Below are 71,706 nucleotides of genomic sequence, written 5' to 3'. Positions count from 1 at the left end.
TAGGCATCAAGGCTGCCAGAACCGAACCCTCGCTAGGCTTTCTCAGAATAATATAGTAAGGAAATGAGGGGCTCGATGAGGAAATACAGAAAGATAGGTCGGCAGTGTACAACGCCAAAGGAGGCTTAGGGGTGTAGTTAGGCTCTTTTTTTTTACTTCGGGTAATGAAGTTACCATTTTGTTTTAATATACGGAAGAAAGAAAGAAAGAAAAACGCGCCAAGAGTGGGGACCGAACCCACGCCTTTCGATTAGATCTCGAATGCCTTACCAATTCGGCTATCTGGGTGACTGTGTTCTCCTTCGCTGTCTGGGCTATTTATATTTTACTAGAAATGTATCTGACGCTTGAGGGTGGTAGCCAGCGCCACTTTGACTACACGGGGAGAAGGGGACCTTCTTTTCAACCCCCGGGCCGTGACTCGAACTTCTACAGCCTGTCATGAGCGGGTAACTGGCGGGAAGCCCTCTTATGCTACCTAGGCATCAAGGCTGCCAGAACCGAGACCCTCGCTAGGCTTTCGCAGAATAATATAGTAAGGAAAAGAGGGGCTCGATGAGGAAATACAGAAAGATAGGTCGGCAGTCTACAACACCAAAGGAGGCATAGGGGTGTAGTTAGGCTCTTTTTTTTACTACGGTTAATGAAGTTAACATTTTATTTAAACATACGGAAGACTAAAAGAAAAACACGCGCCCACAGTGGCGCCCGAACCCACACCTTCCGATTAGATCTCGAATGCCTTACCAATTCGGCTATCTGGGCGACTGTGTTCTCCTTCGCTGTCTGGGCTATTTATATTTTACTAGAAATGTATCTGACGCTTGAGGGTGGTAGCCAGCGCCACTTTGACTACACGGGGAGAAGGGGACCTTCTTTTCAACCCCAGGGGCGTGACTCGAACGTCTACAGCCTGTCATGGGCGGGTAACTGGCGTGAAGCCCTCTTATGCTACCTAGGCATCAAGGCTGCCAGAACCGAGACCCTCGCTAGGCTTTCGCTGAATAATATAGTAATGAAATGAGGGGCTCGACGAGGAAATACAGAAAGATAGGTCATCAGTCTACAATGCCAAAGGAGGCATAGGGGTGTAGTTAGGCTCTTTTTTTTACTTCGGGTAATGAAGTTAACATTTTGTTTAAATATACGGAAGAAAGAAAGAAAGAAAAACACGCGCCCAGAGTAGGGACCGAGCTCACGCCTTTCGATTAGATTTCGAATGCCTTACCAATTCGGCTATCTGGGTGACTGTGTTCTCCTTCGCTGTTTGGGCTATTTATATTTTACTAGAAATGTATCTAACGCTTGAGGGTGGTAGCCAGCGCCACTTTGACTACACGGGGAGAAGGGGCACTTCTTTTCAACCACCGGGGCGTGACTCGAACGTCTACAGCCTGTCATGAGCGGGTAACTGGCGAGAATCCCTCTTATGCTACCTAGGCATCAAGGCTGCCAGAACCGAGACCCTCGCTAGGCTTTCGCTGAATTATATAGTAAGGAAATGAGGGGCTAGATGAGGAAATACAGAAATATAGGTCGGCAGTCTACAACACTAAAGGAGGCATAGGGGTGAAGTTAGGCTCTTTTTTTCCTCATGTAATGAAGTTAACATTTTGTTTAAATATACGGAAGAAAGACAGAAAGAAAAACACGCGCCCACAGTGGGGACCGAACCCACGCCTTTCGATTAGATCTCGAATGCCTTACCAATTCGGCTATCTGGGCGACTGTGTTCTCCTTCACTTTCTGGGCTATTTATATTTTACTAGAAATGTATCTGACGCTTGAGGGTGGTAGCCAGCGCCACTTTGACTACACGGGGAGAAGGGGACCTTCTTTTCAAGCCCCGGGGCGTGACTCGAACGTCTACAGCCTGTCATGAGCGGGTAACTGGCGGGAAGCCCTCCTATGCTACCTAGGCATCAAGGCTGCCAGATCCTAAACCCTCGCTAGGCTTTCGCAGAATAATATAGTAAGGAAATGAGGGGCTCGACGAGGAAATACAGAAAGATAGGTCATCAGTCTACAATGCCAAAGGAGGCATACGGGTGTAGTTAGGCTCTTTTTTTTACTACGGTTAATGAAGTTAACATTTTGTTTAAATATACGGAAGAAAGAAAGAAAAACACGCGCCCAGAGTGGGGACCGAACCCACGCCTTTCAATTAGATCTCGAATGCCTTACCAATTCGGCTATCTGGGCGACTATGTTCTCCTTCGCTGTCTGGGCTATTTATATTATACTAGAAATGTATCTGATGCTTGAGGGTGGTAGCCAGCGCCACTTTGACTACACAGGGAGAAGGAGACCTTCTTTTCAACCCCTGGGGCGTGACTCGAACGTCTACAGCCTGTCATGAGCGGGTGACTGGCGGGAAGCCCTCTTATACTACGTAGGCATCAAGGCTGCCAGAACCGAGACCCTCGCTAGGCTTTCGCAGAATAATATAGTAAGGAAATGAGGGGCTCGATGAGGAAATACAGAAAGATAGGTCGGCAGTCTACAACGCCAAAGGAGGCTTAGGGGTGTAGTTAGTCTCTTTTTTACTTTGGGTAATGAAGTTACCATTTTGTTTTAATATACGGAAGAAAGAAAGAAAGAAAAACAAGGGCCCAGAGTGGGGACCGAACCCACGCCTTCCGATTAGATCTCGAATGCCTTACCAATTCGGCTATATGGGTGACTGTGTTCTCCTTCACTTTCTGGGCTATTTATATTTTACTAGAAATGTATCTGACGCTTGAGGGTGGTAGCCAGCGCCACTTTGACTACACGGGGAGAAGGGGACCTTCTTTTCAAGCCCCGGGGCGTGACTCGAACGTCTACAGCCGGTCATGAGCGGGTAACTGGCAGGAAGCCCTCCTATGCTACCTAGGCATCAAGGCTGCCAGATCCGAGACCCTCGCTAGGCTTTCGGAGAATAATATAGTAAGGAAATGAGGAGCTCGAGGAGGAAATACAGAAAGATAGGTCATCAGTCTACAATACCAAAGGAGGCATAGCGATGTAGTTAGGCTCTTTTTTTTACTACGGTTAATGAAGTTAACATTTTGTTTAAATATACGGAAGAAAGAAAGAAAAAAAAACACGCGCCCAGAGTGGGGACCGAACCCACGCCTTTCGATTAGAACTCGAATGCCTTAACAATTCGGCTATCTGGGCGACTGTGTTCTCCTTCACTTTCTGGGCTATTTATATTTTACTACAAGTGTATCTGACGCTTGAGGATGGTAGCCAGCGCCAATTTGACTACACGGGGAGAAGGGGACCTTCTTTTCAACCCCCGGGCCGTGACTCGAACGTCTACAGCCTGTCATGAGCGGGTAACTGTCGGGAAGCCCTCTTATACTACGTAGGCATCAAGGCTGCCAGAACCGAGACCCTCGCTAGGCTTTCGCAGAATAATATAGTAAGGAAATGAGGGGCTCGATGAGGAAATACAGAAAGATAGGTCGGCAGTCTACAAGGCCAAAGGAGGCATAGGGGTGAAGTTGGGCTCTTTTTTTTACCTCGGGTAATGAAGTTAACAATTTGTTTAAATATACGGAAGAAAGACAGAAAGAAAAACACGCGCCCACAGTGGGGCCCGAACGCACGCCTTCTGATTAGATCTAGAATGCCTTACCAAATCGGCTATCTGGGCGACTGTGTTCTCCTCCACTTTCTGGGCTATTTATATTTTACTAGAAATGTATCTGACGCTTGACGGTGGTAGCCAGCGCCACTTTGACTACACGGGGAGAAGGGGACCTTCTCTTAAACCCCCGGGGCGTGACTCGAACGTCTACAGCCTGTCATGAGCGGGTAACTGGCGAGAAGCCCTCTTATGCTACCTATGCATCAAGGCTGCCATATCCGAGACCCTCGCTAGGCTTTCGCAGAATAATATAGTAAGGAAATGAGGGGCTCGATGAGGAAATACAGAAAGATAGGTCGGCAGTCTAACACGCCAAAGGAGGCATAGGGGTGAAGTTAGGCTATTTTTTTTACGTCGGGTAATGAAGTTAACATTTTGTTTAAATATACGGAAGAAAGACAGAATGAAAAACACGCGCCCACAGTGGGGACCGAACCCACGCCTTTCGATTAGATCTCGAATGCCTTACCAATTCGGCTATCTGGGCTACTGTGTTCTCCTTCACTTTCTGGGCTATTTATATTTTACTAGAAGTGTATCTGACGCTTGAGGGTGGTAGCCAGCGCCACTTTGACTACACGGGGAGAAGGGGACCTTCTTTTTAACCCCCGGGGCGTGACTCGAACGTCTACAGCCTGTCATGAGAGGGTAACTGGCGGGAAGCCCTCTTATACTACATAGGCGTCAAGGCTGCCAGAACCAAGGCCCTCGCTAGGCTTTCGCAGAATAATATAGTAAGGAAATGAGGGGCTCGATGAGGAAATACAGAAAGATAGGTCGTTAGTCTACAACGCCAAAGGACGCATAGACGTGTAATTAGGCTCTTTTTTTTACCTCGGGTAATGAAGTTAACATTTTGTTTAAATATACGGAAGAAAGACAGAAAGAAAAACACGCGCCCACAGTGGGGACCGAACCCACGCCTTTCGATTAGATCTCGAATGCCTTACCAATTCGGCTATCTGGGCGACGGTGTTCTCCTTCATTTTCTGGGCAATTTATATTTTACTAGAAGTGTATCTGACGCTTGAGGGTGGTAGCCAGTGCCACTTTGACTACACGGGGAGAAGGGGACCTTCTTTTCAACCCCCGGGGCGTGACTCGAACGTCTACAGCCTGTCATGAGCGGGTAACTGGCGGGAAGCCCTCTTATAATACGTAGGCGTCAAGGCTGCCAGAACCGAGACCCTCGCTAGGCTTTCGCAGAATAATATAGTAATTAAATGAGGGGCTCGATGAGGAAATACAGAAAGATAGGTCGGCAGTCTACAACGCCAAAGGAGGCATAGAGGTGAAGTTAGGCTATTTTTTTTACCTCGGGTAATGAAGTTAACATTTTGTTTAAATATACGGAAGAAAGACAGAATGAAAAACACGCGCCCACAGTGGGGACCGAACCCACGCCTTTCGATTAGATCTCGAATGCCTTACCAATTCGGCTATTTGGGCGACGGTGTTCTCCTTCACTTTCTGGGCTATTTATATTTTACTAGAAATGTATCTGACGCTTGACGGTGGTAGCCAGCGCCACTTTGACTACACGGGGAGAAGGGGACCTTCTTTTCAACCCCCGGGGCGTGACTCGAACGTCTACAGCCTGTCATGAGCGGGTAACTGGCGAGAAGCCCTCTTATGCTACCTATGCATCAAGGCTGCCATAACCGAGACCCTCGCTAGGCTTTCGCAGAATAATATAGTAAGGAAATGAGGGGCTCGATGAGGAAATACAGAAAGATAGGTCGGCAGTCTAACACGCCAAAGGAGGCATAGGGGTGAAGTTAGGCTATTTTTTTTACCTCGGGTAATGAAGTTAACATTTTGTTTAAATATACGGAAGAAAGACAGAATGAAAAACACGCGCCCACAGTGGGCACCGAACCCACGCCTTTCGATTAGATCTCGAATGCCTTACCAATTCGGCTATCTGGGCGACTGTGTTCTCCTTCACTTTCTGGGCTATTTATATTTTACTAGAAGTGTATCTGACGCTTGAGGGTGGTAGCCAGCGCCACTTTGACTACACGGGGAGAAGGGGACCTTCCTTCAACCCCCGGACCGTGACTCGAACTTCTACAGCCTGTCAAGAGCGGGTAACTGGCGGGAAGCCCTCTTATGCTACCTAGGCATCAAGGCTGCCAGAACCGAGACCCTCGCTAGGCTTTCGCAGAATAATATAGTAAGGAAAAGAGGGGCTTGATGAGGAAATACAGAAAGATAGGTCGGCAGTCTACAACGCCAAAGGAGGCATAGGGGTGTAGTTAGGCTCTTTTTTTTACTACGGTTAATGAAGTTAACATTTTATTTAAACATACGGAAGACTAAAAGAAAAACGCGCCCACAGTGGCGACCGAACCCACACCTTCCGATTAGATCTCGAATGCCTTACCAATTCGGCTATCTGGGCGACTGTGTTCTCCTTCGCTGTCTGGGCTATTTATATTTTACTAGAAATGTATCTGACGCTTGAGGGTGGTAGCCAGCGCCACTTTGACTACACGGGGAGAAGGGGACCTTCTTTTCAACCCCCGGGGCGTGACTCGAACGTCTACAGCCTGTCATGGGCGGGTAACTGGCGAGAAGCCCTCTTATGCTACCTAGGCATCAAGGTTGCCAGAACCGAGACCCTCGCTAGGCTTTCGCTGAATAATATAGTAATGAAATGAGGGGCTCGACGAGGAAATACAGAAAGATAGGTCATCAGTCTACAATGCCAAAGGAGGCATAGGGGTGTAGTTAGGCTCTTTTTTTTTACTTCGGGTAATGAAGTTAACATTTTGTTTAAATATATGGAAGAAAGAAAGAAAGAAAAACACGCGCCCAGAGTAGGGACCGAGCCCACGCCTTTCGATTAGATTTCGAATGCCTTACCAATTCGGCTATCTGGGTGACTGTGTTCTCCTTCGCTGTTTGGGCTATTTATATTTTACTAGAAATGTATCTAACGCTTGAGGGTGGTAGCCAGCGCCACTTTGACTACACGGGGAGAAGGGGACCTTCTTTTCAACCACCGGGGCGTGACTCGAACGTCTACAGCCTGTCATGAGCGGGTAACTGGCGAGAAGCCCTCTTATGCTACCTAGGCATCAAGGCTGCCAGAACCGAGACCCTCGCTAGGCTTTCGCTGAATAATATAGTAAGGAAATGAGGGGCTAGATGAGGAAATACAGAAATATAGGTCGGCAGTCTACAACGCTAAAGGAGGCATAGGGGTGAAGTTAGGCTCTTTTTTTACCTCGGGTAATGAAGTTAACATTTTGTTTAAATATACGGAAGAAAGACAGAAAGAAAAACACGCGCCCACAGTGGGGACCGAACCCACGCCTTTCGATTAGATCTCGAATGCCTTACCAATTCGGCTATCTGGGCGACTGTGTTCTCCTTCACTTTCTGGGCTATTTATATTTTACTAGAAATGTATCTGACGCTTGAGGGTGGTAGCCAGCGCCACTTTGACTACACAGGGAGAAGGGGACCTTCTTTTCAAGCCCCGGGGCGTGACTCGAACGTCTACAGCCTGTCATGAGCGGGTAACTGGCGGGAAGCCCTCCTATGCTACCTAGGCATCAAGGGTGCCAGATCCTAAACCCTCACTAGGCTTTCGCAGAATAATATAGTAAGGAAATGAGGGGCTCGAGGAGGAAATACAGAAAGATAGGTCGGCAGTCTACAACGCCAAAGGAGGCATAGGGGTGAAGTTGGGCTCTTTTTTTTACCTCGGGTAATGAAGTTAACAATTTGTTTAAATATACGGAAGAAAGACAGAAAGAAAAACACGCGCCCACAGTGGGGCCCGAACGCACGCCTTCTGAATAGATCTCGAATGCCTTACCAAATCGGCTATCTGGGCGAGTGTGTTCTCCTTCACTTTCTGGGCTATTTATATTTTATTAGAAATGTATCTGACGCTTGACGGTGGTAGCCAGCGCCACTTTGACTACACGGGGAGAAGGGGACCTTCTTTTCAACCCCCGGGGCGTGACTCGAACGTCTACTTCCTGTCATGAGCGGGTAACTGGCGGGAAGCCCTCCTATGCTGCCTAGGCATCAAGGCTGCCAGAACCGAGACCCTCGCTAGGCTTTCGCAGAATAATATAGTAAGGAAATGAGGGGCTCGATGGGGAAATACAGAAAGATAGGTCGGCAGTCTACAACGCCAAAAGAGGCATAGAGGTGTAGTTAGGTTCTTTTTTTACTACGGTTAATTAAGTTACCATTTTGTTTTATTATACGGAAGAAAGAAAGAAAGAAAAACGCGCCCAGAGTGGGGACCGAACCCACACCTTTTGATTAGATCTCGAGTGCCTTACCAATTCGGCTATCTGGGCGACTGTGTTCTCCTTCACTTTCTGGGCTATTTATATTTTACTAGAAATGTATCTGACGCTTGAGGGTGGTAGCCAGCGCCACTTTGACTACACGGGGAGGAGGGGACCTTCTTTTCAACTCCCGGGGCGTGACTCGAACGTCTACAGCCTGTCATGAGCGGGTAACTGGCGGGAAGCCCTCTTATGCTACCTAGGCATCAAGCTGCCAGAACCGAACCCTCGCTAGGCTTTCGCAGAATAATATAGTAAGGAAAAGAGGGGCTTGATGAGGAAATACAGAAAGATAGGTCGGCAGTCTACAACGCCAAAGGAGGCATAGGGGTGTAGTTAGGCTCTTTTTTTTACTACGGTTAATGAAGTTAACATTTTATTTAAACATACGGAAGACTAAAAGAAAAACACGCGCCCACAGTGGCGACCGAACCCACACCTTCCGATTAGATCTCGAATGCCTTACCAATTCGGCTATCTGGGTGACTGTGTTGTCCTTCGCTGTCTGGGCTATTTATATTTTACTAGAAATGTATCTGACGCTTGAGGGTGGTAGCCAGCGCCACTTTGACTACACGGGGAGAAGGGGACCTTCTTTTCAACCCACGGGCCGTGACTCGAACTTCTACAGCCTGTCATGAGCGGGTAACTGGCGGGAAGCCCTCTTATGCTACCTAGGCATCAAGGCTGCCAGAACCGAGACCCTCGCTAGGTGTTCGCAGAATAATATAGTAAGGAAAAGAGGGGCTTGATGAGGAAATACAGAAAGATAGGTCGGCAGTCTACAACGCCAAAGGAGGCATAGGGGTGTAGTTAGGCTCTTTTTTTTACTTCGGGTAATGAAGTTAACATTTTGTTTAAATATACGGAAGAAAGAAAGAAAGAAAAACACGCGCCCAGAGTAGGGACCGAGCCCACGCCTTTCGATTAGATTTCGAATGCCTTACCAATTCGGCTATCTGGGTGACTGTGTTCTCCTTCGCTGTTTGGGCTATTTATATTTTACTAGAAATGTATCTAACGCTTGAGGGTGGTAGCCAGCGCCACTTTGACTACACGGGGAGAAGGGGACCTTCTTTTCAACCACCGGGGCGTGACTCGAACGTCTACAGCCTGTCATGAGCGGGTAACTGGCAAGAAGCCCTCTTATGCTACCTAGGCATCAAGGCTGCCAGAACCGAGACCCTCGCTAGGCTTTCGCTGAATTATATAGTAAGGAAATGAGGGGCTAGATGAGGAAATACAGAAATATAGGTCGGCAGTCTACAACGCTAAAGGAGGCATAGGGGTGAAGTTAGGCTCTTTTTTTACCTCGGGTAATGAAGTTAACATTTTGTTTAAATATACGGAAGAAAGACAGAAAGAAAAACACGCGCCCACAGTGGGCACCGAACCCACGCCTTTCGATTACATCTCGAATGCCTTACCAATTCGGCTATCTGGGCGACTGTGTTCTCCTTCACTTTCTGGGCTATTTATATTTTACTAGAAATGTATCTGACGCTTGAGGGTGGTAGCCAGCGCCACTTTGACTACACGGGGAGAAGGGGACCTTCTTTTCAAGCCCCGGGGCGTGACTCGAACATCTACAGCCTGTCATGAGCGGGTAACTGGCGGGAAGCCCTCCTATGCTACCTAGGCATCAAGGCTGCCAGATCCTAAACCCTCGCTAGGCTTTCGCAGAATAATATAGTAAGGAAATGAGGGGCTCGAGGAGGAAATACAGAAAGATAGGTCATCAGTCTACAATGCCAAAGGAGGCATAGGGGTGTAGTTAGGCTCTTTTTTTTACTACGGTTAATGAAGTTAACATTTTGTTTAAATATACGGAAGAAAGAAATAAAAACACGCGCCCAGAGTGGGGACCGAACCCACGCCTTTCGATTAGATCTCGAATGCCTTACCAATTCGGCTATCTGGGCGACTATGTTCTCCTTCGCTGTCTGGGCTATTTATATTATACTAGAAATGTATCTGATGCTTGAGGGTGGTAGCCAGCGCCACTTTGACTACACAGGGAGAAGGAGACCTTCTTTTCAACCCCTGGGGCGTGACTCGAACGTCTACAGCCGGTCATGAGCGGGTGACTGGCGGGAAGCCCTCTTATACTACGTAGGCATCAAGGCTGCCAGAACCGAGACCCTCGCTAGGCTTTCGCAGAATAATATAGTAAGGAAATGAGGGGCTCGATGAGGAAATACAGAAAGATAGGTCGGCAGTCTACAACGCCAAAGGAGGCTTAGGGGTGTAGTTAGGCTCTTTTTTACTTCGGGTAATGAAGTTACCATTTTGTTTTAATATACGGAAGAAAGAAAGAAAAACAAGGGCCCAGAGTGGGGACCGAACCCACGCCTTCCGATTAGATCTCGAATGCCTTACCAATTCGGCTATATGGGTGACTGTGTTCTCCTTCACTTTCTGGGCTATTTATATTTTACTAGAAATGTATCTGACGCTTGAGGGTGGTAGCCAGCGCCACTTTGACTACACGGGGAGAAGGGGACCTTCTTTTCAAGCCCCGGGGCGTGACTCGAACGTCTACAGCCGGTCATGAGCGGGTAACTGGCAGGAAGCCCTCCTATGCTACCTAGGCATCAAGGCTGCCAGATCCGAGACCCTCGCTAGGCTTTCGGAGAATAATATAGTAAGGAAATGAGGGGCTCGAGGGGGAAATACAGAAAGATAGGTCATCAGTCTACAATACCAAAGGAGGCATAGGGATGTAGTTAGGCTCTTTTTTTTACTACGGTTAATGAAGTTAACATTTTGTTTAAATATACAGAAGAAAGAAAGAAAAAAAAACGCGCCCAGAGTGGGGACCGAACCCACGCCTTTCGATTAGAACTCGAATGCCTTAACAATTCGGCTATCTGGGCGACTGTGTTCTCCTTCACTTTCTGGGCTATTTATATTTTACTAGAAGTGTATCTGACGCTTGAGGATGGTAGCCAGCGCCAATTTGACTACACGGGGAGAAGGGGACCTTCTTTTCAACCCCCGGGCCGTGACTCGAACGTCTACAGCCTGTCATGAGCGGGTAACTGTCGGGAAGCCCTCTTATACTACGTAGGCATCAAGGCTGCCAGAACCGAGACCCTCGCAAGGCTTTCGTAGAATAATATAGTAAGGAAATGAGGGGCTCGATGAGGAAATACAGAAAGATATGTCATCAGTCTACAATGCCAAAGGAGGCATAGGGGTGTAGTTAGGCTCTTTTTTTTACTACGGTAATGAAGTTAACATTTTGTTTAAATATACGGAAGAAAGAAAGAAAGAAAAACACGCGCCCAGAGTGGGGACCGAACCCACGCCTTTCGATTAGATCTCGAATGCCTTACCAATTCGATATCTGGGTGACTGTGTTCTCCTTCGCTGTCTGGGGTATTTATATTACACTAGAAATGCATCTGATGCTTGAGGGTGGTAGCCAGCGCTACTTTGACTACACGGGGAGAAGGGGACCTTCTTTTCAACCCCCGGGGTGTGACTCGAAAGTCTACAGCCTGTCATGAGTGGGTAACTGGCCGGAGGCTTTCTTATGCTACCTAGGCATCAAGGCTGCCAGAACCGAGACCCTCGCTAGGCTTTCGCAGAATAATATAGTAAGGAAATGATGGGCTAGATGAGGAAATACAGAAAGATAGGTCGGCAGTCTACAACGCTAAAGGAGGCATAGGGGTGAAGTTAGGCTCTTTTTTTACCTCGGGTAATGAAGTTAACATTTTGTTTAAATATACGGAAGAAAGACAGAAAGAAAAACACGCGCCCACAGTGGGGACCGAACCCACGCCTTTCGATTAGATCTCGAATGCCTTACCAATTCGGCTATCTGGGCGACTGTGTTCTTCACTTTCTGGGCTATTTATATTTTACTAGAAAAGTATCTGACGCTTGAGGGTGGTAGCCAGCGCCACTTTGACTAAACGGGGAGAAGGGGACCTTCTTTTCAACCCCCGGGGCGATACTCGAACGTCTACAGCCTGTCATGAGCGGGTAACTGGCGGGAAGCCCTCTTATGCTACCTAGGCATCAAGGCTGCCAGAACCGAAACCTTCACTAGGCTTTCGCAGAATAATATAGTAAGGAAATGAGGGGCTCGATGAGGAAATACAGAAAGATAGGTCGGCAGTCTACAACGCCAAAGGAGGCATAGGGGTGTAGTTGGGCTCTTTTTTTACCTCGGGTAATGAAGTTAACATTTTGTTTAAATATACGGAAGAAAGACAGAAAGAAAAACACGTGCCCACAGTGGGGACCGAACCCACGCCTTTCGATTAGATCTCGAATGCCTTACCACTTCGGCTATCTGGGCTACTGTGTTCTCCTTCACTTTCTGGGCTATTTATATTTTACTAGAAGTGTATCTGACGCTTGAGGGTGGTAGCCAGCGCCACTTTGACTACACGGGGAGAAGGGGACCTTCTTTTCAAACCCCGGGGCGTGACTCGAACGTCTACAGTCTGTCATGAGTGGGTAACTGGCGGGAGGCCTTCTTATGCTACCTACGCATCAAGGCTGCCAGAACCGAGACCCTCGCTAGGCTTTCGCAGAATAATATAGTAAGGAAATGAGGGGCTCGATGAGGAAATACAGAAAGATAGGTCGGCAGTCTACAACGCCAAAGGAGGCATAGGGGTGAAGTTGGGCTCTTTTTTTTACCTCGGGTAATGAAGTTAACAATTTGTTTAAATATACGGAAGAAAGACAGAAAGAAAAACACGCGCCCACAGTGGGGCCCGAACGCACGCCTTCTGATTAGATCTCGAATGCCTTACCAAATCGGCTATCTGGGCGACTGTGTTGTCCTCCACTTTCTGGGCTATTTATATTTTACTAGAAATGTATCTGACGCTTGACGGTGGTAGCCAGCGCCACTTTGACTACACGGGGAGAAGGGGACCTTCTTTTCAACCCCCGGGGCGTGACTCGAACGTCTACAGCCTGTCATGAGCGGGTAACTGGCGAGAAGCCCTCTTATGCTACCTATGCATCAAGGCTGCCATAACCGAGACCCTCGCTAGGCTTTCGCAGAATAATATAGTAAGGAAATGAGGGGCTCGATGAGGAAATACAGAAAGATAGGTCGGCAGTCTAACACGCCAAAGGAGGCATAGGGGTGAAGTTAGGCTATTTTTTTTACCTCGGGTAATGAAGTTAACATTTTGTTTAAATATACGGAAGAAAGACAGAATGAAAAACACGCGCCCACAGTGGGGACCGAACCCACGCCTTTCGATTAGATCTCGAATGCCTTACCAATTCGGCTATCTGGGCTACTGTGTTCTCCTTCACTTTCTGGGCTATTTATATTTTACTAGAAGTGTATCTGACGCTTGAGGGTGGTAGCCAGCACCACTTTGACTACACGGGGAGAAGGGGACCTTCTTTTCAACCCCCGGGGCGTGACTCGAACGTCTACAGCCTGTCATGAGAGGGTAACTGGCGGGAAGCCCTCTTATACTACATAGGCGTCAAGGCTGCAAGAACCAAGGCCCTCGCTAGGCTTTCGCAGAATAATATAGTAAGGAAATGAGGGGCTCGATGAGGAAATACAGAAAGATAGTTCGTTAGTCTACAACGCCAAAGGAGGCATAGACGTGTAATTAGGCTCTTTTTTTACCTCGGGTAATGAAGTTAACATTTTGTTTAAATATACGGAAGAAAGACAGAAAGAAAAACACGCGCCCACAGTGGGGACCGAACCCACGCCTTTCGATTAGATCTCGAATGCCTTACCAATTCGGCTATCTGGGTGACTGTGTTCTCCTTCGCTGTCTGGGCTATTTATATTTTACTAGAAATGTATCTGACGCTTGAGGGTGGTAGCCAGCGCCACTTTGACTACACGGGGAGAAGGGGACCTTCTTTTCAACCCCCGGGCCGTGACTCGAACTTCTACAGCCTGTCATGAGCGGGTAACTGGCGGGAAGCCCTCTTATGCTACCTAGGCATCAAGGCTGCCAGAACCGAGACCCTCCCTAGGCTTTCGCAGAATAATATAGTAAGGAAAAGAGGGGCTTGATGAGGAAATACAGAAAGATAGGTCGGCAGTCTACAACGCCAAAGGAGGCATAGGGGTGTAGTTAGGCTCTTTTTTTTACTACGGTTAATGAAGTTAACATTTTATTTAAACATACGGAAGACTAAAAGAAAAACACGCGCCCACAGTGGCGACCGAACCCACACCTTCCGATTAGATCTCGAATGCCTTACCAATTCGGCTATCTGGGTGACTGTGTTCTCCTTCGCTGTCTGGGCTATTTATATTTTACTAGAAATGTATCTGACGCTTGAGGGTGGTAGCCAGCGCCACTTTGACTACACGGGGAGAAGGGGACCTTCTTTTCAACCCACGGGCCGTGACTCGAACTTCTACAGCCTGTCATGAGCGGGTAACTGGCGGGAAGCCCTCTTATGCTACCTAGGCATCAAGGCTGCCAGAACCGAGACCCTCGCTAGGTGTTCGCAGAATAATATAGTAAGGAAAAGAGGGGCTTGATGAGGAAATACAGAAAGATAGGTCGGCAGTCTACAACGCCAAAGGAGGCATAGGGGTGTAGTTAGGCTCTTTTTTTTACTTCGGGTAATGAAGTTAACATTTTGTTTAAATATACGGAAGAAAGAAAGAAAAACACGCGCCCAGAGTAGGGACCGAGCCCACGCCTTTCGATTAGATTTCGAATGCCTTACCAATTCGGCTATCTGGGTGACTGTGTTCTCCTTCGCTGTTTGGGCTATTTATATTTTACTAGAAATGTATCTAACGCTTGAGGGTGGTAGCCAGCGCCACTTTGACTACACGGGGAGAAGGGGACCTTCTTTTCAACCACCGGGGCGTGACTCGAACGTCTACAGCCTGTCATGAGCGGGTAACTGGCAAGAAGCCCTCTTATGCTACCTAGGCATCAAGGCTGCCTGAACCGAGACCCTCGCTAGGCTTTCGCTGAATAATATAGTAAGGAAATGAGGGGCTAGATGAGGAAATACAGAAATATAGGTCGGCAGTCTACAACGCTAAAGGAGGCATAGGGGTGAAGTTAGGCTCTTTTTTTACCTCGGGTAATGAAGTTAACATTTTGTTTAAATATACGGAAGAAAGACAGAAAGAAAAACACGCGCCCACAGTGGGCACCGAACCCACGCCTTTCGATTAGATCTCGAATGCCTTACCAATTCGGCTATCTGGGCGACTGTGTTCTCCTTCACTTTCTGGGCTATTTATATTTTACTAGAAATGTATCTGACGCTTGAGGGTGGTAGCCAGCGCCACTTTGACTACACGGGGAGAAGGGGACCTTCTTTTCAAGCCCCGGGGCGTGACTCGAACGTCTACAGCCTGTCATGAGCGGGTAACTGGCGGGAAGCCCTCCTATGCTACCTAGGCATCAAGGCTGCCAGATCCTAAACCCTCGCTAGGCTTTCGCAGAATAATATAGTAAGGAAATGAGGGGCTCGAGGAGGAAATACAGAAAGATAGGTCATCAGTCTACAATGCCAAAGGAGGCATAGGGGTGTAGTTAGGCTCTTTTTTTTACTACGGTTAATGAAGTTAACATTTTGTTTAAATATACGGAAGAAAGAAATAAAAACACGCGCCCAGAGTGGGGACCGAACCCACGCCTTTCGATTAGATCTCGAATGCCTTACCAATTCGGCTATCTGGGCGACTATGTTCTCCTTCGCTGTCTGGGCTATTTATATTATACTAGAAATGTACATGATGCTTGAGGGTGGTAGCCAGCGCCACTTTGACTACACAGGGAGAAGGGGACCTTCTTTTCAACCCCCGGGGCGTGACTCGAACGTCTACAGCCTGTCATGAGCGGGTAACTGGCGAGAAGCCCTCTTATGCTACCTATGCATCAAGGCTGCCATAACCGAGACCCTCGCTAGGCTTTCGCAGAATAATATAGTAAGGAAATGAGGGGCTCGATGAGGAAATACAGAAAGATAGGTCGGCAGTCTACAACGCCAAAGGAGGCATAGGGGTGTAGTTAGGCTCTTTTTTTTACTTCGGGTAATGAAGTTAACATTTTGTTTAAATATACGGAAGAAAGACAGAAAGAAAAACACGCGCCCACAGTGGGGCCCGAACGCACGCCTTCTGATTAGATCTCGAATGCCTTACCAAATCGGCTATCTGGGCGACTGTGTTGTCCTCCACTTTCTGGGCTATTTATATTTTACTAGAAATGTATCTGACGCTTGACGGTGGTAGCCAGCGCCACTTTGACTACACGGGGAGAAGGGGACCTTCTTTTCAACCCCCGGGGCGTGACTCGAACGTCTACAGCCTGTCATGAGCGGGTAACTGGCGAGAAGCCCTCTTATGCTACCTATGCATCAAGGCTGCCATAACCGAGACCCTCGCTAGGCTTTCGCAGAATAATATAGTAAGGAAATGAGGGGCTCGATGAGGAAATACAGAAAGATAGGTCGGCAGTCTAACACGCCAAAGGAGGCATAGGGGTGAAGTTAGGCTATTTTTTTACCTCGGGTAATGAAGTTAACATTTTGTTTAAATATACGGAAGAAAGACAGAATGAAAAACACGCGCCCACAGTGGGGACCGAACCCACGCCTTTCGATTAGATCTCGAATGCCTTACCAATTCGGCTATCTGGGCTACTGTGTTCTCCTTCACTTTCTGGGCTATTTATATTTTACTAGAAGTGTATCTGACGCTTGAGGGTGGTAGCCAGCACCACTTTGACTACACGGGGAGAAGGGGACCTTCTTTTCAACCCCCGGGGCGTGACTCGAACGTCTACAGCCTGTCATGAGAGGGTAACTGGCGGGAAGCCCTCTTATACTACATAGGCGTCAAGGCTGCCAGAACCAAGGCCCTCGCTAGGCTTTCGCAGAATAATATAGTAAGGAAATGAGGGGCTCGATGAGGAAATACAGAAAGATAGTTCGTTAGTCTACAACGCCAAAGGAGGCATAGACGTGTAATTAGGCTCTTTTTTTACCTCGGGTAATGAAGTTAACATTTTGTTTAAATATACGGAAGAAAGACAGAAAGAAAAACACGCGCCCACAGTGGGGACCGAACCCACGCCTTTCGATTAGATCTCGAATGCCTTACCAATTCGGCTATCTGGGTGACTGTGTTCTCCTTCGCTGTCTGGGCTATTTATATTTTACTAGAAATGTATCTGACGCTTGAGGGTGGTAGCCAGCGCCACTTTGACTACACGGGGAGAAGGGGACCTTCTTTTCAAGCCCCGGGGCGTGACTCGAACTTCTACAGCCTGTCATGAGCGGGTAACTGGCGGGAAGCCCTCTTATGCTACCTAGGCATCAAGGCTGCCAGAACCGAGACCCTCCCTAGGCTTTCGCAGAATAATATAGTAAGGAAAAGAGGGGCTTGATGAGGAAATACAGAAAGATAGGTCGGCAGTCTACAACGCCAAAGGAGGCATAGGGGTGTAGTTAGGCTCTTTTTTTTACTACGGTTAATGAAGTTAACATTTTATTTAAACATACGGAAGACTAAAAGAAAAACACGCGCCCACAGTGGCGACCGAACCCACACCTTCCGATTAGATCTCGAATGCCTTACCAATTCGGCTATCTGGGTGACTGTGTTCTCCTTCGCTGTCTGGGCTATTTATATTTTACTAGAAATGTATCTGACGCTTGAGGGTGGTAGCCAGCGCCACTTTCACTACACGGGGAGAAGGGGACCTTCTTTTCAACCCACGGGCCGTGACTCGAACTTCTACAGCCTGTCATGAGCGGGTAACTGGCGGGAAGCCCTCTTATGCTACCTAGGCATCAAGGCTGCCAGAACCGAGACCCTCGCTAGGTGTTCGCAGAATAATATAGTAAGGAAAAGAGGGGCTTGATGAGGAAATACAGAAAGATAGGTCGGCAGTCTACAACGCCAAAGGAGGCATAGGGGTGTAGTTAGGCTCTTTTTTTTACTTCGGGTAATGAAGTTAACATTTTGTTTAAATATACGGAAGAAAGAAAGAAAAACACGCGCCCAGAGTAGGGACCGAGCCCACGCCTTTCGATTAGATTTCGAATGCCTTACCAATTCGGCTATCTGGGTGACTGTGTTCTCCTTCGCTGTTTGGGCTATTTATATTTTACTAGAAATGTATCTAACGCTTGAGGGTGGTAGCCAGCGCCACTTTGACTACACGGGGAGAAGGGGACCTTCTTTTCAACCACCGGGGCGTGACTCGAACGTCTACAGCCTGTCATGAGCGGGTAACTGGCAAGAAGCCCTCTTATGCTACCTAGGCATCAAGGCTGCCTGAACCGAGACCCTCGCTAGGCTTTCGCTGAATAATATAGTAAGGAAATGAGGGGCTAGATGAGGAAAAACAGAAATATAGGTCGGCAGTCTACAACGCTAAAGGAGGCATAGGGGTGAAGTTAGGCTCTTTTTTTACCTCGGGTAATGAAGTTAACATTTTGTTTAAATATACGGAAGAAAGACAGAAAGAAAAACACGCGCCCACAGTGGGCACCGAACCCACGCCTTTCGATTAGATCTCGAATGCCTTACCAATTCGGCTATCTGGGCGACTGTGTTCTCCTTCACTTTCTGGGCTATTTATATTTTACTAGAAATGTATCTGACGCTTGAGGGTGGTAGCCAGCGCCACTTTGACTACACGGGGAGAAGGGGACCTTCTTTTCAAGCCCCGGGGCGTGACTCGAACGTCTACAGCCTGTCATGAGCGGGTAACTGGCGGGAAGCCCTCCTATGCTACCTAGGCATCAAGGCTGCCAGATCATAAACCCTCGCTAGGCTTTCGCAGAATAATATAGTAAGGAAATGAGGGGCTTGAGGAGGAAATACAGAAAGATAGGTCATCAGTCTACAATGCCAAAGGAGGCATAGGGGTGTAGTTAGGCTCTTTTTTTTACTACGGTTAATGAAGTTAACATTTTGTTTAAATATACGGAAGAAAGAAATAAAAACACGCGCCCAGAGTGGGGACCGAACCCACGCCTTTCGATTAGATCTCGAATGCCTTACCAATTCGGCTATCTGGGCGACTATGTTCTCCTTCGCTGTCTGGGCTATTTATATTATACTAGAAATGTACATGATGCTTGAGGGTGGTAGCCAGCGCCACTTTGACTACACAGGGAGAAGGAGACCTTCTTTTCAACCCCTGGGGCGTGACTCGAACGTCTACAGCCGGTCATGAGCGGGTGACTGGCGGGAAGCCCTCTTATACTACGTAGGCATCAAGGCTGCCAGAACCGAGACCCTCGCTAGGCTTTCGCAGAATAATATAGTAAGGAAATGAGGGGCTCGATGAGGAAATACAGAAAGATAGGTCGGCAGTCTACAACGCCAAAGGAGGCTTAGGGGTGTAGTTAGGCTCTTTTTTACTTCGGGTAATGAAGTTACCATTTTGTTTTAATATACGGAAGAAAGCAAGAAAAACAAGGGCCCACAGTGGGGACCGAACCCACGCCTTCCGATTAGATCTCGAATGCCTTACCAATTCGGCTATATGGGTGACTGTGTTCTCCTTCACTTTCTGGGCTATTTATATTTTACTAGAAATGTATCTGACGCTTGAGGGTGGTAGCCAGCGCCACTTTCACTACACGGGGAGAAGGGGACCTTCTTTTCAAGCCCCGGGGCGTGACTCGAACGTGTACAGCCGGTCATGAGCGGGTAACTGGCAGGAAGCCCTCCTATGCTACCTAGGCATCAAGGCTGCCAGATCCGAGACCCTCGCTAGGCTTTCGGAGAATAATATAGTAAGGAAATGAGGGGCTCGAGGAGGAAATACAGAAAGATAGGTCATCAGTCTACAATACCAAAGGAGCATAGGGATGTAGTTAGGCTCTTTTTTTTACTACGGTTAATGAAGTTAACATTTTGATTAAATATACGGAAGAAAGAAAGAAAAAAAAACACGCGCCCAGAGTGGGGACCGAACCCACGCCTTTCGATTAGAACTCGAATGCCTTAACAATTCGGCTATCTGGGCGACTGTGTTCTCCTTCACTTTCTGGGCTATTTATATTTTACTAGAAGTGTATCTGACGCTTGAGGATGGTAGCCAGCGCCAATTTGACTACACGGGGAGAAGGGGACCTTCTTTTCAACCCCCGGGCCGTGACTCGAACGTCTACAGCCTGTCATGAGCGGGTAACTGTCGGGAAGCCCTCTTATACTACGTAGGCATCAAGGCTGCCAGAACCGAGACCCTCGCAAGGCTTTCGTAGAATAATATAGTAAGGAAATGAGGGGCTCGATGAGGAAATACAGAAAGATATGTCATCAGTCTACAATGCCAAAGGAGGCATAGGGGTGTAGTTAGGCTCTTTTTTTTACTACGGTAATGAAGTTAACATTTTGTTTAAATATACGGAAGAAAGAAAGAAAGAAAAACACGCGCCCAGAGTGGGGACCGAACCCACGCCTTTCGATTAGATCTCGAATGCCTTACCAATTCGGCTATCTGGGCGACTATGTTCTCCTTCGCTGTCTGGGCTATTTATATTATACTAGAAATGTACATGATGCTTGAGGGTGGTAGCCAGCGCCACTTTGACTACACAGGGAGAAGGAGACCTTCTTTTCAACCCCTGGGGCGTGACTCGAACGTCTACAGCCGGTCATGAGCGGGTGACTGGCGGGAAGCCCTCTTATACTACGTAGGCATCAAGGCTGCCAGAACCGAGACCCTCGCTAGGCTTTCGCAGAATAATATAGTAAGGAAATGAGGGGCTCGATGAGGAAATACAGAAAGATAGGTCGGCAGTCTACAACGCCAAAGGAGGCTTAGGGGTGTAGTTAGGCTCTTTTTTACTTCGGGTAATGAAGTTACCATTTTGTTTTAATATACGGAAGAAAGCAAGAAAAACAAGGGCCCAGAGTGGGGACCGAACCCACGCCTTCCGATTAGATCTCGAATGCCTTACCAATTCGGCTATATGGGTGACTGTGTTCTCCTTCACTTTCTGGGCTATTTATATTTTACTAGAAATGTATCTGACGCTTGAGGGTGGTAGCCAGCGCCACTTTGACTACACGGGGAGAAGGGGACCTTCTTTTCAAGCCCCGGGGCGTGACTCGAACGTCTACAGCCGGTCATGAGCGGGTAACTGGCAGGAAGCCCTCCTATGCTACCTAGGCATCAAGGCTGCCAGATCCGAGACCCTCGCTAGGCTTTCGGAGAATAATATAGTAAGGAAATGAGGAGCTCGAGGAGGAAATACAGAAAGATAGGTCATCAGTCTACAATACCAAAGGAGGCATAGGGATGTAGTTAGGCTCTTTTTTTTACTACGGTTAATGAAGTTAACATTTTGTTTAAATATACGGAAGAAAGAAAGAAAAAAAAACACGCGCCCAGAGTGGGGACCGAACCCACGCCTTTCGATTAGAACTCGAATGCCTTAACAATTCGGCTATCTGGGCGACTGTGTTCTCCTTCACTTTCTGGGCTATTTATATTTTACTACAAGTGTATCTGACGCTTGAGGATGGTAGCCAGCGCCAATTTGACTACACGGGGAGAAGGGGACCTTCTTTTCAACCCCCGGGCCGTGACTCGAACGTCTACAGCCTGTCATGAGCGGGTAACTGTCGGGAAGCCCTCTTATACTACGTAGGCATCAAGGCTGCCAGAACCGAGACCCTCGCTAGGCTTTCGCAGAATAATATAGTAAGGAAATGAGGGGCTCGATGAGGAAATACAGAAAGATAGGTCGGCAGTCTACAAGGCCAAAGGAGGCATAGGGGTGAAGTTGGGCTCTTTTTTTTACCTCGGGTAATGAAGTTAACAATTTCTTTAAATATACGGAAGAAAGACAGAAAGAAAAACACGCGCCCACAGTGGGGCCCGAACGCACGCCTTCTGATTAGATCTAGAATGCCTTACCAAATCGGCTATCTGGGCGACTGTGTTCTCCTCCACTTTCTGGGCTATTTATATTTTACTAGAAATGTATCTGACGCTTGACGGTGTTAGCCAGCGCCACTTTGACTACACGGGGAGAAGGGGACCTTCTCTTAAACCCCCGGGGCGTGACTCGAACGTCTACAGCCTGTCATGAGCGGGTAACTGGCGAGAAGCCCTCTTATGCTACCTATGCATCAAGGCTGCCATATCCGAGACCCTCGCTAGGCTTTCGCAGAATAATATAGTAAGGAAATGAGGGGCTCGATGAGGAAATACAGAAAGATAGGTCGGCAGTCTAACACGCCAAAGGAGGCATAGGGGTGAAGTTAGGCTATTTTTTTTACGTCGGGTAATGAAGTTAACATTTTGTTTAAATATACGGAAGAAAGACAGAATGAAAAACACGCGCCCACAGTGGGGACCGAACCCACGCCTTTCGATTAGATCTCGAATGCCTTACCAATTCGGCTATCTGGGCTACTGTGCTCTCCTTCACTTTCTGGGCTATTTATATTTTACTAGAAGTGTATCTGACGCTTGAGGGTGGTAGCCAGCGCCACTTTGACTACACGGGGAGAAGGGGACCTTCTTTTTAACCCCCGGGGCGTGACTCGAACGTCTACAGCCTGTCATGAGAGGGTAACTGGCGGGAAGCCCTCTTATACTACATAGGCGTCAAGGCTGCCAGAACCAAGGCCCTCGCTAGGCTTTCGCAGAATAATATAGTAAGGAAATGAGGGGCTCGATGAGGAAATACAGAAAGATAGGTCGTTAGTCTACAACGCCAAAGGACGCATAGACGTGTAATTAGGCTCTTTTTTTTACCTCGGGTAATGAAGTTAACATTTTGTTTAAATATACGGAAGAAAGACAGAAAGAAAAACACGCGCCCACAGTGGGGACCGAACCCACGCCTTTCGATTAGATCTCGAATGCCTTACCAATTCGGCTATCTGGGCGACGGTGTTCTCCTTCATTTTCTGGGCAATTTATATTTTACTAGAAGTGTATCTGACGCTTGAGGGTGGTAGCCAGTGCCACTTTGACTACACGGGGAGAAGGGGACCTTCTTTTCAACCCCCGGGGCGTGACTCGAACGTCTACAGCCTGTCATGAGCGGGTAACTGGCGGGAAGCCCTCTTATAATACGTAGGCGTCAAGGCTGCCAGAACCGAGACCCTCGCTAGGCTTTCGCAGAATAATATAGTAATTAAATGAGGGGCTCGATGAGGAAATACAGAAAGATAGGTCGGCAGTCTACAACGCCAAAGGAGGCATAGAGGTGAAGTTAGGCTATTTTTTTTACCTCGGGTAATGAAGTTAACATTTTGTTTAAATATACGGAAGAAAGACAGAATGAAAAACACGCGCCCACAGTGGGGACCGAATCCACGCCTTTCGATTAGATCTCGAATGCCTTACCAATTCGGCTATTTGGGCGACGGTGTTCTCCTTCACTTTCTGGGCTATTTATATTTTACTAGAAATGTATCTGACGCTTGACGGTGGTAGCCAGCGCCACTTTGACTACACGGGGAGAAGGGGACCTTCTTTTCAACCCCCGGGGCGTGACTCGAACGTCTACAGCCTGTCATGAGCGGGTAACTGGCGAGAAGCCCTCTTATGCTACCTATGCATCAAGGCTGCCATAACCGAGACCCTCGCTAGGCTTTCGCAGAATAATATAGTAAGGAAATGAGGGGCTCGATGAGGAAATACAGAAAGATAGGTCGGCAGTCTAACACGCCAAAGGAGGCATAGGGGTGAAGTTAGGCTATTTTTTTTACCTCGGGTAATGAAGTTAACATTTTGTTTAAATATACGGAAGAAAGACAGAATGAAAAACACGCGCCCACAGTGGGCACCGAACCCACGCCTTTCGATTAGATCTCGAATGCCTTACCAATTCGGCTATCTGGGCGACTGTGTTCTCCTTCACTTTCTGGGCTATTTATATTTTACTAGAAGTGTATCTGACGCTTGAGGGTGGTAGCCAGCGCCACTTTGACTACACGGGGAGAAGGGGACCTTCCTTCAACCCCCGGACCGTGACTCGAACTTCTACAGCCTGTCAAGAGCGGGTAACTGGCGGGAAGCCCTCTTATGCTACCTAGGCATCAAGGCTGCCAGAACCGAGACCCTCGCTAGGCTTTCGCAGAATAATATAGTAAGGAAAAGAGGGGCTTGATGAGGAAATACAGAAAGATAGGTCGGCAGTCTACAACGCCAAAGGAGGCATAGGGGTGTAGTTAGGCTCTTTTTTTTACTACGGTTAATTAAGTTAGCATTTTATTTAAACATACGGAAGACTAAAAGAAAAACGCGCCCACAGTGGCGACCGAACCCACACCTTCCGATTAGATCTCGAATGCCTTACCAATTCGGCTATCTGGGCGACTGTGTTCTCCTTCGCTGTCTGGGCTATTTATATTTTACTAGAAATGTATCTGACGCTTGAGGGTGGTAGCCAGCGCCACTTTGACTACACGGGGAGAAGGGGACCTTCTTTTCAACCCCCGGGGCGTGACTCGAACGTCTACAGCCTGTCATGGGCGGGTAACTGGCGAGAAGCCCTCTTATGCTACCTAGGCATCAAGGTTGCCAGAACCGAGACCCTCGCTAGGCTTTCGCTGAATAATATAGTAATGAAATGAGGGGCTCGACGAGGAAATACAGAAAGATAGGTCATCAGTCTACAATGCCAAAGGAGGCATAGGGGTGTAGTTAGGCTCTTTTTTTTTACTTCGGGTAATGAAGTTAACATTTTGTTTAAATATATGGAAGAAAGAAAGAAAGAAAAACACGCGCCCAGAGTAGGGACCGAGCCCACGCCTTTCGATTAGATTTCGAATGCCTTACCAATTCGGCTATCTGGGTGACTGTGTTCTCCTTCGCTGTTTGGGCTATTTATATTTTACTAGAAATGTATCTAACGCTTGAGGGTGGTAGCCAGCGCCACTTTGACTACACGGGGAGAAGGGGACCTTCTTTTCAACCACCGGGGCGTGACTCGAACGTCTACAGCCTGTCATGAGCGGGTAACTGGCGAGAAGCCCTCTTATGCTACCTAGGCATCAAGGCTGCCAGAACCGAGACCCTCGCTAGGCTTTCGCTGAATAATATAGTAAGGAAATGAGGGGCTAGATGAGGAAATACAGAAATATAGGTCGGCAGTCTACAACGCTAAAGGAGGCATAGGGGTGAAGTTAGGCTCTTTTTTTACCTCGGGTAATGAAGTTAACATTTTGTTTAAATATACGGAAGAAAGACAGAAAGAAAAACACGCGCCCACAGTGGGGACTGAACCCACGCCTTTCGATTAGATCTTGAATGCCTTACCAATTCGGCTATCTGGGCGACTGTGTTCTCCTTCACTTTCTGGGCTATTTATATTTTACTAGAAATGTATCTGACGCTTGAGGGTGGTAGCCAGCGCCACTTTGACTACACGGGGAGAAGGGGACCTTCTTTTCAAGCCCCGGGGCGTGACTCGAACGTCTACAGCCTGTCATGAGCGGGTAACTGGCGGGAAGCCCTCCTATGCTACCTAGGCATCAAGGGTGCCAGATCCTAAACCCTCACTAGGCTTTCGCAGAATAATATAGTAAGGAAATGAGGTGCTCGAGGAGGAAATACAGAAAGATAGGTCGGCAGTCTACAACGCCAAAGGAGGCATAGGGGTGAAGTTGGGCTCTTTTTTTTACCTCGGGTAATGAAGTTAACAATTTGTTTAAATATACGGAAGAAAGACAGAAAGAAAAACACGCGCCCACAGTGGGGCCCGAACGCACGCCTTCTGAATAGATCTCGAATGCCTTACCAAATCGGCTATCTGGGCGAGTGTGTTCTCCTTCACTTTCTGGGCTATTTATATTTTATTAGAAATGTATCTGACGCTTGACGGTGGTAGCCAGCGCCACTTTGACTACACGGGGAGAAGGGGACCTTCTTTTCAACCCCCGGGGCGTGACTCGAACGTCTACAGCCTGTCATGAGCGGGTAACTGGCGAGAAGCCCTCTTATGCTACCTATGCATCAAGGCTGCCAGAACCGAACCCTCGGTAGGCTTTCGCAGAATAATATAGTAAGGAAATGAGGGGCTCGATGAGGAAATACAGAAAGATAGGTCGGCAGTCTACAACGCCAAAGGAGGCATAGAGGTGTAATTAGGCTCTTTTTTTACTACGGTTAATTAAGTTACCATTTTGTTTTATTATGCGGAAGAAAGAAAGAAAGAAAAACGCGCCCAGAGTGGGGACCGAACCCACACCTTTTGATTAGATCTCGAGTGCCTTACCAATTCGGCTATCTGGGCGACTGTGTTCTCCTTCACTTTCTGGGCTATTTATATTTTACTAGAAATGTATCTGACGCTAGAGGGTGGTAGCCAGCGCCACTTTGACTACACGGGGAGAAGGGGACCTTCTTTTCAAGCCCCGGGGCGTGACTCGAACGTCTACTTCCTGTCATGAGCGGGTAACTGGCGGGAAGCCCTCCTATGCTGCCTAGGCATCAAGGCTGCCAGAACCGAGACCCTCGCTAGGCTTTCGCAGAATAATATAGTAAGGAAATGAGGGGCTCGATGGGGAAATACAGAAAGATAGGTCGGCAGTCTACAACGCCAAAAGAGGCATAGAGGTGTAGTTAGGTTCTTTTTTTACTACGGTTAATTAAGTTACCATTTTGTTTTATTATGCGGAAGAAAGAAAGAAAGAAAAACGCGCCCAGAGTGGGGACCGAACCCACACCTTTTGATTAGATCTCGAGTGCCTTACCAATTCGGCTATCTGGGCGACTGTGTTCTCCTTCACTTTCTGGGCTATTTATATTTTACTAGAAATGTATCTGACGCTTGAGGGTGGTAGCCAGCGCCACTTTGACTACACGGGGAGGAGGGGACCTTCTTTTCAACTCCCGGGGCGTGACTCGAACGTCTACAGCCTGTCATGAGCGGGTAACTGGCGGGAAGCCCTCTTATGCTACCTAGGCATCAAGGCTGCCAGAACCGAACCCTCGCTAGGCTTTCGCAGAATAATATAGTAAGGAAAAGAGGGGCTTGATGAGGAAATACAGAAAGATAGGTCGGCAGTCTACAACGCCAAAGGAGGCATAGGGGTGTAGTTAGGCTCTTTTTTTTACTACGGTTAATGAAGTTAACATTTTATTTAAACATACGGAAGACTAAAAGAAAAACACGCGCCCACAGTGGCGCCCGAACCCACACCTTCCGATTAGATCTCGAATGCCTTACCAATTCGGCTATCTGGGTGACTGTGTTGTCCTTCGCTGTCTGGGCTATTTATATTTTACTAGAAATGTATCTGACGCTTGAGGGTGGTAGCCAGCGCCACTTTGACTACACGGGGAGAAGGGGACCTTCTTTTCAACCCACGGGCCGTGACTCGAACTTCTACAGCCTGTCATGAGCGGGTAACTGGCGGGAAGCCCTCTTATGCTACCTAGGCATCAAGGCTGCCAGAACCGAGACCCTCGCTAGGTGTTCGCAGAATAATATAGTAAGGAAAAGAGGGGCTTGATGAGGAAATACAGAAAGATAGGTCGGCAGTCTACAACGCCAAAGGAGGCATAGGGGTGTAGTTAGGCTCTTTTTTTTACTTCGGGTAATGAAGTTAACATTTTGTTTAAATATACGGAAGAAAGAAAGAAAGAAAAACACGCGCCCAGAGTAGGGACCGAGCCCACGCCTTTCGATTAGATTTCGAATGCCTTACCAATTCGGCTATCTGGGTGACTGTGTTCTCCTTCGCTGTTTGGGCTATTTATATTTTACTAGAAATGTATCTAACGCTTGAGGGTGGTAGCCAGCGCCACTTTGACTACACGGGGAGAAGGGGACCTTCTTTTCAACCACCGGGGCGTGACTCGAACGTCTACAGCCTGTCATGAGCGGGTAACTGGCAAGAAGCCCTCTTATGCTACCTAGGCATCAAGGCTGCCAGAACCGAGACCCTCGCTAGGCTTTCGCTGAATTATATAGTAAGGAAATGAGGGGCTAGATGAGGAAATACAGAAATATAGGTCGGCAGTCTACAACGCTAAAGGAGGCATAGGGGTGAAGTTAGGCTCTTTTTTTACCTCGGGTAATGAAGTTAACATTTTGTTTAAATATACGGAAGAAAGACAGAAAGAAAAACACGCGCCCACAGTGGGCACCGAACCCACGCCTTTCGATTACATCTCGAATGCCTTACCAATTCGGCTATCTGGGCGACTGTGTTCTCCTTCACTTTCTGGGCTATTTATATTTTACTAGAAATGTATCTGACGCTTGAGGGTGGTAGCCAGCGCCACTTTGACTACACGGGGAGAAGGGGACCTTCTTTTCAAGCCCCGGGGCGTGACTCGAACATCTACAGCCTGTCATGAGCGGGTAACTGGCGGGAAGCCCTCCTATGCTACCTAGGCATCAAGGCTGCCAGATCCTAAACCCTCGCTAGGCTTTCGCAGAATAATATAGTAAGGAAATGAGGGGCTCGAGGAGGAAATACAGAAAGATAGGTCATCAGTCTACAATGCCAAAGGAGGCATAGGGGTGTAGTTAGGCTCTTTTTTTTACTACGGTTAATGAAGTTAACATTTTGTTTAAATATACGGAAGAAAGAAATAAAAACACGCGCCCAGAGTGGGGACCGAACCCACGCCTTTCGATTAGATCTCGAATGCCTTACCAATTCGGCTATCTGGGCGACTATGTTCTCCTTCGCTGTCTGGGCTATTTATATTATACTAGAAATGTATCTGATGCTTGAGGGTGGTAGCCAGCGCCACTTTGACTACACAGGGAGAAGGAGACCTTCTTTTCAACCCCTGGGGCGTGACTCGAACGTCTACAGCCGGTCATGAGCGGGTGACTGGCGGGAAGCCCTCTTATACTACGTAGGCATCAAGGCTGCCAGAACCGAGACCCTCGCTAGGCTTTCGCAGAATAATATAGTAAGGAAATGAGGGGCTCGATGAGGAAATACAGAAAGATAGGTCGGCAGTCTACAACGCCAAAGGAGGCTTAGGGGTGTAGTTAGGCTCTTTTTTACTTCGGGTAATGAAGTTACCATTTTGTTTTAATATACGGAAGAAAGAAAGAAAAACAAGGGCCCAGAGTGGGGACCGAACCCACGCCTTCCGATTAGATCTCGAATGCCTTACCAATTCGGCTATATGGGTGACTGTGTTCTCCTTCACTTTCTGGGCTATTTATATTTTACTAGAAATGTATCTGACGCTTGAGGGTGGTAGCCAGCGCCACTTTGACTACACGGGGAGAAGGGGACCTTCTTTTCAAGCCCCGGGGCGTGACTCGAATGTCTACAGCCGGTCATGAGCGGGTAACTGGCAGGAAGCCCTCCTATGCTACCTAGGCATCAAGGCTGCCAGATCCGAGACCCTCGCTAGGCTTTCGGAGAATAATATAGTAAGGAAATGAGGGGCTCGAGGGGGAAATACAGAAAGATAGGTCATCAGTCTACAATACCAAAGGAGGCATAGGGATGTAGTTAGGCTCTTTTTTTTACTACGGTTAATGAAGTTAACATTTTGTTTAAATATACAGAAGAAAGAAAGAAAAAAAAACGCGCCCAGAGTGGGGACCGAACCCACGCCTTTCGATTAGAACTCGAATGCCTTAACAATTCGGCTATCTGGGCGACTGTGTTCTCCTTCACTTTCTGGGCTATTTATATTTTACTAGAAGTGTATCTGACGCTTGAGGATGGTAGCCAGCGCCAATTTGACTACACGGGGAGAAGGGGACCTTCTTTTCAACCCCCGGGCCGTGACTCGAACGTCTACAGCCTGTCATGAGCGGGTAACTGTCGGGAAGCCCTCTTATACTACGTAGGCATCAAGGCTGCCAGAACCGAGACCCTCGCAAGGCTTTCGTAGAATAATATAGTAAGGAAATGAGGGGCTCGATGAGGAAATACAGAAAGATATGTCATCAGTCTACAATGCCAAAGGAGGCATAGGGGTGTAGTTAGGCTCTTTTTTTTACTACGGTAATGAAGTTAACATTTTGTTTAAATATACGGAAGAAAGAAAGAAAGAAAAACACGCGCCCAGAGTGGGGACCGAACCCACGCCTTTCGATTAGATCTCGAATGCCTTACCAATTCGATATCTGGGTGACTGTGTTCTCCTTCGCTGTCTGGGGTATTTATATTACACTAGAAATGCATCTGATGCTTGAGGGTGGTAGCCAGCGCTACTTTGACTACACGGGGAGAAGGGGACCTTCTTTTCAACCCCCGGGGTGTGACTCGAACGTCTACAGCCTGTCATGAGTGGGTAACTGGCCGGAGGCTTTCTTATGCTACCTAGGCATCAAGGCTGCCAGAACCGAGACCCTCGCTAGGCTTTCGCAGAATAATATAGTAAGGAAATGATGGGCTAGATGAGGAAATACAGAAAGATAGGTCGGCAGTCTACAACGCTAAAGGAGGCATAGGGGTGAAGTTAGGCTCTTTTTTTACCTCGGGTAATGAAGTTAACATTTTGTTTAAATATACGGAAGAAAGACAGAAAGAAAAACACGCGCCCACAGTGGGGACCGAACCCACGCCTTTCGATTAGATCTCGAATGCCTTACCAATTCGGCTATCTGGGCGACTGTGTTCTTCACTTTCTGGGCTATTTATATTTTACTAGAAAAGTATCTGACGCTTGAGGGTGGTAGCCAGCGCCACTTTGACTAAACGGGGAGAAGGGGACCTTCTTTTCAACCCCCGGGGCGATACTCGAACGTCTACAGCCTGTCATGAGCGGGTAACTGGCGGGAAGCCCTCTTATGCTACCTAGGCATCAAGGCTGCCAGAACCGAAACCTTCACTAGGCTTTCGCAGAATAATATAGTAAGGAAATGAGGGGCTCGATGAGGAAATACAGAAAGATAGGTCGGCAGTCTACAACGCCAAAGGAGGCATAGGGGTGTAGTTGGGCTCTTTTTTACCTCGGGTAATGAAGTTAACATTTTGTTTAAATATACGGAAGAAAGACAGAAAGAAAAACACGTGCCCACAGTGGGGACCGAACCCACGCCTTTCGATTAGATCTCGAATGCCTTACCACTTCGGCTATCTGGGCTACTGTGTTCTCCTTCACTTTCTGGGCTATTTATATTTTACTAGAAGTGTATCTGACGCTTGAGGGTGGTAGCCAGCGCCACTTTGACTACACGGGGAGAAGGGGACCTTCTTTTCAAACCCCGGGGCGTGACTCGAACGTCTACAGTCTGTCATGAGTGGGTAACTGGCGGGAGGCCTTCTTATGCTACCTACGCATCAAGGCTGCCAGAACCGAGACCCTCGCTAGGCTTTCGCAGAATAATATAGTAAGGAAATGAGGGGCTCGATGAGGAAATACAGAAAGATAGGTCGGCAGTCTACAACGCCAAAGGAGGCATAGGGGTGAAGTTGGGCTCTTTTTTTTACCTCGGGTAATGAAGTTAACAATTTGTTTAAATATACGGAAGAAAGACAGAAAGAAAAACACGCGCCCACAGTGGGGCCCGAACGCACGCCTTCTGATTAGATCTCGAATGCCTTACCAAATCGGCTATCTGGGCGACTGTGTTGTCCTCCACTTTCTGGGCTATTTATATTTTACTAGAAATGTATCTGACGCTTGACGGTGGTAGCCAGCGCCACTTTGACTACACGGGGAGAAGGGGACCTTCTTTTCAACCCCCGGGGCGTGACTCGAACGTCTACAGCCTGTCATGAGCGGGTAACTGGCGAGAAGCCCTCTTATGCTACCTATGCATCAAGGCTGACATAACCGAGACCCTCGCTAGGCTTTCGCAGAATAATATAGTAAGGAAATGAGGGGCTCGATGAGGAAATACAGAAAGATAGGTCGGCAGTCTAACACGCCAAAGGAGGCATAGGGGTGAAGTTAGGCTATTTTTTTTACCTCGGGTAATGAAGTTAACATTTTGTTTAAATATACGGAAGAAAGACAGAATGAAAAACACGCGCCCACAGTGGGGACCGAACCCACGCCTTTCGATTAGATCTCGAATGCCTTACCAATTCGGCTATCTGGGCTACTGTGTTCTCCTTCACTTTCTGGGCTATTTATATTTTACTAGAAGTGTATCTGACGCTTGAGGGTGGTAGCCAGCACCACTTTGACTACACGGGGAGAAGGGGACCTTCTTTTCAACCCCCGGGGCGTGACTCGAACGTCTACAGCCTGTCATGAGAGGGTAACTGGCGGGAAGCCCTCTTATACTACATAGGCGTCAAGGCTGCCAGAACCAAGGCCCTCGCTAGGCTTTCGCAGAATAATATAGTAAGGAAATGAGGGGCTCGATGAGGAAATACAGAAAGATAGTTCGTTAGTCTACAACGCCAAAGGAGGCATAGACGTGTAATTAGGCTCTTTTTTTACCTCGGGTAATGAAGTTAACATTTTGTTTAAATATACGGAAGAAAGACAGAAAGAAAAACACGCGCCCACAGTGGGGACCGAACCCACGCCTTTCGATTAGATCTCGAATGCCTTACCAATTCGGCTATCTGGGTGACTGTGTTCTCCTTCGCTGTCTGGGCTATTTATATTTTACTAGAAATGTATCTGACGCTTGAGGGTGGTAGCCAGCGCCACTTTGACTACACGGGGAGAAGGGGACCTTCTTTTCAACCCCCGGGCCGTGACTCGAACTTCTACAGCCTGTCATGAGCGGGTAACTGGCGGGAAGCCCTCTTATGCAACCTAGGCATCAAGGCTGCCAGAACCGAGACCCTCCCTAGGCTTTCGCAGAATAATATAGTAAGGAAAAGAGGGGCTTGATGAGGAAATACAGAAAGATAGGTCGGCAGTCTACAACGCCAAAGGAGGCATAGGGGTGTAGTTAGGCTCTTTTTTTTACTACGGTTAATGAAGTTAACATTTTATTTAAACATACGGAAGACTAAAAGAAAAACACGCGCCCACAGTGGCGACCGAACCCACACCTTCCGATTAGATCTCGAATGCCTTACCAATTCGGCTATCTGGGTGACTGTGTTCTCCTTCGCTGTCTGGGCTATTTATATTTTACTAGAAATGTATCTGACGCTTGAGGGTGGTAGCCAGCGCCACTTTGACTACACGGGGAGAAGGGGACCTTCTTTTCAACCCACGGGCCGTGACTCGAACTTCTACAGCCTGTCATGAGCGGGTAACTGGCGGGAAGCCCTCTTATGCTACCTAGGCATCAAGGCTGCCAGAACCGAGACCCTCGCTAGGTGTTCGCAGAATAATATAGTAAGGAAAAGAGGGGCTTGATGAGGAAATACAGAAAGATAGGTCGGCAGTCTACAACGCCAAAGGAGGCATAGGGGTGTAGTTAGGCTCTTTTTTTTACTTCGGGTAATGAAGTTAACATTTTGTTTAAATATACGGAAGAAAGAAAGAAAAACACGCGCCCAGAGTAGGGACCGAGCCCACGCCTTTCGATTAGATTTCGAATGCCTTACCAATTCGGCTATCTGGGTGACTGTGTTCTCCTTCGCTGTTTGGGCTATTTATATTTTACTAGAAATGTATCTAACGCTTGAGGGTGGTAGCCAGCGCCACTTTGACTACACGGGGAGAAGGGGACCTTCTTTTCAACCACCGGGGCGTGACTCGAACGTCTACAGCCTGTCATGAGCGGGTAACTGGCAAGAAGCCCTCTTATGCTACCTAGGCATCAAGGCTGCCTGAACCGAGACCCTCGCTAGGCTTTCGCTGAATAATATAGTAAGGAAATGAGGGGCTAGATGAGGAAATACAGAAATATAGGTCGGCAGTCTACAACGCTAAAGGAGGCATAGGGGTGAAGTTAGGCTCTTTTTTTACCTCGGGTAATGAAGTTAACATTTTGTTTAAATATACGGAAGAAAGACAGAAAGAAAAACACGCGCCCACAGTGGGCACCGAACCCACGCCTTTCGATTAGATCTCGAATGCCTTACCAATTCGGCTATCTGGGCGACTGTGTTCTCCTTCACTTTCTGGGCTATTTATATTTTACTAGAAATGTATCTGACGCTTGAGGGTGGTAGCCAGCGCCACTTTGACTACACGGGGAGAAGGGGACCTTCTTTTCAAGCCCCGGGGCGTGACTCGAACGTCTACAGCCTGTCATGAGCGGGTAACTGGCGGGAAGCCCTCCTATGCTACCTAGGCATCAAGGCTGCCAGATCCTAAACCCTCGCTAGGCTTTCGCAGAATAATATAGTAAGGAAATGAGGGGCTCGAGGAGGAAATACAGAAAGATAGGTCATCAGTCTACAATGCCAAAGGAGGCATAGGGGTGTAGTTAGGCTCTTTTTTTTACTACGGTTAATGAAGTTAACATTTTGTTTAAATATACGGAAGAAAGAAATAAAAACACGCGCCCAGAGTGGGGACCGAACCCACGCCTTTCGATTAGATCTCGAATGCCTTACCAATTCGGCTATCTGGGCGACTATGTTCTCCTTCGCTGTCTGGGCTATTTATATTATACTAGAAATGTACATGATGCTTGAGGGTGGTAGCCAGCGCCACTTTGACTACACAGGGAGAAGGGGACCTTCTTTTCAACCCCCGGGGCGTGACTCGAACGTCTACAGCCTGTCATGAGCGGGTAACTGGCGAGAAGCCCTCTTATGCTACCTATGCATCAAGGCTGCCATAACCGAGACCCTCGCTAGGCTTTCGCAGAATAATATAGTAAGGAAATGAGGGGCTCGATAAGGAAATACAGAAAGATAGGTCGGCAGTCTACAACGCCAAAGGAGGCATAGGGGTGTAGTTAGGCTCTTTTTTTTACTTCGGGTAATGAAGTTAACATTTTGTTTAAATATACGGAAGAAAGACAGAAAGAAAAACACGCGCCCACAGTGGGGCCCGAACGCACGCCTTCTGATTAGATCTCGAATGCCTTACCAAATCGGCTATCTGGGCGACTGTGTTGTCCTCCACTTTCTGGGCTATTTATATTTTACTAGAAATGTATCTGACGCTTGACGGTGGTAGCCAGCGCCACTTTGACTACACGGGGAGAAGGGGACCTTCTTTTCAACCCCCGGGGCGTGACTCGAACGTCTACAGCCTGTCATGAGCGGGTAACTGGCGAGAAGCCCTCTTATGCTACCTATGCATCAAGGCTGCCATAACCGAGACCCTCGCTAGGCTTTCGCAGAATAATATAGTAAGGAAATGAGGGGCTCGATGAGGAAATACAGAAAGATAGGTCGGCAGTCTAACACGCCAAAGGAGGCATAGGGGTGAAGTTAGGCTATTTTTTTACCTCGGGTAATGAAGTTAACATTTTGTTTAAATATACGGAAGAAAGACAGAATGAAAAACACGCGCCCACAGTGGGGACCGAACCCACGCCTTTCGATTAGATCTCGAATGCCTTACCAATTCGGCTATCTGGGCTACTGTGTTCTCCTTCACTTTCTGGGCTATTTATATTTTACTAGAAGTGTATCTGACGCTTGAGGGTGGTAGCCAGCACCACTTTGACTACACGGGGAGAAGGGGACCTTCTTTTCAACCCCCGGGGCGTGACTCGAACGTCTACAGCCTGTCATGAGAGGGTAACTGGCGGGAAGCCCTCTTATACTACATAGGCGTCAAGGCTGCCAGAACCAAGGCCCTCGCTAGGCTTTCGCAGAATAATATAGTAAGGAAATGAGGGGCTCGATGAGGAAATACAGAAAGATAGTTCGTTAGTCTACAACGCCAAAGGAGGCATAGACGTGTAATTAGGCTCTTTTTTTACCTCGGGTAATGAAGTTAACATTTTGTTTAAATATACGGAAGAAAGACAGAAAGAAAAACACGCGCCCACAGTGGGGACCGAACCCACGCCTTTCGATTAGATCTCGAATGCCTTACCAATTCGGCTATCTGGGTGACTGTGTTCTCCTTCGCTGTCTGGGCTATTTATATTTTACTAGAAATGTATCTGACGCTTGAGGGTGGTAGCCAGCGCCACTTTGACTACACGGGGAGAAGGGGACCTTCTTTTCAACCCCCGGGCCGTGACTCGAACTTCTACAGCCTGTCATGAGCGGGTAACTGGCGGGAAGCCCTCTTATGCTACCTAGGCATCAAGGCTGCCAGAACCGAGACCCTCCCTAGGCTTTCGCAGAATAATATAGTAAGGAAAAGAGGGGCTTGATGAGGAAATACAGAAAGATAGGTCGGCAGTCTACAACGCCAAAGGAGGCATAGGGGTGTAGTTAGGCTCTTTTTTTTACTACGGTTAATGAAGTTAACATTTTATTTAAACATATGGAAGACTAAAAGAAAAACACGCGCCCACAGTGGCGACCGAACCCACACCTTCCGATTAGATCTCGAATGCCTTACCAATTCGGCTATCTGGGTGACTGTGTTCTCCTTCGCTGTCTGGGCTATTTATATTTTACTAGAAATGTATCTGACGCTTGAGGGTGGTAGCCAGCGCCACTTTGACTACACGGGGAGAAGGGGACCTTCTTTTCAACCCACGGGCCGTGACTCGAACTTCTACAGCCTGTCATGAGCGGGTAACTGGCGGGAAGCCCTCTTATGCTACCTAGGCATCAAGGCTGCCAGAACCGAGACCCTCGCTAGGTGTTCGCAGAATAATATAGTAAGGAAAAGAGGGGCTTGATGAGGAAATACAGAAAGATAGGTCGGCAGTCTACAACGCCAAAGGAGGCATAGGGGTGTAGTTAGGCTCTTTTTTTTACTTCGGGTAATGAAGTTAACATTTTGTTTAAATATACGGAAGAAAGAAAGAAAAACACGCGCCCAGAGTAGGGACCGAGCCCACGCCTTTCGATTAGATTTCGAATGCCTTACCAATTCGGCTATCTGGGTGACTGTGTTCTCCTTCGCTGTTTGGGCTATTTATATTTTACTAGAAATGTATCTAACGCTTGAGGGTGGTAGCCAGCGCCACTTTGACTACACGGGGAGAAGGGGACCTTCTTTTCAACCACCGGGGCGTGACTCGAACGTCTACAGCCTGTCATGAGCGGGTAACTGGCAAGAAGCCCTCTTATGCTACCTAGGCATCAAGGCTGCCTGAACCGAGACCCTCGCTAGGCTTTCGCTGAATAATATAGTAAGGAAATGAGGGGCTAGATGAGGAAATACAGAAATATAGGTCGGCAGTCTACAACGCTAAAGGAGGCATAGGGGTGAAGTTAGGCTCTTTTTTTACCTCGGGTAATGAAGTTAACATTTTGTTTAAATATACGGAAGAAAGACAGAAAGAAAAACACGCGCCCACAGTGGGCACCGAACCCACGCCTTTCGATTAGATCTCGAATGCCTTACCAATTCGGCTATCTGGGCGACTGTGTTCTCCTTCACTTTCTGGGCTATTTATATTTTACTAGAAATGTATCTGACGCTTGAGGGTGGTAGCCAGCGCCACTTTGACTACACGGGGAGAAGGGGACCTTCTTTTCAAGCCCCGGGGCGTGACTCGAACGTCTACAGCCTGTCATGAGCGGGTAACTGGCGGGAAGCCCTCCTATGCTACCTAGGCATCAAGGCTGCCAGATCCTAAACCCTCGCTAGGCTTTCGCAGAATAATATAGTAAGGAAATGAGGGGCTCGAGGAGGAAATACAGAAAGATAGGTCATCAGTCTACAATGCCAAAGGAGGCATAGGGGTGTAGTTAGGCTCTTTTTTTTACTACGGTTAATGAAGTTAACATTTTGTTTAAATATACGGAAGAAAGAAATAAAAACACGCGCCCAGAGTGGGGACCGAACCCACGCCTTTCGATTAGATCTCGAATGCCTTACCAATTCGGCTATCTGGGCGACTATGTTCTCCTTCGCTGTCTGGGCTATTTATATTATACTAGAAATGTACATGATGCTTGAGGGTGGTATCCAGCGCCACTTTGACTACACAGGGAGAAGGGGACCTTCTTTTCAACCCCCGGGGCGTGACTCGAACGTCTACAGCCTGTCATGAGCGGGTAACTGGCGAGAAGCCCTCTTATGCTACCTATGCATCAAGGCTGCCATAACCGAGACCCTCGCTAGGCTTTCGCAGAATAATATAGTAAGGAAATGAGGGGCTCGATGAGGAAATACAGAAAGATAGGTCGGCAGTCTACAACGCCAAAGGAGGCATAGGGGTGTAGTTAGGCTCTTTTTTTTACTTCGGGTAATGAAGTTAACATTTTGTTTAAATATACGGAAGAAAGACAGAAAGAAAAACACGCGCCCACAGTGGGGCCCGAACGCACGCCTTCTGATTAGATCTCGAATGCCTTACCAAATCGGCTATCTGGGCGACTGTGTTGTCCTCCACTTTCTGGGCTATTTATATTTTACTAGAAATGTATCTGACGCTTGACGGTGGTAGCCAGCGCCACTTTGACTACACGGGGAGAAGGGGACCTTCTTTTCAACCCCCGGGGCGTGACTCGAACGTCTACAGCCTGTCATGAGCGGGTAACTGGCGAGAAGCCCTCTTATGCTACCTATGCATCAAGGCTGCCATAACCGAGACCCTCGCTAGGCTTTCGCAGAATAATATAGTAAGGAAATGAGGGGCTCGATGAGGAAATACAGAAAGATAGGTCGGCAGTCTAACACGCCAAAGGAGGCATAGGGGTGAAGTTAGGCTATTTTTTTACCTCGGGTAATGAAGTTAACATTTTGTTTAAATATACGGAAGAAAGACAGAATGAAAAACACGCGCCCACAGTGGGGACCGAACCCACGCCTTTCGATTAGATCTCGAATGCCTTACCAATTCGGCTATCTGGGCTACTGTGTTCTCCTTCACTTTCTGGGCTATTTATATTTTACTAGAAGTGTATCTGACGCTTGAGGGTGGTAGCCAGCACCACTTTGACTACACGGGGAGAAGGGGACCTTCTTTTCAACCCCCGGGGCGTGACTCGAACGTCTACAGCCTGTCATGAGAGGGTAACTGGCGGGAAGCCCTCTTATACTACATAGGCGTCAAGGCTGCCAGAACCAAGGCCCTCGCTAGGCTTTCGCAGAATAATATAGTAAGGAAATGAGGGGCTCGATGAGGAAATACAGAAAGATAGTTCGTTAGTCTACAACGCCAAAGGAGGCATAGACGTGTAATTAGGCTCTTTTTTTACCTCGGGTAATGAAGTTAACATTTTGTTTAAATATACGGAAGAAAGACAGAAAGAAAAACACGCGCCCACAGTGGGGACCGAACCCACGCCTTTCGATTAGATCTCGAATGCCTTACCAATTCGGCTATCTGGGTGACTGTGTTCTCCTTCGCTGTCTGGGCTATTTATATTTTACTAGAAATGTATCTGACGCTTGAGGGTGGTAGCCAGCGCCACTTTGACTACACGGGGAGAAGGGGACCTTCTTTTCAACCCCCGGGCCGTGACTCGAACTTCTACAGCCTGTCATGAGCGGGTAACTGGCGGGAAGCCCTCTTATGCTACCTAGGCATCAAGGCTGCCAGAACCGAGACCCTCCCTAGGCTTTCGCAGAATAATATAGTAAGGAAAAGAGGGGCTTGATGAGGAAATACAGAAAGATAGGTCGGCAGTCTACAACGCCAAAGGAGGCATAGGGGTGTAGTTAGGCTCTTTTTTTTACTACGGTTAATGAAGTTAACATTTTATTTAAACATACGGAAGACTAAAAGAAAAACACGCGCCCACAGTGGCGACCGAACCCACACCTTCCGATTAGATCTCGAATGCCTTACCAATTCGGCTATCTGGGTGACTGTGTTCTCCTTCGCTGTCTGGGCTATTTATATTTTACTAGAAATGTATCTGACGCTTGAGGGTGGTAGCCAGCGCCACTTTGACTACACGGGGAGAAGGGGACCTTCTTTTCAACCCACGGGCCGTGACTCGAACTTCTACAGCCTGTCATGAGCGGGTAACTGGCGGGAAGCCCTCTTATGCTACCTAGGCATCAAGGCTGCCAGAACCGAGACCCTCGCTAGGTGTTCGCAGAATAATATAGTAAGGAAAAGAGGGGCTTGATGAGGAAATACAGAAAGATAGGTCGGCAGTCTACAACGCCAAAGGAGGCATAGGGGTGTAGTTAGGCTCTTTTTTTTACTTCGGGTAATGAAGTTAACATTTTGTTTAAATATACGGAAGAAAGAAAGAAAAACACGCGCCCAGAGTAGGGACCGAGCCCACGCCTTTCGTTTAGATTTCGAATGCCTTACCAATTCGGCTATCTGGGTGACTGTGTTCTCCTTCGCTGTTTGGGCTATTTATATTTTACTAGAAATGTATCTAACGCTTGAGGGTGGTAGCCAGCGCCACTTTGACTACACGGGGAGAAGGGGACCTTCTTTTCAACCACCGGGGCGTGACTCGAACGTCTACAGCCTGTCATGAGCGGGTAACTGGCAAGAAGCCCTCTTATGCTACCTAGGCATCAAGGCTGCCTGAACCGAGACCCTCGCTAGGCTTTCGCTGAATAATATAGTAAGGAAATGAGGGGCTAGATGAGGAAATACAGAAATATAGGTCGGCAGTCTACAACGCTAAAGGAGGCATAGGGGTGAAGTTAGGCTCTTTTTTTACCTCGGGTAATGAAGTTAACATTTTGTTTAAATATACGGAAGAAAGACAGAAAGAAAAACACGCGCCCACAGTGGGCACCGAACCCACGCCTTTCGATTAGATCTCGAATGCCTTACCAATTCGGCTATCTGGGCGACTGTGTTCTCCTTCACTTTCTGGGCTATTTATATTTTACTAGAAATGTATCTGACGCTTGAGGGTGGTAGCCAGCGCCACTTTGACTACACGGGGAGAAGGGGACCTTCTTTTCAAGCCCCGGGGCGTGACTCGAACGTCTACAGCCTGTCATGAGCGGGTAACTGGCGGGAAGCCCTCCTATGCTACCTAGGCATCAAGGCTGCCAGATCCTAAACCCTCGCTAGGCTTTCGCAGAATAATATAGTAAGGAAATGAGGGGCTCGAGGAGGAAATACAGAAAGATAGGTCATCAGTCTACAATGCCAAAGGAGGCATAGGGGTGTAGTTAGGCTCTTTTTTTTACTACGGTTAATGAAGTTAACATTTTGTTTAAATATACGGAAGAAAGAAATAAAAACACGCGCCCAGAGTGGGGACCGAACCCACGCCTTTCGATTAGATCTCGAATGCCTTACCAATTCGGCTATCTGGGCGACTATGTTCTCCTTCGCTGTCTGGGCTATTTATATTATACTAGAAATGTACATGATGCTTGAGGGTGGTATCCAGCGCCACTTTGACTACACAGGGAGAAGGGGACCTTCTTTTCAACCCCCGGGGCGTGACTCGAACGTCTACAGCCTGTCATGAGCGGGTAACTGGCGAGAAGCCCTCTTATGCTACCTATGCATCAAGGCTGCCATAACCGAGACCCTCGCTAGGCTTTCGCAGAATAATATAGTAAGGAAATGAGGGGCTCGATGAGGAAATACAGAAAGATAGGTCGGCAGTCTACAACGCCAAAGGAGGCATAGGGGTGTAGTTAGGCTCTTTTTTTTACTTCGGGTAATGAAGTTAACATTTTGTTTAAATATACGGAAGAAAGACAGAAAGAAAAACACGCGCCCACAGTGGGGCCCGAACGCACGCCTTCTGATTAGATCTCGAATGCCTTACCAAATCGGCTATCTGGGCGACTGTGTTGTCCTCCACTTTCTGGGCTATTTATATTTTACTAGAAATGTATCTGACGCTTGACGGTGGTAGCCAGCGCCACTTTGACTACACGGGGAGAAGGGGACCTTCTTTTCAACCCCCGGGGCGTGACTCGAACGTCTACAGCCTGTCATGAGCGGGTAACTGGCGAGAAGCCCTCTTATGCTACCTATGCATCAAGGCTGCCATAACCGAGACCCTCGCTAGGCTTTCGCAGAATAATATAGTAAGGAAATGAGGGGCTCGATGAGGAAATACAGAAAGATAGGTCGGCAGTCTAACACGCCAAAGGAGGCATAGGGGTGAAGTTAGGCTATTTTTTTACCTCGGGTAATGAAGTTAACATTTTGTTTAAATATACGGAAGAAAGACAGAATGAAAAACACGCGCCCACAGTGGGGACCGAACCCACGCCTTTCGATTAGATCTCGAATGCCTTACCAATTCGGCTATCTGGGCTACTGTGTTCTCCTTCACTTTCTGGGCTATTTATATTTTACTAGAAGTGTATCTGACGCTTGAGGGTGGTAGCCAGCACCACTTTGACTACACGGGGAGAAGGGGACCTTCTTTTCAACCCCCGGGGCGTGACTCGAACGTCTACAGCCTGTCATGAGAGGGTAACTGGCGGGAAGCCCTCTTATACTACATAGGCGTCAAGGCTGCCAGAACCAAGGCCCTCGCTAGGCTTTCGCAGAATAATATAGTAAGGAAATGAGGGGCTCGATGAGGAAATACAGAAAGATAGTTCGTTAGTCTACAACGCCAAAGGAGGCATAGACGTGTAATTAGGCTCTTTTTTTACCTCGGGTAATGAAGTTAACATTTTGTTTAAATATACGGAAGAAAGACAGAAAGAAAAACACGCGCCCACAGTGGGGACCGAACCCACGCCTTTCGATTAGATCTCGAATGCCTTACCAATTCGGCTATCTGGGTGACTGTGTTCTCCTTCGCTGTCTGGGCTATTTATATTTTACTAGAAATGTATCTGACGCTTGAGGGTGGTAGCCAGCGCCACTTTGACTACACGGGGAGAAGGGGACCTTCTTTTCAACCCCCGGGCCGTGACTCGAACTTCTACAGCCTGTCATGAGCGGGTAACTGGCGGGAAGCCCTCTTATGCTACCTAGGCATCAAGGCTGCCAGAACCGAGACCCTCCCTAGGCTTTCGCAGAATAATATAGTAAGGAAAAGAGGGGCTTGATGAGGAAATACAGAAAGATAGGTCGGCAGTCTACAACGCCAAAGGAGGCATAGGGGTGTAGTTAGGCTCTTTTTTTTACTACGGTTAATGAAGTTAACATTTTATTTAAACATACGGAAGACTAAAAGAAAAACACGCGCCCACAGTGGCGACCGAACCCACACCTTCCGATTAGATCTCGAATGCCTTACCAATTCGGCTATCTGGGTGACTGTGTTCTCCTTCGCTGTCTGGGCTATTTATATTTTACTAGAAATGTATCTGACGCTTGAGGGTGGTAGCCAGCGCCACTTTGACTACACGGGGAGAAGGGGACCTTCTTTTCAACCCACGGGCCGTGACTCGAACTTCTACAGCCTGTCATGAGCGGGTAACTGGCGGGAAGCCCTCTTATGCTACCTAGGCATCAAGGCTGCCAGAACCGAGACCCTCGCTAGGTGTTCGCAGAATAATATAGTAAGGAAAAGAGGGGCTTGATGAGGAAATACAGAAAGATAGGTCGGCAGTCTACAACGCCAAAGGAGGCATAGGGGTGTAGTTAGGCTCTTTTTTTTACTTCGGGTAATGAAGTTAACATTTTGTTTAAATATACGGAAGAAAGAAAGAAAAACACGCGCCCAGAGTAGGGACCGAGCCCACGCCTTTCGTTTAGATTTCGAATGCCTTACCAATTCGGCTATCTGGGTGACTGTGTTCTCCTTCGCTGTTTGGGCTATTTATATTTTACTAGAAATGTATCTAACGCTTGAGGGTGGTAGCCAGCGCCACTTTGACTACACGGGGAGAAGGGGACCTTCTTTTCAACCACCGGGGCGTGACTCGAACGTCTACAGCCTGTCATGAGCGGGTAACTGGCAAGAAGCCCTCTTATGCTACCTAGGCATCAAGGCTGCCTGAACCGAGACCCTCGCTAGGCTTTCGCTGAATAATATAGTAAGGAAATGAGGGGCTAGATGAGGAAATACAGAAATATAGGTCGGCAGTCTACAACGCTAAAGGAGGCATAGGGGTGAAGTTAGGCTCTTTTTTTACCTCGGGTAATGAAGTTAACATTTTGTTTAAATATACGGAAGAAAGACAGAAAGAAAAACACGCGCCCACAGTGGGCACCGAACCCACGCCTTTCGATTAGATCTCGAATGCCTTACCAATTCGGCTATCTGGGCGACTGTGTTCTCCTTCACTTTCTGGGCTATTTATATTTTACTAGAAATGTATCTGACGCTTGAGGGTGGTAGCCAGCGCCACTTTGACTACACGGGGAGAAGGGGACCTTCTTTTCAAGCCCCGGGGCGTGACTCGAACGTCTACAGCCTGTCATGAGCGGGTAACTGGCGGGAAGCCCTCCTATGCTACCTAGGCATCAAGGCTGCCAGATCCTAAACCCTCGCTAGGCTTTCGCAGAATAATATAGTAAGGAAATGAGGGGCTCGAGGAGGAAATACAGAAAGATAGGTCATCAGTCTACAATGCCAAAGGAGGCATAGGGGTGTAGTTAGGCTCTTTTTTTTACTACGGTTAATGAAGTTAACATTTTGTTTAAATATACGGAAGAAAGAAATAAAAACACGCGCCCAGAGTGGGGACCGAACCCACGCCTTTCGATTAGATCTCGAATGCCTTACCAATTCGGCTATCTGGGCGACTATGTTCTCCTTCGCTGTCTGGGCTATTTATATTATACTAGAAATGTACATGATGCTTGAGGGTGGTAGCCAGCGCCACTTTGACTACACAGGGAGAAGGAGACCTTCTTTTCAACCCCTGGGGCGTGACTCGAACGTCTACAGCCGGTCATGAGCGGGTGACTGGCGGGAAGCCCTCTTATACTACGTAGGCATCAAGGCTGCCAGAACCGAGACCCTCGCTAGGCTTTCGCAGAATAATATAGTAAGGAAATGAGGGGCTCGATGAGGAAATACAGAAAGATAGGTCGGCAGTCTAACACGCCAAAGGAGGCATAGGGGTGAAGTTAGGCTATTTTTTTACCTCGGGTAATGAAGTTAACATTTTGTTTAAATATACGGAAGAAAGACAGAATGAAAAACACGCGCCCACAGTGGGGACCGAACCCACGCCTTTCGATTAGATCTCGAATGCCTTACCAATTCGGCTATCTGGGCTACTGTGTTCTCCTTCACTTTCTGGGCTATTTATATTTTACTAGAAGTGTATCTGACGCTTGAGGGTGGTAGCCAGCACCACTTTGACTACACGGGGAGAAGGGGACCTTCTTTTCAACCCCCGGGGCGTGACTCGAACGTCTACAGCCTGTCATGAGAGGGTAACTGGCGGGAAGCCCTCTTATACTACATAGGCGTCAAGGCTGCCAGAACCAAGGCCCTCGCTAGGCTTTCGCAGAATAATATAGTAAGGAAATGAGGGGCTCGATGAGGAAATACAGAAAGATAGTTCGTTAGTCTACAACGCCAAAGGAGGCATAGACGTGTAATTAGGCTCTTTTTTTACCTCGGGTAATGAAGTTAACATTTTGTTTAAATATACGGAAGAAAGACAGAAAGAAAAACACGCGCCCACAGTGGGGACCGAACCCACGCCTTTCGATTAGATCTCGAATGCCTTACCAATTCGGCTATCTGGGTGACTGTGTTCTCCTTCGCTGTCTGGGCTATTTATATTTTACTAGAAATGTATCTGACGCTTGAGGGTGGTAGCCAGCGCCACTTTGACTACACGGGGAGAAGGGGACCTTCTTTTCAAGCCCCGGGGCGTGACTCGAACTTCTACAGCCTGTCATGAGCGGGTAACTGGCGGGAAGCCCTCTTATGCTACCTAGGCATCAAGGCTGCCAGAACCGAGACCCTCCCTAGGCTTTCGCAGAATAATATAGTAAGGAAAAGAGGGGCTTGATGAGGAAATACAGAAAGATACGTCGGCAGTCTACAACGCCAAAGGAGGCATAGGGGTGTAGTTAGGCTCTTTTTTTTACTACGGTTAATGAAGTTAACATTTTATTTAAACATACGGAAGACTAAAAGAAAAACACGCGCCCACAGTGGCGACCGAACCCACACCTTCCGATTAGATCTCGAATGCCTTACCAATTCGGCTATCTGGGTGACTGTGTTCTCCTTCGCTGTCTGGGCTATTTATATTTTACTAGAAATGTATCTGACGCTTGAGGGTGGTAGCCAGCGCCACTTTGACTACACGGGGAGAAGGGGACCTTCTTTTCAACCCACGGGCCGTGACTCGAACTTCTACAGCCTGTCATGAGCGGGTAACTGGCGGGAAGCCCTCTTATGCTACCTAGGCATCAAGGCTGCCAGAACCGAGACCCTCGCTAGGTGTTCGCAGAATAATATAGTAAGGAAAAGAGGGGCTTGATGAGGAAATACAGAAAGATAGGTCGGCAGTCTACAACGCCAAAGGAGGCATAGGGGTGTAGTTAGGCTCTTTTTTTTACTTCGGGTAATGAAGTTAACATTTTGTTTAAATATACGGAAGAAAGAAAGAAAAACACGCGCCCAGAGTAGGGACCGAGCCCACGCCTTTCGATTAGATTTCGAATGCCTTACCAATTCGGCTATCTGGGTGACTGTGTTCTCCTTCGCTGTTTGGGCTATTTATATTTTACTAGAAATGTATCTAACGCTTGAGGGTGGTAGCCAGCGCCACTTTGACTACACGGGGAGAAGGGGACCTTCTTTTCAACCACCGGGGCGTGACTCGAACGTCTACAGCCTGTCATGAGCGGGTAACTGGCAAGAAGCCCTCTTATGCTACCTAGGCATCAAGGCTGCCTGAACCGAGACCCTCGCTAGGCTTTCGCTGAATAATATAGTAAGGAAATGAGGGGCTAGATGAGGAAAAACAGAAATATAGGTCGGCAGTCTACAACGCTAAAGGAGGCATAGGGGTGAAGTTAGGCTCTTTTTTTACCTCGGGTAATGAAGTTAACATTTTGTTTAAATATACGGAAGAAAGACAGAAAGAAAAACACGCGCCCACAGTGGGCACCGAACCCACGCCTTTCGATTAGATCTCGAATGCCTTACCAATTCGGCTATCTGGGCGACTGTGTTCTCCTTCACTTTCTGGGCTATTTATATTTTACTAGAAATGTATCTGACGCTTGAGGGTGGTAGCCAGCGCCACTTTGACTACACGGGGAGAAGGGGACCTTCTTTTCAAGCCCCGGGGCGTGACTCGAACGTCTACAGCCTGTCATGAGCGGGTAACTGGCGGGAAGCCCTCCTATGCTACCTAGGCATCAAGGCTGCCAGATCCTAAACCCTCGCTAGGCTTTCGCAGAATAATATAGTAAGGAAATGAGGGGCTCGAGGAGGAAATACAGAAAGATAGGTCATCAGTCTACAATGCCAAAGGAGGCATAGGGGTGTAGTTAGGCTCTTTTTTTTACTACGGTTAATGAAGTTAACATTTTGTTTAAATATACGGAAGAAAGAAATAAAAACACGCGCCCAGAGTGGGGACCGAACCCACGCCTTTCGATTAGATCTCGAATGCCTTACCAATTCGGCTATCTGGGCGACTATGTTCTCCTTCGCTGTCTGGGCTATTTATATTATACTAGAAATGTACATGATGCTTGAGGGTGGTAGCCAGCGCCACTTTGACTACACAGGGAGAAGGAGACCTTCTTTTCAACCCCTGGGGCGTGACTCGAACGTCTACAGCCGGTCATGAGCGGGTGACTGGCGGGAAGCCCTCTTATACTACGTAGGCATCAAGGCTGCCAGAACCGAGACCCTCGCTAGGCTTTCGCAAAATAATATAGTAAGGAAATGAGGGGCTCGATGAGGAAATACAGAAAGATAGGTCGGCAGTCTACAACGCCAAAGGAGGCTTAGGGGTGTAGTTAGGCTCTTTTTTACTTCGGGTAATGAAGTTACCATTTTGTTTTAATATACGGAAGAAAGCAAGAAAAACAAGGGCCCAGAGTGGGGACCGAACCCACGCCTTCCGATTAGATCTCGAATGCCTTACCAATTCGGCTATATGGGTGACTGTGTTCTCCTTCACTTTCTGGGCTATTTATATTTTACTAGAAATGTATCTGACGCTTGAGGGTGGTAGCCAGCGCCACTTTGACTACACGGGGAGAAGGGGACCTTCTTTTCAAGCCCCGGGGCGTGACTCGAACGTGTACAGCCGGTCATGAGCGGGTAACTGGCAGGAAGCCCTCCTATGCTACCTAGGCATCAAGGCTGCCAGATCCGAGACCCTCGCTAGGCTTTCGGAGAATAATATAGTAAGGAAATGAGGGGCTCGAGGAGGAAATACAGAAAGATAGGTCATCAGTCTACAATACCAAAGGAGGCATAGGGATGTAGTTAGGCTCTTTTTTTTACTACGGTTAATGAAGTTAACATTTTGTTTAAATATACGGAAGAAAGAAAGAAAAAAAAACACGCGCCCAGAGTGGGGACCGAACCCACGCCTTTCGATTAGAACTCGAATGCCTTAACAATTCGGCTATCTGGGCGACTGTGTTCTCCTTCACTTTCTGGGCTATTTATATTTTACTAGAAGTGTATCTGACGCTTGAGGATGGTAGCCAGCGCCAATTTGACTACACGGGGAGAAGGGGACCTTCTTTTCAACCCCCGGGCCGTGACTCGAACGTCTACAGCCTGTCATGAGCGGGTAACTGTCGGGAAGCCCTCTTATACTACGTAGGCATCAAGGCTGCCAGAACCGAGACCCTCGCAAGGCTTTCGTAGAATAATATAGTAAGGAAATGAGGGGCTCGATGAGGAAATACAGAAAGATATGTCATCAGTCTACAATGCCAAAGGAGGCATAGGGGTGTAGTTAGGCTCTTTTTTTTACTACGGTAATGAAGTTAACATTTTGTTTAAATATACGGAAGAAAGAAAGAAAGAAAAACACGCGCCCAGAGTGGGGACCGAACCCACGCCTTTCGATTAGATCTCGAATGCCTTACCAATTCGATATCTGGGCGACTGTGTTCTCCTTCGCTGTCTGGGCTATTTATATTACACTAGAAATGCATCTGATGCTTGAGGGTGGTAGCCAGCGCTACTTTGACTACACGGGGAGAAGGGGACCTTCTTTTCAACCCCCGGGGTGTGACTCGAACGTCTACAGCCTGTCATGAGTGGGTAACTGGCCGGAGGCTTTCTTATGCTACCTAGGCATCAAGGCTGCCAGAACCGAGACCCTCGCTAGGCTTTCACAGAATAATATAGTAAGGAAATGATGGGCTAGATGAGGAAATACAGAAAGATAGGTCGGCAGTCTACAATGCCAAAGGAGGCATAGGGGTGTAGTTAGGCTCTTTTTTTTACTACGGTAATGAAGTTAACATTTTGTTTAAATATACGGAAGAAAGAAAGAAAGAAAAACACGCGCCCAGAGTGGGGACCGAACCCACGCCTTTCGATTAGATCTCGAATGCCTTACCAATTCGATATCTGGGCGACTGTGTTCTCCTTCGCTGTCTGGGCTATTTATATTACACTAGAAATGTATCTGATGCTTGAGGGTGGTAGCCAGCGCTACTTTGACTACACGGGGAGAAGGGGACCTTCTTTTCAACCCCCGGGGCGTGACTCGAACGTCTACAGCCTGTCATGAGTGGGTAACTGGCCGGAGGCTTTCTTATGCTACCTAGGCATCAAGGCTGCCAGAACCGAGACCCTCGCTAGGCTTTCGCAGAATAATATAGTAAGGAAATGATGGGCTAGATGAGGAAATACAGAAAGATAGGTCGGCAGTCTACAACGCTAAAGGAGGCATAGGGGTGAAGTTAGGCTCTTTTTTTACCTCGGGTAATGAAGTTAACATTTTGTTTAAATATACGGAAGAAAGACAGAAAGAAAAACACGCGCCCACAGTGGGGACCGAACCCACGCCTTTCGATTAGATCTCGAATGCCTTACCAATTCGGCTATCTGGGCGACTGTGTTCTTCACTTTCTGGGCTTTTTATATTTTACTAGAAAAGTATCTGACGCTTGAGGGTGGTAGCCAGCGCCACTTTGACTAAACGGGGAGAAGGGGACCTTCTTTTCAACCCCCGGGGCGATACTCGAACGTCTACAGCCTGTCATGAGCGGGTAACTGGCGGGAAGCCCTCTTATGCTACCTAGGCATCAAGGCTGCCAGAACCGAAACCTTCACTAGGCTTTCGCAGAATAATATAGTAAGGAAATGAGGGGCTCGATGAGGAAATACAGAAAGATAGGTCGGCAGTCTACAACGCCAAAGGAGGCATAGGGGTGTAGTTGGGCTCTTTTTTTACCTCGGGTAATGAAGTTAACATTTTGTTTAAATATACGGAAGAAAGACAGAAAGAAAAACACGCGCCCACAGTGGGGACCGAACCCACGCCTTTCGATTAGATCTCGAATGCCTTACTACTTCGGCTATCTGGGCGACTGTGTTCTCCTTCACTTTGTGGGCTATTTATATTTTACTAGAAGAGTATCTGACGCTTGAGGGTGGTAGCCAGCGCCACTTTGACTACACGGGGAGAAGGGGACCTTCTTTTCAACCCCCGGGGCGTGACTCGAACGTCTACAGCCTGTCATGAGAGGGTAACTGGCGGGAAGCCCTCTTATACTACATAGGCGTCAAGGCTGCCAGAACCAAGGCCCTCGCTAGGCTTTCGCAGAATAATATAGTAAGGAAATGAGGGGCTCGATGAGCAAATACAGAAAGATAGGTCGTTAGTCTACAACGCCAAAGGAGGCATAGACGTGTAATTAGGCTCTTTTTTTTACCTCGGGTAATGAGGTTAACATTTTGTTTAAATATACGGAAGAAAGACAAAGAAAAACACGCGCCCACAGTGGGGACCGAACTCACGCCTTTCGATTAGATCTCGAATGCCTTACCAATTCGGCTATCTGGGCGACGGTGGTCTCCTTCACTTTCTGGGCAATTTATATTTTACTAGAAGTGTATCTGACGCTTGAGGGTGGTAGCCAGCGCCACTTTGACTACACGGGGAGAAGGGGACCTTCTTTTCAACCCCCGGGGCGTGACTCGAACGTCTACAGCCTGTCATGAGCGGGTAACTGGCGGGAAGCCCTCTTATAATACGTAGGCGTCAAGGCTGCCAGAACCGAGACCCTCGCTAGGCTTTCGCAGAATAATATAGTAAGGAAATGAGGGGCTCGAGGAGGAAATACAGAAAGATAGGTCATCAGTCTACAATGCCAAAGGAGGCATAGGGGTGTAGGTAGGCTCTTTTTTTTACTACGGTTAATGAAGTTAACATTTTGTTTAAATATACGGAAGAAAGAAATAAAAACACGCGCCCAGAGTGGGGACCGAACCCACGCCTTTCGATTAGATCTCGAATGCCTTACCAATTCGGCTATCTGGGCGACTATGTTCTCCTTCACTTTCTGGGCAATTTATATTTTACTAGAAGTGTATCTGACGCTTGAGGGTGGTAGCCAGCGCCACTTTGACTACACGGGGAGAAGGGGACCTTCTTTTCAACCCCCGGGGCGTGACTCGAACGTCTACAGCCTGTCATGAGCGGGTAACTGGCGAGAAGCCCTCTTATGCTACCTATGCATCAAGGCTGCCATAACCGAGACCCTCGCTAGGCTTTCGCAGAATAATATAGTAAGGAAATGAGGGGCTCGATGAGGAAATACAGAAAGATAGGTCGGCAGTCTAACACGCCAAAGGAGGCATAGGGGTGAAGTTAGGCTATTTTTTTACCTCGGGTAATGAAGTTAACATTTTGTTTAAATATACGGAAGAAAGACAGAATGAAAAACACGCGCCCACAGTGGGGACCGAACCCACGCCTTTCGATTAGATCTCGAATGCCTTACCAATTCGGCTATCTGGGCTACTGTGTTCTCCTTCACTTTCTGGGCTATTTATATTTTACTAGAAGTGTATCTGACGCTTGAGGGTGGTAGCCAGCACCACTTTGACTACACGGGGAGAAGGGGACCTTCTTTTCAACCCCCGGGGCGTGACTCGAACGTCTACAGCCTGTCATGAGAGGGTAACTGGCGGGAAGCCCTCTTATACTACATAGGCGTCAAGGCTGCCAGAACCAAGGCCCTCGCTAGGCTTTCGCAGAATAATATAGTAAGGAAATGAGGGGCTCGATGAGGAAATACAGAAAGATAGTTCGTTAGTCTACAACGCCAAAGGAGGCATAGACGTGTAATTAGGCTCTTTTTTTACCTCGGGTAATGAAGTTAACATTTTGTTTAAATATACGGAAGAAAGACAGAAAGAAAAACACGCGCCCACAGTGGGGACCGAACCCACGCCTTTCGATTAGATCTCGAATGCCTTACCAATTCGGCTATCTGGGCGACGGTGTTCTCCTTCACTTTCTGGACAATTTATATTTTACTAGAAGTGTATCTGACGCTTGAGGGTGGTAGCCAGCGCCACTTTGACTACACGGGGAGAAGGGGACCTTCTTTTCAACCCCCGGGGCGTGACTCGAACGTCTACAGCCTGTCATGAGCGGGTAACTGGCGGGAAGCCCTCTTATAATACGTAGGCGTCAAGGCTGCCAGAACCAAGACCCTCGCTAAGCTTTCGCAGAATAATATAGTAAGGAAATGAGGGGCTCGATGAGGAAATACAGAAAGATAGGTCGGCAGTCTACAACGCCAAAGGAGGCATAGAGGTGTAATTAGGCTCTTTTTTTACTACGGTTAATGAAGTTAATGTTTTGTTTAAATACACGGAAGAAAGAAAGAAAGAAAAACAAGGGCCCAGAGTGGGGACCGAACCCACGCCTTCCGATTAGATCTCGAATGCCTTACCAATTCGGCTATCTGGGTGACTGTGTTCTCCTTCACTTTCTGGGCTATTTATATTTTACTAGAAATGTATCTCACGCTAGAGGGTGGTAGCCAGCGCCACTTTGACTACACGGGGAGAAGGGGACCTTCTTTTCAAGCCCCGGGGCGTGACTCGAACGTCTACAGCCTGTCATGAGCGGGTAACTGGCGGGAAGCCCTTCTATGCTGCCTAGGCATCAAGGCTGCCAGAACCAAGGCCCTCGCTAGGCTTTCGCAGAATAATATAGTAAGGAAATGAGGGGCTCGATGAGGAAATACAGAAAGATAGGTCGGCAGTCTAACACGCCAAAGGACGCATAGACGTGTAATTAGGCTCTTTTTTTTACCTCGGGTAATGAAGTTAACATTTTGTTTAAATATACGGAAGAAAGACAGAAAGAAAAACACGCGCCCACAGTGGGGACCGAACCCACGCCTTTCGATTAGATCTCGAATGCCTTACCAATTCGGCTATCTGGGCGACGGTGTTCTCCTTCATTTTCTGGGCAATTTATATTTTACTAGAAGTGTATCTGACGCTTGAGGGTGGTAGCCAGTGCCACTTTGACTACACGGGGAGAAGGGGACCTTCTTTTCAACCCCCGGGGCGTGACTCGAACGTCTACAGCCTGTCATGAGCGGGTAACTGGCGGGAAGCCCTCTTATAATACGTAGGCGTCAAGGCTGCCAGAACCGAGACCCTCGCTAGGCTTTCGCAGAATAATATAGTAATTAAATGAGGGGCTCGATGAGGAAATACAGAAAGATAGGTCGGCAGTCTACAACGCCAAAGGAGGCATAGACGTGTAATTAGGCTCTTTGTTTTACCTCGGGTAATGAAGTTAACATTTTGTTTAAATATACGGAAGAAAGACAGAATGAAAAACACGCGCCCACAGTGGGGACCGAACCCACGCCTTTCGATTAGATCTCGAATGCCTTACCAATTCGGCTATCTGGGCGACGGTGTTCTCCTTCACTTTCTGGGCTATTTATATTTTACTAGAAATGTATCTGACGCTTGAGGGTGGTAGCCAGCGCCACTTTGACTACACGGGGAGAAGGGGACCTTCTTTTCAACCCCCGGGGCGTGACTCGAACGTCTACAGCCTGTCATGGGCGGGTAACTGGCGAGAAGCCCTCTTATGCTACCTATGCATCAAGGCTGCCATAACCGAGACCCTCGCTAGGCTTTCGCAGAATAATATAGTAAGGAAATGAGGGGCTCGATGAGGAAATACAGAAAGATAGGTCGGCAGTGTACAACGCCAAAGGAGGCTTAGGGGTGTAGTTAGGCTCTTTTTTTTTACTTCGGGTAATGAAGTTACCATTTTGTTTTATTATACGGAAGAAAGAAAGAAAGAAAAACGCGCCAAGAGTGGGGACCGAACCCACGCCTTTCGATTAGATCTCGAATGCCTTAAATTCGGCTATCTGGGTGACTGTGTTCTCCTTCGCTGTCTGGGCTATTTATATTTTACTAGAAATGTATCTGACGCTTGAGGGTGGTAGCCAGCGCCACTTTGACTACACGGGGAGAAGGGGACCTTCTTTTCAACCCCCGGGCCGTGACTCGAACTTCTACAGCCTGTCATGAGCGGGTAACTGGCGGGAAGCCCTCTTATGCTACCTAGGCATCAAGGCTGCCAGAACCGAGACCCTCGCTAGGCTTTCGCAGAATAATATAGTAAGGAAAAGAGGGGCTCGATGAGGAAATACAGAAAGATAGGTCGGCAGTCTACAACACCAAAGGAGGCATAGGGGTGTAGTTAGGCTCTTTTTTTTACTACGGTTAATGAAGTTAACATTTTATTTAAACATACGGAAGACTAAAAGAAAAACACGCGCCCACAGTGGCGCCCGAACCCACACCTTCCGATTAGATCTCGAATGCCTTACCAATTCGGCTATCTGGGCGACTGTGTTCTCCTTCGCTGTCTGGGCTATTTATATTTTACTAGAAATGTATCTGACGCTTGAGGGTGGTAGCCAGCGCCACTTTGACTACACGGGGAGAAGGGGACCTTCTTTTCAACCCCAGGGGCGTGACTCGAACGTCTACAGCCTGTCATGGGCGGGTAACTGGCGTGAAGCCCTCTTATGCTACCTAGGCATCAAGGCTGCCAGAACCGAGACCCTCGCTAGGCTTTCGCTGAATAATATAGTAATGAAATGAGGGGCTCGACGAGGAAATACAGAAAGATAGGTCATCAGTCTACAATGCCAAAGGAGGCATAGGGGTGTAGTTAGGCTCTTTTTTTTACTTCGGGTAGTGAAGTTAACATTTTGTTTAAATATACGGAAGAAAGAAAGAAAGAAAAACACGCGCCCAGAGTAGGGACCGAGCTCACGCCTTTCGATTAGATTTCGAATGCCTTACCAATTCGGCTATCTGGGTGACTGTGTTCTCCTTCGCTGTTTGGGCTATTTATATTTTACTAGAAATGTATCTAACGCTTGAGGGTGGTAGCCAGCGCCACTTTGACTACACGGGGAGAAGGGGCACTTCTTTTCAACCACCGGGGCGTGACTCGAACGTCTACAGCCTGTCATGAGCGGGTAACTGGCGAGAATCCCTCTTATGCTACCTAGGCATCAAGGCTGCCAGAACCGAGACCCTCGCTAGGCTTTCGCTGAATTATATAGTAAGGAAATGAGGGGCTAGATGAGGAAATACAGAAATATAGGTCGGCAGTCTACAACACTAAAGGAGGCATAGGGGTGAAGTTAGGCTCTTTTTTTCCTCATGTAATGAAGTTAACATTTTGTTTAAATATACGGAAGAAAGACAGAAAGAAAAACACGCGCCCACAGTGGGGACCGAACCCACGCCTTTCGATTAGATCTCGAATGCCTTACCAATTCGGCTATCTGGGCGACTGTGTTCTCCTTCACTTTCTGGGCTATTTATATTTTACTAGAAATGTATCTGACGCTTGAGGGTGGTAGCCAGCGCCACTTTGACTACACGGGGAGAAGGGGACCTTCTTTTCAAGCCCCGGGGCGTGACTCGAACGTCTACAGCCTGTCATGAGCGGGTAACTGGCGGGAAGCCCTCCTATGCTACCTAGGCATCAAGGCTGCCAGATCCTAAACCCTCGCTAGGCTTTCGCAGAATAATATAGTAAGGAAATGAGGGGCTCGACGAGGAAATACAGAAAGATAGGTCATCAGTCTACAATGCCAAAGGAGGCATACGGGTGTAGTTAGGCTCTTTTTTTTACTACGGTTAATGAAGTTAACATTTTGTTTAAATATACGGAAGAAAGAAAGAAAAACACGCGCCCAGAGTGGGGACCGAACCCACGCCTTTCAATTAGATCTCGAATGCCTTACCAATTCGGCTATCTGGGCGACTATGTTCTCCTTCGCAGTCTGGGCTATTTATATTATACTAGAAATGTATCTGATGCTTGAGGGTGGTAGCCAGCGCCACTTTGACTACACAGGGAGAAGGAGACCTTCTTTTCAACCCCTGGGGCGTGACTCGAACGTCTACAGCCTGTCATGAGCGGGTGACTGGCGGGAAGCCCTCTTATACTACGTAGGCATCAAGGCTGCCAGAACCGAGACCCTCGCTAGGCTTTCGCAGAATAATATAGTAAGGAAATGAGGGGCTCGATGAGGAAATACAGAAAGATAGGTCGGCAGTCTACAACGCCAAAGGAGGCTTAGGGGTGTAGTTAGTCTCTTTTTTACTTTGGGTAATGAAGTTACCATTTTGTTTTAATATACGGAAGAAAGAAAGAAAGAAAAACAAGGGCCCAGAGAGGGGACCGAACCCACGCCTTCCGATTAGATCTCGAATGCCTTACCAATTCGGCTATATGGGTGACTGTGTTCTCCTTCACTTTCTGGGCTATTTATATTTTACTAGAAATGTATCTGACGCTTGAGGGTGGTAGCCAGCGCCACTTTGACTACACGGGGAGAAGGGGACCTTCTTTTCAAGCCCCGGGGCGTGACTCGAACGTCTACAGCCGGTCATGAGCGGGTAACTGGCAGGAAGCCCTCCTATGCTACCTAGGCATCAAGGCTGCCAGATCCGAGACCCTCGCTAGGCTTTCGGAGAATAATATAGTAAGGAAATGAGGAGCTCGAGGAGGAAATACAGAAAGATAGGTCATCAGTCTACAATACCAAAGGAGGCATAGGGATGTAGTTAGGCTCTTTTTTTTACTACGGTTAATGAAGTTAACATTTTGTTTAAATATACGGAAGAAAGAAAGAAAAAAAAACACGCGCCCAGAGTGGGGACCGAACCCACGCCTTTCGATTAGAACTCGAATGCCTTAACAATTCGGCTATCTGGGCGACTGTGTTCTCCTTCACTTTCTGGGCTATTTATATTTTACTACAAGTGTATCTGACGCTTGAGGATGGTAGCCAGCGCCAATTTGACTACACGGGGAGAAGGGGACCTTCTTTTCAACCCCCGGGCCGTGACTCGAACGTCTACAGCCTGTCATGAGCGGGTAACTGTCGGGAAGCCCTCTTATACTACGTAGGCATCAAGGCTGCCAGAACCGAGACCCTCGCTAGGCTTTCGCAGAATAATATAGTAAGGAAATGAGGGGCTCGATGAGGAAATACAGAAAGATAGGTCGGCAGTCTACAACGCCAAAGGAGGCATAGGGGTGAAGTTGGGCTCTTTTTTTTACCTCGGGTAATGAAGTTAACAATTTGTTTAAATATACGGAAGAAAGACAGAAAGAAAAACACGCGCCCACAGTGGGGCCCGAACGCCCGCCTTCTGATTAGATCTAGAATGCCTTACCAAATCGGCTATCTGGGCTACTGTGTTCTCCTTCACTTTCTGGGCTATTTATATTTTACTAGAAGTGTATCTGACGCTTGAGGGTGGTAGCCAGCGCCACTTTGACTACACGGGGAGAAGGGGACCTTCTTTTTAACCCCCGGGGCGTGACTCGAACGTCTACAGCCTGTCATGAGAGGGTAACTGGCGGGAAGCCCTCTTATACTACATAGGCGTCAAGGCTGCCAGAACCAAGGCCCTCGCTAGGCTTTCGCAGAATAATATAGTAAGGAAATGAGGGGCTCGATGAGGAAATACAGAAAGATAGGTCGTTAGTCTACAACGCCAAAGGACGCATAGACGTGTAATTAGGCTCTTTTTTTTACCTCGGGTAATGAAGTTAACATTTTGTTTAAATATACGGAAGAAAGACAGAAAGAAAAACACGCGCCCACAGTGGGGACCGAACCCACGCCTTTCGATTAGATCTCGAATGCCTTACCAATTCGGCTATCTGGGCGACGGTGTTCTCCTTCATTTTCTGGGCAATTTATATTTTACTAGAAGTGTATCTGACGCTTGAGGGTGGTAGCCAGTGCCACTTTGACTACACGGGGAGAAGGGGCCTTCTTTTCAACCCCCGGAGCGTGACTCGAACGTCTACAGCCTGTCATGAGCGGGTAACTGGCGGGAAGCCCTCTTATAATACGTAGGCGTCAAGGCTGCCAGAACCGAGACCCTCGCTAGGCTTTCGCAGAATAATATAGTAATTAAATGAGGGGCTCGATGAGGAAATACAGAAAGATAGGTCGGCAGTCTACAACGCCAAAGGAGGCATAGAGGTGAAGTTAGGCTATTTTTTTTACCTCGGGTAATGAAGTTAACATTTTGTTTAAATATACGGAAGAAAGACAGAATGAAAAACACGCGCCCACAGTGGGGACCGAACCCACGCCTTTCGATTAGATCTCGAATGCCTTACCAATTCGGCTATCTGGGCGACGGTGTTCTCCTTCACTTTCTGGGCTATTTATATTTTACTAGAAATGTATCTGACGCTTGACGGTGGTAGCCAGCGCCACTTTGACTACACGGGGAGAAGGGGACCTTCTTTTCAACCCCCGGGGCGTGACTCGAACGTCTACAGCCTGTCATGAGCGGGTAACTGGCGAGAAGCCCTCTTATGCTACCTATGCATCAAGGCTGCCATAACCGAGACCCTCGCTAGGCTTTCGCAGAATAATATAGTAAGGAAATGAGGGGCTCGATGAGGAAATACAGAAAGATAGGTCGGCAGTCTAACACGCCAAAGGAGGCATAGGGGTGAAGTTAGGCTATTTTTTTTACCTCGGGTAATGAAGTTAACATTTTGTTTAAATATACGGAAGAAAGACAGAATGAAAAACACGCGCCCACAGTGGGCACCGAACCCACGCCTTTCGATTAGATCTCGAATGCCTTACCAATTCGGCTATCTGGGCAACTGTGTTCTCCTTCACTTTCTGGGCTATTTATATTTTACTAGAAGTGTATCTGACGCTTGAGGGTGGTAGCCAGCGCCACTTTGACTACACGGGGAGAAGGGGACCTTCCTTCAACCCCCGGACCGTGACTCGAACTTCTACAGCCTGTCATGAGCGGGTAACTGGCGGGAAGCCCTCTTATGCTACCTAGGCATCAAGGCTGCCAGAACCGAGACCCTCGCTAGGCTTTCGCAGAATAATATAGTAAGGAAAAGAGGGGCTTGATGAGGAAATACAGAAAGATAGGTCGGCAGTCTACAACGCCAAAGGAGGCATAGGGGTGTAGTTAGGCTCTTTTTTTTACTACGGTTAATGAAGTTAACATTTTATTTAAACATACGGAAGACTAAAAGAAAAACGCGCCCACAGTGGCGACCGAACCCACACCTTCCGATTAGATCTCGAATGCCTTACCAATTCGGCTATCTGGGCGATTGTGTTCTCCTTCGCTGTCTGGGCTATTTATATTTTACTAGAAATGTATCTGACGCTTGAGAGTGGTAGCCAGCGCCACTTTGACTACACGGGGAGAAGGGGACCTTCTTTTCAAGCCCCGGGGCGTGACTCGAACGTCTACAGCCTGTCATGAGCGGGTAACTGGCGGGAAGCCCTCCTATGCTACCTAGGCATCAAGGCTGCCAGATCCTAAACCCTCACTAGGCTTTCGCAGAATAATATAGTAAGGAAATGAGGGGCTCGAGGAGGAAATACAGAAAGATAGGTCGGCAGTCTACAACGCCAAAGGAGGCATAGGGGTGAAGTTGGGCTCTTTTTTTTTACTTCGGGTAATGAAGTTAACATTTTGTTTAAATATATGGAAGAAAGAAAGAAAGAAAAACACGCGCCCAGAGTAGGGACCGAGCCCACGTCTTTCGATTAGATTTCGAATGCCTTACCAATTCGGCTATCTGGGTGACTGTGTTCTCCTTCGCTGTTTGGGCTATTTATATTTTACTAGAAATGTATCTAACACTTGAGGGTGGTAGCCAGCGCCACTTTGACTACACGGGGAGAAGGGGACCTTCTTTTCAACCACCGGGGCGTGACTCGAACGTCTACAGCCTGTCATGAGCGGGTAACTGGCGAGAAGCCCTCTTATGCTACCTAGGCATCAAGGCTGCCAGAACCGAGACCCTCGCTAGGCTTTCGCTGAATAATATAGTAAGGAAATGAGGGGCTAGATGAGGAAATACAGAAATATAGGTCGGCAGTCTACAACGCTAAAGGAGGCATAGGGGTGAAGTTAGGCTCTTTTTTTTACCTCGGGTAATGAAGTTAACATTTTGTTTAAATATACGGAAGAAAGACAGAAAGAAAAACACGCGCCCACAGTGGGGACCGAACCCACGCCTTTCGATTAGATCTCGAATGCCTTACCAATTCGGCTATCTGGGCGACTGTGTTCTCCTTCACTTTCTGGGCTATTTATATTTTACTAGAAATGTATCTGACGCTTGAGGGTGGTAGCCAGCGCCACTTTGACTACACGGGGAGAAGGGGACCTTCTTTTCAAGCCCCGGGGCGTGACTCGAACGTCTACAGCCTGTCATGAGCGGGTAACTGGCGGGAAGCCCTCCTATGCTACCTAGGCATCAAGGCTGCCAGATCCTAAACCCTCACTAGGCTTTCGCAGAATAATATAGTAAGGAAATGAGGGGCTCGAGGAGGAAATACAGAAAGATAGGTCGGCAGTCTACAACGCCAAAGGAGGCATAGGGGTGAAGTTGGGCTCTTTTTTTTACCTCGGGTAATGAAGTTAACAATTTGTTTAAATATACGGAAGAAAGACAGAAAGAAAAACACGCGCCCACAGTGGGGCCCGAACGCACGCCTTCTGAATAGATCTCGAATGCCTTACCAAATCGGCTATCTGGGCGAGTGTGTTCTCCTTCACTTTCTGGGCTATTTATATTTTACTAGAAATGTATCTGACGCTTGACGGTGGTAGCCAGCGCCACTTTGACTACACGGGGAGAAGGGGACCTTCTTTTCAACCCCCGGGGCGTGACTCGAACGTCTACAGCCTGTCATGAGCGGGTAACTGGCGAGAAGCCCTCTTATGCTACCTATGCATCAAGGCTGCCAGAACCGAACCCTCGCTAGGCTTTCGCAGAATAATATAGTAAGGAAATGAGGGGCTCGATGAGGAAATACAGAAAGATAGGTCGGCAGTCTACAATGCCAAAGGAGGCATAGAGGTGTAATTAGGCTCTTTTTTTACTACGGTTAATGAAGTTAACGTTTTGTTTAAATACACGGAAGAAAGAAAGAAAGAAAAACAAGGGCCCAGAGTGGGGACCGAACCCACGCCTTCCGATTAGATCTCGAATGCCTTACCAATTCGGCTATCTGGGTGACTGTGTTCTCCTTCACTTTCTGGGCTATTATATTTTACTAGAAATGTATCTGACGCTAGAGGGTGGTAGCCAGCGCCACTTTGACTACACGGGGAGAAGGGGACCTTCTTTTCAAGCCCCGAGGCGTGACTCGAACGTCTACTTCCTGTCATGAGCGGGTAACTGGCGGGAAGCCCTCCTATGCTGCCTAGGCATCAAGGCTGCCAGAACCGAGACCCTCGCTAGGCTTTCGCAGAATAATATAGTAAGGAAATGAGGGGCTCGATGGGGAAATACAGAAAGATAGGTCGGCAGTCTACAACGCCAAAAGAGGCATAGAGGTGTAGTTAGGTTCTTTTTTTACTACGGTTAATTAAGTTACCATTTTGTTTTATTATACGGAAGAAAGAAAGAAAGAAAAACGCGCCCAGAGTGGGGACCGAACCCACACCTTTTGATTAGATCTCGAGTGCCTTACCAATTCGGCTATCTGGGCGACTGTGTTCTCCTTCACTTTCTGGGCTATTTATATTTTACTAGAAATGTATCTGACGCTTGAGGGTGGTAGCCAGCGCCACTTTGACTACACGGGGAGAAGGGGACCTTCTTTTCAACTTCCGGGGCGTGACTCGAACGTCTACAGCCTGTCACGAGCGGGTAACTGGCGGGAAGCCCTCTTATGCTACCTAGGCATCAAGGCTGCCAGAACCGAACCCTCGCTAGGCTTTCGCAGAATAATATAGTAAGGAAAAGAGGGGCTTGATGAGGAAATACAGAAAGATAGGTCGGCAGTCTACAACGCCAAAGGAGGCATAGGGGTGTAGTTAGGCTCTTTTTTTTACTACGGTTAATGAAGTTAACATTTTATTTAAACATACGGAAGACTAAAAGAAAAACACGCGCCCACAGTGGCGACCGAACCCACACCTTCCGATTAGATCTCGAATGCCTTACCAATTCGGCTATCTGGGTGACTGTGTTCTCCTTCGCTGTCTGGGCTATTTATATTTTACTAGAAATGTATCTGACGCTTGAGGGTGGTAGCCAGCGCCACTTTGACTACACGGGGAGAAGGGGACCTTCTTTTCAACCCACGGGCCGTGACTCGAACTTCTACAGCCTGTCATGAGCGGGTAACTGGCGGGAAGCCCTCTTATGCTACCTAGGCATCAAGGCTGCCAGAACCGAGACCCTCGCTAGGTGTTCGCAGAATAATATAGTAAGGAAAAGAGGGGCTTGATGAGGAAATACAGAAAGATAGGTCGGCAGTCTACAACGCCAAAGGAGGCATAGGGGTGTAGTTAGGCTCTTTTTTTACTTCGGGTAATGAAGTTAACATTTTGTTTAAATATACGCAAGAAAGAAAGAAAGAAAAACACGCGCCCAGAGTAGGGACCGAGCCCACGCCTTTCGATTAGATTTCGAATGCCTTACCAATTCGGCTATCTGGGTGACTGTGTTCTCCTTCGCTGTTTGGGCTATTTATATTTTACTAGAAATGTATCTAACGCTTGAGGGTGGTAGCCAGCGCCACTTTGACTACACGGGGAGAAGGGGACCTTCTTTTCAACCACCGGGGCGTGACTCGAACGTCTACAGCCTGTCATGAGCGGGTAACTGGCAAGAAGCCCTCTTATGCTACCTAGGCATCAAGGCTGCCAGAACCGAGACCCTCGCTAGGCTTTCGCTGAATTATATAGTAAGGAAATGAGGGGCTAGATGAGGAAATACAGAAATATAGGTCGGCAGTCTACAACGCTAAAGGAGGCATAGGGGTGAAGTTAGGCTCTTTTTTTACCTCGGGTAATGAAGTTAACATTTTGTTTAAATATACGGAAGAAAGACAGAAAGAAAAACACGCGCCCACAGTGGGCACCGAACCCACGCCTTTCGATTAGATCTCGAATGCCTTACCAATTCGGCTATCTGGGCGACTGTGTTCTCCTTCACTTTCTGGGCTATTTATATTTTACTAGAAATGTATCTGACGCTTGAGGGTGGTAGCCAGCGCCACTTTGACTACACGGGGAGAAGGGGACCTTCTTTTCAAGCCCCGGGGCGTGACTCGAACATCTACAGCCTGTCATGAGCGGGTAACTGGCGGGAAGCCCTCCTATGCTACCTAGGCATCAAGGCTGCCAGATCCTAAACCCTCGCTAGGCTTTCGCAGAATAATATAGTAAGGAAATGAGGGGCTCGAGGAGGAAATACAGAAAGATAGGTCATCAGTCTACAATGCCAAAGGAGGCATAGGGGTGTAGTTAGGCTCTTTTTTTTACTACGGTTAATGAAGTTAACATTTTGTTTAAATATACGGAAGAAAGAAATAAAAACACGCGCCCAGAGTGGGGACCGAACCCAAGCCTTTCGATTAGATCTCGAATGCCTTACCAATTCGGCTATCTGGGCGACTATGTTCTCCTTCGCTGTCTGGGCTATTTATATTATACTAGAAATGTATCTGATGCTTGAGGGTGGTAGCCAGCGCCACTTTGACTACACAGGGAGAAGGAGACCTTCTTTTCAACCCCTGGGGCGTGACTCGAACGTCTACAGCCGGACATGAGCGGGTGACTGGCGGGAAGCCCTCTTATACTACGTAGGCATCAAGGCTGCCAGAACCGAGACCCTCGCTAGGCTTTCGCAGAATAATATAGTAAGGAAATGAGGGGCTCGATGAGGAAATACAGAAAGATAGGTCGGCAGTCTACAACGCCAAAGGAGGCTTAGGGGTGTAGTTAGGCTCTTTTTTACTTCGGGTAATGAAGTTACCATTTTGTTTTAATATACGGAAGAAAGAAAGAAAAACAAGGGCCCAGAGTGGGGACCGAACCCACGCCTTCCGATTAGATCTCGAATGCCTTACCAATTCGGCTATATGGGTGACTGTGTTCTCCTTCACTTTCTGGGCTATTTATATTTTACTAGAAATGTATCTGACGCTTGAGGGTGGTAGCCAGCGCCACTTTGACTACACGGGGAGAAGGGGACCTTCTTTTCAAGCCCCGGGGCGTGACTCGAACGTCTACAGCCGGTCATGAGCGGGTAACTGGCAGGAAGCCCTCCTATGCTACCTAGGCATCAAGGCTGCCAGATCCGAGACCCTCGCTAGGCTTTCGGAGAATAATATAGTAAGGAAATGAGGGGCTCGAGGAGGAAATACAGAAAAATAGGTCATCAGTCTACAATACCAAAGGAGGCATAGGGATGTAGTTAGGCTCTTTTTTTTACTACGGTTAATGAAGTTAACATTTTGTTTAAATATACAGAAGAAAGAAAGAAAAAAAAACGCGCCCAGAGTGGGGACCGAACCCACGCCTTTCGATTAGAACTCGAATGCCTTAACAATTCGGCTATCTGGGCGACTGTGTTCTCCTTCACTTTCTGGGCTATTTATATTTTACTAGAAGTGTATCTGACGCTTGAGGATGGTAGCCAGCGCCAATTTGACTACACGGGGAGAAGGGGACCTTCTTTTCAACCCCCGGGCCGTGACTCGAACGTCTACAGCCTGTCATGAGCGGGTAACTGTCGGGAAGCCCTCTTATACTACGTAGGCATCAAGGCTGCCAGAACCGAGACCCTCGCAAGGCTTTCGTAGAATAATATAGTAAGGAAATGAGGGGCTCGATGAGGAAATACAGAAAGATATGTCATCAGTCTACAATGCCAAAGGAGGCATAGGGGTGTAGTTAGGCTCTTTTTTTTACTACGGTAATGAAGTTAACATTTTGTTTAAATATACGGAAGAAAGAAAGAAAGAAAAACACGCGCCCAGAGTGGGGACCGAACCCACGCCTTTCGATTAGATCTCGAATGCCTTACCAATTCGATATCTGGGTGACTGTGTTCTCCTTCGCTGTCTGGGGTATTTATATTACACTAGAAATGCATCTGATGCTTGAGGGTGGTAGCCAGCGCTACTTTGACTACACGGGGAGAAGGGGACCTTCTTTTCAACCCCCGGGGTGTGACTCGAACGTCTACAGCCTGTCATGAGTGGGTAACTGGCCGGAGGCTTTCTTATGCTACCTAGGCATCAAGGCTGCCAGAACCGAGACCCTCGCTAGGCTTTCACAGAATAATATAGTAAGGAAATGATGGGCTAGATGAGGAAATACAGAAAGATAGGTCGGCAGTCTACAATGCCAAAGGAGGCATAGGGGTGTAGTTAGGGTCTTTTTTTTACTACGGTAATGAAGTTAACATTTTGTTTAAATATACGGAAGAAAGAAAGAAAGAAAAACACGCGCCCAGAGTGGGGACCGAACCCACGCCTTTCGATTAGATCTCGAATGCCTTACCAATTCGATATCTGGGCGACTGTGTTCTCCTTCGCTGTCTGGGCTATTTATATTACACTAGAAATGTATCTGATGCTTGAGGGTGGTAGCCAGCGCTACTTTGACTACACGGGGAGAAGGGGACCTTCTTTTCAACCCCCGGGGCGTGACTCGAACGTCTACAGCCTGTCATGAGTGGGTAACTGGCCGGAGGCTTTCTTATGCTACCTAGGCATCAAGGCTGCCAGAACCGAGACCCTCGCTAGGCTTTCGCAGAATAATATAGTAAGGAAATGATGGGCTAGATGAGGAAATACAGAAAGATAGGTCGGCAGTCTACAACGCTAAAGGAGGCATAGGGGTGAAGTTAGGCTCTTTTTTTACCTCGGGTAATGAAGTTAACATTTTGTTTAAATATACGGAAGAAAGACAGAAAGAAAAACACGCGCCCACAGTGGGGACCGAACCCACGCCTTTCGATTAGATCTCGAATGCCTTACCAATTCGGCTATCTGGGCGACTGTGTTCTTCACTTTCTGGGCTATTTATATTTTACTAGAAAAGTATCTGACGCTTGAGGGTGGTAGCCAGCGCCACTTTGACTAAACGGGGAGAAGGGGACCTTCTTTTCAACCCCCGGGGCGATACTCGAACGTCTACAGCCTGTCATGAGCGGGTAACTGGCGGGAAGCCCTCTTATGCTACCTAGGCATCAAGGCTGCCAGAACCGAAACCTTCACTAGGCTTTCGCAGAATAATATAGTAAGGAAATGAGGGGCTCGATGAGGAAATACAGAAAGATAGGTCGGCAGTCTACAACGCCAAAGGAGGCATAGGGGTGTAGTTGGGCTTTTTTTTTACCTCGGGTAATGAAGTTAACATTTTGTTTAAATATACGGAAGAAAGACAGAAAGAAAAACACGCGCCCACAGTGGGGACCGAAACCACGCCTTTCGATTAGATCTCGAATGCCTTACCACTTCGGCTATCTGGGCGACTGTGTTCTCCTTCACTTTCTGGGCTATTTATATTTTACTAGAAGTGTATCTGACGCTTGAGGGTGGTAGCCAGCGCCACTTTGACTACACGGGGAGAAGGGGACCTTCTTTTCAACCCCCGGGGCGTGACTCGAACGTCTACAGCCTGTCATGAGCGGGTAACTGGCGAGAAGCCCTCTTATGCTACCTATGCATCAAGGCTGCCATAACCGAGACCCTCGCTAGGCTTTCGCAGAATAATATAGTAAGGAAATGAGGGGCTCGATGAGGAAATACAGAAAGATAGGTCGGCAGTCTAACACGCCAAAGGAGGCATAGGGGTGAAGTTAGGCTATTTTTTTACCTCGGGTAATGAAGTTAACATTTTGTTTAAATATACGGAAGAAAGACAGAATGAAAAACACGCGCCCACAAAGGGGACCGAACCCACGCCTTTCGATTAGATCTCGAATGCCTTACCAATTCGGCTATCTGGGCTACTGTGTTCTCCTTCACTTTCTGGGCTATTTATATTTTACTAGAAGTGTATCTGACGCTTGAGGGTGGTAGCCAGCACCACTTTGACTACACGGGGAGAAGGGGACCTTCTTTTCAACCCCCGGGGCGTGACTCGAACGTCTACAGCCTGTCATGAGAGGGTAACTGGCGGGAAGCCCTCTTATACTACATAGGCGTCAAGGCTGCCAGAACTAAGGCCCTCGCTAGGCTTTCGCAGAATAATATAGTAAGGAAATGAGGGGCTCGATGAGGAAATACAGAAAGATAGTTCGTTAGTCTACAACGCCAAAGGAGGCATAGACGTGTAATTAGGCTCTTTTTTTACCTCGGGTAATGAAGTTAACATTTTGTTTAAATATACGGAAGAAAGACAGAAAGAAAAACACGCGCCCACAGTGGGGACCGAACCCACGCCTTTCGATTAGATCTCGAATGCCTTACCAATTCGGCTATCTGGGCGACGGTGTTCTCCTTCACTTTCTGGGCAATTTATATTTTACTAGAAGTGTATCTGACGCTTGAGGGTGGTAGCCAGCGCCACTTTGACTACACGGGGAGAAGGGGACCTTCTTTTCAACCCCCGGGGCGTGACTCGAACGTCTACAGCCTGTCATGAGCGGGTAACTGGCGGGAAGCCCTCTTATAATACGTAGGCGTCAAGGCTGCCAGAACCAAGACCCTCGCTAAGCTTTCGCAGAATAATATAGTAAGGAAATGAGGGGCTCGATGAGGAAATACAGAAAGATAGGTCGGCAGTCTACAACGCCAAAGGAGGCATAGAGGTGTAATTAGGCTCTTTTTTTACTACGGTTAATGAAGTTAACGTTTTGTTTAAATACACGGAAGAAAGAAAGAAAGAAAAACAAGGGCCCAGAGTGGGGACCGAACCCACGCCTTCCGATTAGATCTCGAATGCCTTACCAATTCGGCTATCTGGGTGACTGTGTTCTCCTTCACTTTCTGGGCTATTTATATTTTACTAGAAATGTATCTGACGCTAGAGGGTGGTAGCCAGCGCCACTTTGACTACACGGGGAGAAGGGGACCTTCTTTTCAAGCCCCGGGGCGTGACTCGAACGTCTACAGCCTGTCATGAGCGGGTAACTGGCGGGAAGCCCTTCTATGCTGCCTAGGCATCAAGGCTGCCAGAACCGAGACCCTCGCTAGGCTTTCGCAGAATAATATAGTAAGGAAATGAGGGGCTCGATGGGGAAATACAGAAAGATAGGTCGGCAGTCTACAACGCCAAAAGAGGCATAGAGGTGTAGTTAGGCTCTTTTTTTACTACGGTTAATTAAGTTACCATTTTGTTTTATTATACGGCAGAAAGAAAGAAAGAAAAACACGCGCCCACAGTGGGGACCGAACCCACGCCTTTCGATTAGATCTCGAATGCCTTACCAATTCGGCTATCTGGGCGACGGTGTTCTCCTTCACTTTCTGGGCTATTTATATTTTACTAGAAATGTATCTGACGCTTGACGGTGGTAGCCAGCGCCACTTTGACTACACGGGGAGAAGGGGACCTTCTTTTCAACCCCCGGGGCGTGACTCGAACGTCTACAGCCTGTCATGAGCGGGTAACTGGCGAGAAGCCCTCTTATGCTACCTATGCATCAAGGCTGCCATAACCGAGACCCTCGCTAGGCTTTCGCAGAATAATATAGTAAGGAAATGAGGGGCTCGATGAGGAAATACAGAAAGATAGGTCGGCAGTCTAACACGCCAAAGGAGGCATAGGGGTGAAGTTAGGCTATTTTTTTTACCTCGGGTAATGAAGTTAACATTTTGTTTAAATATACGGAAGAAAGACAGAATGAAAAACACGCGCCCACAGTGGGGACCGAACCCACGCCTTTCGATTAGATCTCGAATGCCTTACCAATTCGGCTATCTGGGCTACTGTGTTCTCCTTCACTTTCTGGGCTATTTATATTTTACTAGAAGTGTATCTGACGCTTGAGGGTGGTAGCCAGCGCCACTTTGACTACACGGGGAGAAGGGGACCTTCTTTTCAACCCCCGGGGCGTGACTCGAACGTCTACAGCCTGTCATGAGAGGGTAACTGGCGGGAAGCCCTCTTATACTACAAGGCGTCAAGGCTGCCAGAACCAAGGCCCTCGCTAGGCTTTCGCAGAATAATATAGTAAGGAAATGAGGGGCTCGATGAGGAAATACAGAAAGATAGGTCGGCAGTCTAACACGCCAAAGGAGGCATAGGGGTGAAGTTAGGCTATTTTTTTTACCTCGGGTAATGAAGTTAACATTTTGTTAAAATATACGGAAGAAAGACAGAATGAAAAACACGCGCCCACAGTGGGGACCGAACCCACGCCTTTCGATTAGATCTCGAATGCCTTACCAATTCGGCTATCTGGGCTACTCTGTTCTCCTTCACTTTCTGGGCTATTTATATTTTACTAGAAGTGTATCTGACGCTTGAGGGTGGTAGCCAGCGCCACTTTGACTACACGGGGAGAAGGGGACCTTCTTTTCAACCCCCGGGGCGTGACTCGAACGTCTACAGCCTGTCATGAGAGGGTAACTGGCGGGAAGCCCTCTTATACTACATAGGCGTTAAGGCTGCCAGAACCAAGGCCCTCGCTAGGCCTTCGCAGAATAATATAGTAAGGAAATGAGGGGCTCGATGAGGAAATACAGAAAGATAGGTCGTTAGTCTACAACGCCAAAGGAGGCATAGACGTGTAATTAGGCTCTTTGTTTTACCTCGGGTAATGAAGTTAACATTTTGTTTAAATATACGGAAGAAAGAAAGAAAAACACGCGCCCACAGTGGGGCCCGAACGCACGCCTTCTGAATAGATCTCGAATGCCTTACCAAATCGGCTATCTGGGCGAGTGTGTTCTCCTTCACTTTCTGGGCTATTTATATTTTACTAGAAATGTATCTGACGCTTGACGGTGGTAGCCAGCGCCACTTTGACTACACGGGGAGAAGGGGACCTTCTTTTCAACCCCCGGGGCGTGACTCGAACGTCTACAGCCTGTCATGAGCGGGTAACTGGCGAGAAGCCCTCTTATGCTACCTATGCATCAAGGCTGCCAGAACCGAACCCTCGCTAGGCTTTCGCAGAATAATATAGTAAGGAAATGAGGGGCTCGATGAGGAAATACAGAAAGATAGGTCGGCAGTCTACAACGCCAAAGGAGGCATAGAGGTGTAATTAGGCTCTTTTTTTACTACGGTTAATGAAGTTAACGTTTTGTTTAAATACACGGAAGAAAGAAAGAAAGAAAAACAAGGGCCCAGAGTGGGGACCGAACCCACGCCTTCCGATTAGATCTCGAATGCCTTACCAATTCGGCTATCTGGGTGACTGTGTTCTCCTTCACTTTCTGGGCTATTTATATTTTACTAGAAATGTATCTGACGCTAGAGGGTGGTAGCCAGCGCCACTTTGACTACACGGGGAGAAGGGGACCTTCTTTTCAAGCCCCGGGGCGTGACTCGAACGTCTACTTCCTGTCATGAGCGGGTAACTGGCGGGAAGCCCTCCTATGCTGCCTAGGCATCAAGGCTGCCAGAACCGAGACCCTCGCTAGGCTTTCGCAGAATAATATAGTAAGGAAATGAGGGGCTCGATGGGGAAATACAGAAAGATAGGTCGGCAGTCTACAACGCCAAAAGAGGCATAGAGGTGTAGTTAGGTTCTTTTTTTACTACGGTTAATTAAGTTACCATTTTGTTTTATTATACGGAAGAAAGAAAGAAAGAAAAACGCGCCCAGAGTGGGGACTGAACCCACACCTTTTGATTAGATCTCGAGTGCCTTACCAATTCGGCTATCTGGGCGACTGTGTTCTCCTTCACTTTCTGGGCTATTTATATTTTACTAGAAATGTATCTGACGCTTGAGGGTGGTAGCCAGCGCCACTTTGACTACACGGGGAGAAGGGGACCTTCTTTTCAACTTCCGGGGCGTGACTCGAACGTCTACAGCCTGTCATGAGCGGGTAACTGGCGGGAAGCCCTCTTATGCTACCTAGGCATCAAGGATGCCAGAACCGAACCCTCGCTAGGCTTTCGCAGAATAATATAGTAAGGAAAAGAGGGGCTTGATGAGGAAATACAGAAAGATAGGTCGGCAGTCTACAACGCCAAAGGAGGCATAGGGGTGTAGTTAGGCTCTTTTTTTTACTACGGTTAATGAAGTTAACATTTTATTTAAACATACGGAAGACTAAAAGAAAAACACGCGCCCACAGTGGCGACCGAACCCACACCTTCCGATTAGATCTCGAATGCCTTACCAATTCGGCTATCTGGGTGACTGTGTTCTCCTTCGCTGTCTGGGCTATTTATATTTTACTAGAAATGTATCTGACGCTTGAGGGTGGTAGCCAGCGCCACTTTGACTACACGGGGAGAAGGGGACCTTCTTTTCAACCCACGGGCCGTGACTCGAACTTCTACAGCCTGTCATGAGCGGGTAACTGGCGGGAAGCCCTCTTATGCTACCTAGGCATCAAGGCTGCCAGAATAGAGACCCTCGCTAGGTGTTCGCAGAATAATATAGTAAGGAAAAGAGGGGCTTGATGAGGAAATACAGAAAGATAGGTCGGCAGTCTACAACGCCAAAGGAGGCATAGGGGTGTAGTTAGGCTCTTTTTTTTACTTCGGGTAATGAAGTTAACATTTTGTTTAAATATACGGAAGAAAGAAAGAAAGAAAAACACGCGCCCAGAGTAGGGACCGAGCCCACGCCTTTCGATTAGATTTCGAATGCCTTACCAATTCGGCTATCTGGGTGACTGTGTTCTCCTTCGCTGTTTGGGCTATTTATATTTTACTAGAAATGTATC

The 71,706-nt window shown here is 47.7% G+C and overlaps 8 non-coding genes across 8 annotated transcripts; all 8 read right to left on the bottom strand.

The window, feature by feature from the left end:
• Positions 1 to 3,090: 3,090 nt before the first annotated feature.
• Trnar-ucu (transfer RNA arginine (anticodon UCU)) lies at positions 3,091 to 3,162 on the bottom strand. Its single transcript has one exon. It is a non-coding gene; the product is annotated as a tRNA-Arg (tRNA).
• A 7,595-nt stretch (positions 3,163 to 10,757) lies between these two features.
• On the bottom strand, positions 10,758 to 10,829 carry Trnar-ucu (transfer RNA arginine (anticodon UCU)). The gene has a single exon. It is a non-coding gene; the product is annotated as a tRNA-Arg (tRNA).
• Positions 10,830 to 19,853: 9,024 nt separating this feature from the next.
• Positions 19,854 to 19,925, bottom strand: Trnar-ucu (transfer RNA arginine (anticodon UCU)). Its single transcript has one exon. It is a non-coding gene; the product is annotated as a tRNA-Arg (tRNA).
• A 1,364-nt stretch (positions 19,926 to 21,289) lies between these two features.
• Positions 21,290 to 21,361, bottom strand: Trnar-ucu (transfer RNA arginine (anticodon UCU)). Its single transcript has one exon. It is a non-coding gene; the product is annotated as a tRNA-Arg (tRNA).
• Positions 21,362 to 29,434: 8,073 nt separating this feature from the next.
• Trnar-ucu (transfer RNA arginine (anticodon UCU)) lies at positions 29,435 to 29,506 on the bottom strand. Its single transcript has one exon. It is a non-coding gene; the product is annotated as a tRNA-Arg (tRNA).
• Positions 29,507 to 48,105: 18,599 nt separating this feature from the next.
• Trnar-ucu (transfer RNA arginine (anticodon UCU)) lies at positions 48,106 to 48,177 on the bottom strand. The gene has a single exon. It is a non-coding gene; the product is annotated as a tRNA-Arg (tRNA).
• Positions 48,178 to 56,730: 8,553 nt separating this feature from the next.
• On the bottom strand, positions 56,731 to 56,802 carry Trnar-ucu (transfer RNA arginine (anticodon UCU)). Its single transcript has one exon. It is a non-coding gene; the product is annotated as a tRNA-Arg (tRNA).
• A 7,592-nt stretch (positions 56,803 to 64,394) lies between these two features.
• Trnar-ucu (transfer RNA arginine (anticodon UCU)) lies at positions 64,395 to 64,466 on the bottom strand. Its single transcript has one exon. It is a non-coding gene; the product is annotated as a tRNA-Arg (tRNA).
• Between the last annotated feature and the right edge of the window lie 7,240 nt (positions 64,467 to 71,706).

Source organism: Haemaphysalis longicornis, unplaced genomic scaffold, assembly GCF_048455015.1.
Source record: "Haemaphysalis longicornis isolate Haplotype H1 unplaced genomic scaffold, Haemaphysalis longicornis Haplotype H1 scaffold_11, whole genome shotgun sequence".
Taxonomy (NCBI): Eukaryota; Metazoa; Arthropoda; class Arachnida; order Ixodida; family Ixodidae; genus Haemaphysalis; species Haemaphysalis longicornis.
This window is presented reverse-complemented; position numbering and strand designations above follow the sequence as displayed.